This window comes from Microcebus murinus, chromosome 23 (genome assembly GCF_040939455.1).
Source record: "Microcebus murinus isolate Inina chromosome 23, M.murinus_Inina_mat1.0, whole genome shotgun sequence".
Taxonomy (NCBI): domain Eukaryota; kingdom Metazoa; phylum Chordata; class Mammalia; order Primates; family Cheirogaleidae; genus Microcebus; species Microcebus murinus.
In genome coordinates, this window is record NC_134126.1 from 9,566,342 (window position 1) to 9,638,430 (window position 72,089).

Genomic DNA, 72,089 nt, shown 5'->3' on the forward strand with positions numbered 1-72,089 from the left:
TTTATTTTCAAACACCATCCCATCATGTTTGCCTAGGTTTCACAGATTGTAACTTCTTAAAATTCATCAGTAATCATTTGATTAATTTTGATTTTTTTTCAATATATGTGTTGTCAATAGACAAAGCTTGAGTTTTGTCATGCTTAAATAAAATCTGTGTTTAGAATCTTTGTCTTTAAATACTAAGTATTGATGTTCTGCTCACTTTTCATGCCTGAAGCTAATTGACTTTGGCATTGGCCATTTGGGCCATTTCATTGAAAGAATGAGAGCAGCTTTTCTCCTCCCCTTTGCTGCATTCTAATAGCTTGCAATGGAGTTTTACATTGGGTGAGCAAACAGCTGAAATGGATCTCAGTCAGGTGGCCCATTGTTTCTCTAGCTTCCTTCCTTTTTTTATACCAACTTGAGTTTTAGGAACAGAATCTCACCTTTCAAACTCTGCATGATACATGATAATTTCAGCTTCAAACATCTTAGTTCACTAATTTCAGACACAATGTACTTTTTCTGAGGGTAGAATCCCTCTCTCATTTCAGATGTGCCAGGTGCAATTGTTTGTCTATTTTTCACAGGTTTTTATTAATCCCCCCGTATCTTATGTTTTCTCTGAAACTATCAAAAACTTTAGCATCAATAAATGGTATTCTAAGCAACAAGATACGTTTGCAGTAGCCACACATTTTCTTATTGCTTAGTTACAATTGCTGACTATCTAGTTATGAAAAAAGAAAAAAAAAAAATCCTCTGCCCTCCTAGCCCCAAACCAAGATATATTAGGACATTTTATTGATCACTACTATCAATCTATGCATCATTATCAATTTGCTTATTCTAAATATTATTTTTTTCTTTTTATGTGACAAAAAATATAACTAAAATTTTTCTTATACAGAGTAAAGTGAATTCATGGATTCACTTATGCAACTGGGAACTCAAGTGGTTCATAATTTTCAGGTGGATACAAGATCTCAAACAGAGTCACCAGAATGGTCCCTCTAGTTGTGTCTCTCAACTTCCTTCCCATCCGTTTTGCGTTTTTTCTCAGGTAGGTATTTCATGTGTGGTAGCAAACTAGATTTCATGCACTCTTTCTTTACAAATTATACTCTCGGAGGCAGGGAACAAAACCTCTACTTCTGATGATTTCATGAAAAGGTAGAAATAAGGCTGAATCTCCATAATTCCATTATGTGCATATCTCTGGAAAAATCTCCATGCCCATGAGGTAAGTGCCTCCTGACTGTGTATAGAAGAGTAGTGTTTCTCCATAGAAACCCTGTGCTTTCTCAGAAGAAAAAAATAACTCTCTTTAAAAATTTTATTACTGAAAGTATTATGTTAACTGTTAGACAAATACAGGATTCCATATACTGCAATAGTTTGAACTCCTCTGGAAAACAGTGATACATTCAGAATATCACATTTTAAGGGTGTTGGTAACTGCAACAATTGCATGCAGAGGAGGGTAACTGAGATGGAAAATCAGTAACTAAAGTACATGAGAAAAGGGAGGAATGTTTTGTCTTTCAAGTGTCTATGTAACTGCTATTAGCAATAGGTTAAAGACTTTATTTAATATTCCTCTAGTTTACATTGCCTTGCATATTATTTAAATTATCTATTCCTGTCTTTAGATTGGTAGAACTCTTAAAAATAACATGGACATATATGTGAAATTTAGTGTATTCTGATCAAATTCCAAAGATAAAAATGAATTCTGAATTTTGCCATATTCTGTTGATTTAGTGTACTGTAAAAGTCTCCACCATCCATTACACTTTATTCGCTAACTGCCTTAATGTAGCAATTAGAAGTCTATTAGAAATGTCCAGGAACAATAATACTTAAAGATCAATTAGGAACCCATGCTGCTAGAAAGATTAAATATTTACTAAAATAACAACAGCCTTGAAAGTAATGGTTCCAACTTCATTACATGAATACATTTTTTGAGCTGCTATTTTCTGCCTCACTTCACTGTAATTGCAAAATGTAATAGTAGCAGTAAATGTTTCAGACTAAAGTACATAAAAGGCACAGAGCTTTTAGGTCATAATGACATTTGTTTAGATATTGTACACAGATTCACAAGTAGTTTTGGGTACAAGTACATAACAGTCTAATTGAAAAGAAAACTTTGTAATTATATTATTTAAGACTAATTGTATTTAATGCAATTGATGGAAAATAAAACTACTAAGTTTAATTCTTATTGGGGAAAAACAAAATTAAAATGTTTTGAACTGTACATTATGCCTTGGCAATTAACATGGTAACAATAAAGTCAGTTATATGAAAATTCAGTCAAAAGTTTCTAAGAAAGTTCTTTCAAATTTTTCACCACTATAAATGTTGCTTCTATAAAAGTTCTATCTATGATGTTTGTACATATTTTGATTTATTGCAAAGGTTATGAGGAGGCATTGAGTAGTTTTTAACAGTGACTTCTAGGTATTTTATATTTATACTACTGAGAATGAGTTTTGTGTACATTCAGCTGAAATGTTCCGTCAGTATTCTCAGAATAAGGAAACAGAAATTACCATGTATGTAGTTAGATTGAAGAATTACTTAGGTGATATTCCTTCTTGTATACCAAGTTGAACTCCTTAATAAATAAATAAGTTGAAAAGAAAGGAAAGAAGGAGGAGAGAGCAAGAGCGAAGAAATAATTCAGAAAGAAAGAAAGAGAGAGAGACAGAGTAAAAAAGAAAAAGAAAGAAAAGAAAAGAAAAGAAAAAAGGGAGGAAGGACAGACTATATGTAGGAATATATGTAGAAATATATATGTAGAAATCTAATACTGAATAGATATTTGGGCAGAGACACATCCTGGAAGGAGAATGTAGGTCCATTTGCTACAGTGAAGCCTAGTAGGAAGACTCAAAAAGACTCCAAATAAAGTAGGAATTATGTTTATCTTTCAGGGATGAAAAAAGTACAAAAGTCATTTGAATAAAGACCCCTAAAGCAGAGTTGCCTCACAGAAACTCTACCTTTGAAAAGAGTAACTATATTATTATTTTTAACATTGAGATAATATATAGCAAGTATTTTACAAATTGTGGGATATGTTTTTTCAGCTAGAAAAGGATTTATTTAAAATGAAACAAACATGTTTAGTTGGAATGTTCTAGAATTTATACACATGCATATATCAGATTCTCCATTTTATAAATTTTATTTATAACTTTATATAGGAAAGTTGATTAAAAGTAATATTCATATAGAAAATAACATGGAATTATAAATTATTTGTGTAATTATGAAGAAGCAAATAATACTCTAGGTCACATTTTTCTATTAATCAAACAATAAAAATATGAGAAATAAGATATTTATCACTAATTCATCTGTGTACATTTTCAGTATATATTTATGCTACATATATTTCAATATATATTTAAACCCTACATTTCTTACAAAAATATTACCAATCTGTAATAACATGCTCACACATATATTAGAAAAGCCTGACTCTGAAGTTCATAATAAAGATCTCACTTAAGTGGAAACCAAATTTAGAAGACAAAAAATAATTAGTTCCTATGCCAGTCAAGGTTCTCCAGAGAAACATGTCCAATAGAGTAAGTATAGATGTATAAGGGGGATTTAATATGGGAATTGGCTTGTATAATTATGGAGGACAAGAACCCATACTCTCTGCCTTCTGCAAGCTGGAAAGCCAGGAAAGCTGGTGGTGCAATTCGGGTCAAGTCTGAAGGGCTGAGAACCAGAAACTGGATGCCCCGAGGGCAGGAGAAGATGAATATCCCAGCTCTATAAAAATACTAATTTACCCTTCCTCTAGTTTTTTGTTCTATTGAGGCACTCAATGGATTGGATGATGTCCACCCACATTGGTGGGCATGATCTTCCTTACTCAAACGCTGATCTCTTTGGGAACATCCTCACAGACACACCTGCTAATACTTTAGCACCTATGTGGGCATCTCTTAGTTCAATCAAGTTGTAATCATCACAATATACTTTCATATTCCATATACAAATTAATTTAATCTGAATTAAAAGTCAAAATTAGAAATAAAACTATTAAAATAGTAAGAGAATATATATAATATTTTAATAATCTCTCAATAGAGAAAATTGTCTTAAGAAAATAGACCCAGAAGTTATGAACAAGCAAATAATATAGATACCTATGAATATGTTCATTTCCGTTTATTAAAAATATTTATAGAAAAAAACAAAAATGTAACCCATGAAAAATATTTTAAGACCAATCAAAATTCAATATATTCCATTACTTTCTCAAATGACATTTCAATGTCTTCTCTGAAATGTGAAGTACCAGCAAAATGAGCAATATATTTCATTTAGTAGATTTTTTAAACTTTAATCTGTCATAGTTTCCCCAATCTATTCATTTTCTCAGAGTCAGAAATCGGAGAGTACTCCCATATTCCATCCCGTCTCCAATACCCATGTCTAAATAATCACCACTGTACTGAATCTCTTCACCTCTGCAGTGCCATCATTGAATTGAACCATCTTCTGATACCTACCACTAAACCATTCCAACAGCCTCGAATGTGAGTTCATGCATTCACTGCTGGCACTCCAAGCTATTCTTTGGTTGCAACTGCAAGAAAGATCTTGTTAAAATGCAAATCAGAAAGAGATAGAAAGGAATTTAATTTGGGCAGAAAATATATAACTATGTTAAGTCAAGTACAGGGAAAGTTTGAACTGAAGAGACATCTGTGTTTGAACAGTATGAATGAATGTGCCTTTGTAGAAGAAATAGTTTGAAATCTAAAGATAAAAATTTGTTGCTTCATCTTTAGATCTTGGATGCGCTTTAGATTTTTTTTTCTTTTTTTTCTTCTCAAGCATCTGGGTATTAAACCACTGTTGGCAAGGGATATGAATAAGTAGACAAGAAGACAGCTTCAAATTCTTTTATCCTTCTGTTCGTCCCAAACAGTGAAATAATTTACATTTCTGTAATAAAATTGTGTTCAACATGTGTTTTTCCAGTAATAGTAGTAGGCTATATTAGAAAAATGAGAAATAATGGTTGAATTAATGAGCAATTTTTGTGGCTTTTATGCTGAATTTTTAGTCCTTACAGAACTTTAACAGATTGTAAAATAATCTGGATTCAGCTTTTCCCCAACTTTTTTATTGAGTTCTTTCTAGCTCAGTAAATAGCAACACCATACAAACAGTTGCTCAGGACAAAAATCTGGGAGTAGTTCTTCTCATACCACACATCTAAGCCAATCTTTCAAATTGTGGACGTTACTTACTAAGGCTACAGTGAACGCCCTAGCTCACTCCACTTTCACAGTCCCACCCAGACCTCCCAGGCCAGGCGCTGGGCCCAGGATGGAGCCAACAGTTCTACTGAGTTATCTCCTGCAGCACAAAGAACAAAAGACTTTACCCTGCCCGTCCTCCCACCTGCCCTAGGCTTCCGTATCTAAGGGAGGAGTGGCTACTACTCTGTTACAATGTAGTTGTTCTTTAATTGTTCAAAGAGATTCATAAGATTCTATTTTATATATTAATATTTTTAAAACTTGTTCCTCTTGAATATTTTATAAATGGTGATTCAGAATTTATTATATACTATTTGATTTGGCATATAATGGTTTATGAAAGGTAGACTAAAGACTTTTTTTTCAATCCTATTATGTTTTGTTCAGAAAGGGTTTATATAGCATGGAAATAATATAATCCTTGAAAGTCATATTAGTTCTTGCTTATAAAACGATACTGGTTTATTTAGTTCCTTTTTGGGAAGGAATTATTGATATCTTTTCAAGTTCTTACATTGATTTTCCAACTATGTCTTTAAGCAATAGTAGTAATTAAATACTATTGAGAGAGGTGTATTTTAGGTTTATTAAATTAAATAAGCTGGAAGCCATTAGCCTGAGGCTGTCTCTATATTTTGAATTCCTATGTAACAAATGGCAACCTAACTTAGTTAACCTAAGTTAACTAAGTTAACCTTAGTTAACCTAACTTAGTTAACCTAACCCAAAACCTAATTTAGGATTATAACAAACAGCCAAGTTCCAGCCAATCGGAAGCAGCCAGGTTTAGCCAATAATAGGCTAAAATGAGGCAACTGCTTCATTACATCATGGTTGTATAAGGCGATGCCTACTTGTATCCAATCAGGTGATTCCTCCACTTTGCTTCTATTTCCAGCAGAAGAGCTCACTAATTACACTGTTGGGTGAGCTCTCTGAACCTTTCATTGTTCTCAGTGCTACCCTATTTATGAATTATTCTTTATTCAAATAAACTCTGCTAAATTTAACATTCCTATGGTTTCTTTTAATTTTACAGATTAAATGATTAATCTATGAAATCATAAGTTTAAAAAAAGCTGTAATAAATTATAAACAACTCTACAATGTATAAACCATGGGAATATAATTTGTCTAAATTGTCTTATAGGAAATAAAATTATATAATATCTATTATGATAGGCATAAATATATATAAGATGTATGATTTTATATCTTAGTGCATATATATGTGTAAATCATGTATAAAATGTACATAGATATGAAAATATATTATATTTTGATATATACATATGCTAGACATATATATGAGAAGCATGATTATATAATGTTTACAGAGTATAAATTTGGCTACATTATATTATATATATACAGATACATATGGACACAGAAAGACTCTGTAAATAACTAACTGAAATATGTTGATGCTATAGAAACACATAGTTGGATGATTTCCTTAAAGTGTATAATTGAATGAAACTATAATTGTATAATAAATTCAGTTCACATGTGTCAGATCTGAATTATTTGATCAGAATATATACTGAAGTTTGAATTTGAAACATTCTGAGAAACTGAATACTTGTATATTCCCAGATATAGGTTTAGAATTACTTAATTCAAAGCTGATTTATGTATGTATTGAGGATTGGTTAATTTATCATGTGCTTTTGCTTTATTTTGAATGATTTTTTTTTTTTGCATTCACATTGGAATGCAGTAGACTATCAAAATTCTCAGGAATAGACTAATGGATTATTTAGAACTCATATTTAAGAGAGAATATAATTTTGATATAGAGACACATATTTAAATTAAGACTTAAATTAAGTTGCCCACCTAAATAAAATAATTTTTTATTATGGTGAGCATATTTACAGTACTAATTTACATGTGTTTTGACTGTTTTATTCATTGATAGAGCTGGTAATGCAAGTTACTTTGGTTGTAAAATACATTGTTATGTTTTATGGAATTAATTAGCCATTCATGCTTGGTAAGTGTTTGAAAAGCTTATAAGTACGGAAGGCTACTCAATATTATTTCCATCCTAGTGGAAAATATTACATAGGAAATGAGGAAGAGTATTCACTTTTTGGTCACTGTAGGTCAATAAATATAGAGTGAGTGATGAGCCCAATGTTTTACTCCTGACAATTTCAATGGGGCATAAATTGTTAGAGGCACTTCATAGGGTCCCTTCCCCTTCTCTAATGGTTACATTACCATACTGACCTCAGGGTGCTCGGAAGGCTTCCATAAACTATTTCATAGGGGTTTAACTTAAGCCTGCTTCTAGGGGCTACCCTTGTTCAGAGGAGGGCAAGCAGCAACACCCTATCCCACTTTAGACTGGTTTCCTGCATCAATTTTGCTTACTTGCTGAGTTATCTCCGGTTTAAAGGAGGGTCCATTTTCACCCTGTATGTAGGAAGGGAGCCCATACCTCAGAATCGGTTCTTTCAGAAGGATTCTGGTAACTTCAGAAGCTTTCTCCATTCTAATACGATAAGTCTCTACCCAGGCTTAAAAGTCATCTACTAATTACAGTTTCCAGTCATTGAAAGTGTGCGTCCTCATATGATGGGTTCCTTGTGCAGCAGATTGCTTTTCTGTCTTTGGAGTATTTCTAGCACCTAAATAGTTTGTTGCAAATGGGGTGCTTTTAAATGAGGTCCCACCAAATTCATTATGGCATCATGCCCATAATGTGTGTATTCATGGAGGTGCCCCATAAGAGGCAAAACCCAGGCTTTGGGGAGGAGAATGAGTCCATGAGAACTCATTCTCCACTCAGTTGTGCCATCCCAAATGACAGATCTCCAGTCCTTAGTTTTAAAGGGCAGTTATTTTGATCTGAATCGAGCTGGAATATTAAGGCCCAAGGAATAGATAACATTTTGTGGCCTCAGTAGCTCTGCCAATGGCCTGATTTCTTTTTGCAATGTAAATGTTTTCCTTTTTGGTGACCAGGACAGTACATAACTGCCACCTGCTTGGGTTGAGCAATAGCCTGTAGCAGGGCCATTATTTCAGTGGCATACTTGATATCTTTATTTCCTGCCTCTTTTCCTTCCAAGTGGCACCATGAGCATGCACAATCCTAAAAACATATATACAGTCCACATAAATGTTTACCTTTTTTTTTTTCCTTTGGATAACTGAAGAGCTCTGGCTAACGCAATAAGCTCAGCTTTCTGGGGTGAAGTCCCAGGTGGCAGTGCCACTGTTTCTGCTATCCAGTGTTCTTTGACCATGGCATATCCAGCCCTTTCAGAGTTGGTCCAAACTGCCCTGTGCTTCCACCAAGGGTAGAGCCATGCCACTCTTTCCCCTGGTGGAGGTAGAGATGGTACCACCTCCCCCTTCGTAGGGTCCCATTCAGGCCTCCCTTGTATGAGGGCAGCTCGCAACAGGTGGGATCGTGGGAGGATCTTTTAACACCATAGTCTTACTTGGCTCCGAACATCCCTTGTACCACTGAGGATTTTCCCATAAATAAAAGAAAGCCTGTACATATGATATTTTGGCCCCTTTTCCATCTCTTTTGCAAACGATGTCCAACTGTTGTTGGGGTGATGTAGAGTCCCCTATGGCAGCCACTCTTCCCCACTGTCCAGTTTGTACTGTGGTCAGGTGGTTATACAGAAGAAGATTAAACATTTCCTCTTCAGAGTGTCTGGATCAAATTTGTCCCAGTTGGAGAGAATGCACCCCAAAGTGGGGTTAGGAGGAATTTTTGATCCCTGTGCACCCATCGAGAAAGTAAAGAAGGAAATTTTTTTAAAAGGGGGGAAGGGAGAAACTTTGCTAGCAGGGATCCATTAGAGCTGGGTGTCCCCAGGTAATGGCCCAGGCCATCAGGCTCAGGAACAAAGGAGGGAAGGGGAGAGGGTATACCCACTGGGTTCTGTTTGAGCTGGGAATCCCCAGGTAATGACCCAGGCCATTTGGTCAAAGATCCAGTCCAGATGTCTCCTTTCCGATTCATAGGAAGAGGGGCTGTTTACGACCCCTCAAACCTTAGAGCCTCTTATTTTTTTTAAGTGACAGGACAACAGTATCTATTGGTATAATGACCTGGTCATCTGTACATGTACCAGCACTAGCAATTGGGTGGCCAGCCACAATCAGGAAGGCACTTCCTGGGACAGAGTCAAAGAGGCAGCTTGTAGGTTAAAGAGAAAGGACTGAAAAAACCAAGGGTGCAAAACGGTGCCCTGCACAGGAGAAACACGGCAGGGACAGACACAGAAGAGATGCCTTAAGGCAGCCCAGATATGCTCACATGCAGGCATGTCTGCAGGCTGTATAAACCCTAGGGTCCTAAGAGGACCCTACAAAGTAGGCATTGACTGAGTCCTCCTGTTCTTATTGCCAGGCATCCAAGTTCACTCCAAGTGAGTGACCAGGCACCAGACGGCTTAGTGCCAAGGAAACCAGGGGGAGGAAACATTGTTTAGCCTTAACACTGGAAGGGGCCATAAGCACCTCATCAGATCAGATCACCTCATCAGAAAAGTACATTGTTAAAACCAACAGGTTTTAACAGAAGAACAACAGTTACAGGGCAGAGCCCTCTTCCCTCAAGTGAAACAAAATGAAAGTTCTCTCCCCTATACATCCCAGACTCCTCATCACACACCTGAGTGTAGCCGAGAACTCAACCAAGCAGTCTGAAAAATGGTGAGGGAGGACAGGTGAAAGCAAACACCAGCGCCACCTCAAGCGCCGGCCGCAAGGAGGGGAGATCTGAAGCAAGAGCATTTTCATGGAGAAAGGCCAGCTGGCTTAACTAGGCAGAGTGACCTGCATCTGCGGCACGGCACCAAGATGTCAAGTTGCCAGTCTGTTCTTGGTTCTTGGTGTGCTCTTGGCTGAAGAATGACCAGACAGAGGTAGCAGAGCCAGCAGGAAATGAGGTTTAATGAGGAAGGGCAAGATAGGTTTACAGAGGTAGAGCAAGATACATTCACCACAGATTATGAATGGGCCCCTGTAATAACAAGAGGCCCTGGTTATGTTCTGGGGTCCCATTTTATATTGTGTGAATTGGGCTTTCCTCGTGGTTCACATGTCGCCATTTAACCATTTTGATGGACACTCAGTGACATGATAATTAGCCTTAGGTTACTCTAGGTCATTTTCCAGGCTCTATCTGGCCTGGGATGGGGAACTCCCTGCATTCTTTTGCAGATTGGCAGGGCATTCCTCCTGCCCCCAGGAGTGGCAATTGCGTGTGGCAACACCAAGGTGGGGCACCTGCTTTTGTCCCTAGGAGAGCCAGAGGTCCCTCACTATCTGCCTAACACTTCACCAAACTGCAAGGAGCAAAGACCCTTGGCCCTATAAATGTTCACTGAAAAAAAATCACTGACGTGAGGCAGATTGAGTAATAGTAGGAAACGCATACACATTTATTTAATGTGTATACATGGGCCCCCTCGGGATGAAGATTTAACTTCCCAGTGCGGTTTAGAAGCTTATATGCCTTTCTGGTAAAATGAGTTATGGGCAGGGGGAAGGAATTCTATTGAGAGCAATAAAGAATTGCTAGGGCGGATGAATGGGTGGGGAGCAAAGATTAATTTATACATAGCTCTCTTTGGAATTTGAATAAGTCTGAGGGGACATTATCTTCTTAAAGAGTCTGTTCAGGTGTGGTCATATTCCAGGTCTTATAGAGGGCAGAAAAGAGCAATTGTTTTCCTAGGTGTATTTGGATCTTAGGAAGATAAAAAACTTTAACTTTTTTTGAGAGCTCATGGTGACGTGGAGTGGGGGTTGGGGGGGTTGGGGAGGGCCGCGGGGGCGGGAGTGGGCAGGGGGGGAGTGTCTGGGGGCAGGGGGGAAGGTCACAGAGACGTTGTGGCCTCTTTGGTCAATCTAGCGCGTGCCAAAATGCCATATTTTGAGGTAAAATATTTATTTCCTTCAGGTATAAAATACAGCCACCTAGAATTCTGTGACAAAGCAAGAATGCATATTGTAAAGCCTAAAAAATACTAAAATATGTTTTTGTCAAAATAAGCTATACTGAAAAGCAAATAAAGAGAAAATAAATTGCATACTAAAATATAAAAATTTAATTATACGAAATAAAGGCCAGAAAGATTAAACAAAGAAAAAAATGAGATAGGACAAATATAATAGAAAAACCACTACAGCAGAATTAAACCTAAGGAGACCTTAATTTTCAGCAAGTATTTTTATTCTGAGATTAGATGTGGCATTCTTTATATTTATTCTGCTTGATATATAACTTGATTTGGACATTCTGTTTTAGAAATTTCATCCTTATTATCTTTTCATTGATTGATTCTGTCCTATTCTAAATTATCTACTCTGCAAAAATAATTACATTTTTGGCAGTTCTTTCATTTTGTTCTCTATATCTCATGCTATTTCTTGTGTATTTTCCATAAAGTTGGCTCTCTATTCTTCAATCTGAATATTTTAAGTCTAATATTCAGTTCATTATTTTCATCTCATCTGCTATTAAATCTATTGCAGTCATAATTTTAGTTATTAGATTTTAATAATTTCTATTTGTTTTGACTTTATAATTCCTTCCATTATTTTCTTTTTTTGTTTCTTAATTCTTTGGATTTATTTATCATAGTTGTTTTAAAGTACATGTCTGAAAATTCCTTTTTAATATATGTCCTAGCACATTATACTTTGATTTTTAAAAGTTTTTTTTTATTCTTTCAAAACTGGTTGTTGCTTAACTAAATGATGAATCTTATAAAAAACAGAATCTGAGGCTCTAGTTGTCATTGGTCTTCAGAGAAAATTTATTGTTCTACGGGGCAGGCAGTTATTCTTTGAGTATTAGCAGTCTCATATCACTTTTCCCAGTTGGAGACTAAGATGATATGTAGTCTGTCTGCAGTCATTGAGAGTGTGTTGTATTTGTGCTTCATCCTTCATCCCAATGTGGGCCCCTCATGGTCCCAATCAATAGTTTGGAAAATACACAAGGACTTCATTCCAAGTGTCCCCTCAAAGTCTCAGATGGCAGAAAGCTTTGTTCAGCTTCTCAATTTATTGCTACTACTCTCACTTTTTGAATTGGAAACCACCTCAAAGGAAAAAGAGGTCCCAAACTCCCTTATAGTCATTCTGAATTTTCCTCCAATACATGTTTGCAGCCCCTAAACTTTCATTTTCTTTATAGTGTAGAGACCAAGGCCCTTGGCCCCATAAAGGTTCACTGAAAAATCACTGACATGAGGCAGATTGATTAACTGAAGAAAAACGCATACACATTTTTACTTTAACATGTATACATGGGAGCCTTCCTAATATAAACTCAGCTCCTGAAAGAGGAACAGAAGTTTTTAAAGACTGAGGTCTTGAATCATGGCCGAAGAGGTTTTTGGTGGCAAGATAGGGTATGGGAGGGAGAAAAGGAGCTTGGCTAGCCAAGATGGTTCTGCTATTCAGACAGAGCCCCTCAGAGAGAATAGGTGAATATTTCTAGTCAGATCTTTAAAGGTCTCAGATTCTCAGTTCAGTTTTCTAGGTTCCATAAGGAAAGCCATGGCTGCATTAATGGAGATTCTCTACAGATAGAAATTTCCCCCCACAAAAGAGAGCTTTACAGTGTTACTTCTATCTCTGAGAATTATAGCAGCCATCTTAAAATATGTCAAATAAATATATTTTGGGGTAAGATATTTCTAATTTTTTTTCAGTAGCTTTTCTTCATACATTAGATATTTGTATTTTGACAGGATTTTAAAATCATTCTCAGAGAGTTCTGAAACTAGTAAAAAATTGCCAGAAACAGAATATAACCAAGGGTCAATAGCAGAATAAGACTTTTAGAGATGCCTTCCTTTCTTCTTGCCTTCTCAGCTTGTTACTATAAAATATTAGTTTTTTTTGTATCCATATCTTTGATTTGAAAAATGATTAGCTATTAAAAAACAAGAAAATAAAGACCTTGAAAAGTTAGAATAGAAGTTTACAGTACACTTGCAGAGAGTCCAATAGACTAGACCACCAAAAAATACAAATGTATATTCATATAAAATGTGATAAAAAAGACTAAACATGAATTGAAGGATATTTTCTTTAGAATTTGAAGATAAAATCATACAAAAATCAATAATTATAACATTAGCATTCATTCATTCAATAGGCAGTGATTCATAACTAATTCATTTGTCCATCTCATCTATATTTCACTGATGTGAATAGAAATATAAGGTGTGTAATAAATAAGTTATGGATATACTTTATGTTTAATATATGTAACCTTGGGATTTAACATAATTTCTTGGAGATGCAATAATTCTGACTTTTATGATTTGTAACATTTTGTATGTACATATAGCATTCCATGATTTATAACTTTTTAAAAATTTTTTGTGGTCAAAATATAGCCGTTATTACTCTCAAATGAATTTTCCCCAATAGAACCTGGAAACTGTAAATCTATGAACAAGTTTTGTGAAATTTCCTAGTCAGGGTAGTTGATTTGGTTTAGTCTGAGCCAAATGTGTGTGACCAGCCTGGAGTACATGGCCTCAAGAGGTCCTTTGAAAATATACCAATGGTGAATTACAGGTTAGTTCTATACATTTGTGGAGACAGGAATTACACTTAAGACCCTAAATCAACAAATATAGGGTATATGTTTGTTTGCCCCAAAGAGGTGGGGCATCTCAAGGCAGGGCTTAAAGGATATAGGTGGGTTTAAAGATTCTTTGATTTGTAATTGGTTAAAGGAATGAAGCGTTGTCTCAAGGTTTGGAATGTCTTAACTTAAAATAAGGATTCCTGTTAACCAGACACAAGGCATCAGACATTTACTATAATTCAAGTGATCTGTTAAATAAATTGATAGTCTACAAGTGTGGTTTAAGCTTTGTCTTCTAGAGGCTTAAGCCTGTTAATGATTTAGTATCTTATTGTTATAAGGAATACCTCCAGGCATGATGAGGCATATTTAACCTCTCTTCTCATAGTAAGCAAATCAAATTTATTGTTTTTCTGGGGTCCCGTTGGCCAAGAAGGGGTCCATTAAGTCATCTGAGAGGCTTAAGATCTTATTTTAATGACACAGTTTTAATTTCTGCAGATTTATGATGTCTTTACAACTCAAGGGCAAATATCCTCATCATTCTAATCTTCAAAATAATCTTAGCATTTCTTTATCCTTTACTCTTTAATATTAATTTTATCAAATTCCATGAAAATCCCTACTTGTAATTTTATTTGAATTCTGTTAAATTTTTAACTCAGAAGAAAAAAAAGAGAACAATTGTTCTCCTAAGTGGGTCTGAATCTTAGGCAGATAAAGAAACTTTAACTCTTTTTAATCTTTTTTTACTGGAAGAAAGTATGGTGGGGGGATGAGAGAGACATTGAGGCTTCTTCAGTCAGTCTAGCATGTCCAAATGCCTCATTTTGGGGTGTTGGCATTTAAGCACGAGCAGCATCATATATATTAACTCAGTAATCTTAAACCTATTAGAAGTAAGAGATCTTGCATTGTTTGTCTTATATAAGTATGGTATAGGTGAATACTATGTTCATAAGTTTTAAACACATTTCCCTATAATTTTTTTTAACTGGAAATGACCTAGACATTTAATGAGTTTTTACTGTTTAGCAATACTTTAAGATTCCAAATTAAAGTTTTATTTAGAAGTATATATCTCATTTATATTTACCTAATGTATTTATCTTGGCAGCTTATAATTAATAATATATAATTATACATTATAATAATATATAATATATAATTAATATAATTTCAAGATATTTTTCGTTAACCACTTTTATAGCCTGTGAATATTGGATATATAGCAGAGGCCAAGAAACAATAAAAATATAGTTTCAATTATTACTTTTGAACTTTAAAAACCTACCAAGAAAATGAATGTAAGCATTTTAGTAAGACTTGCTATTCTGAACAATGTAGGATCTTTCTTTTAAGTTTTATAAATATAGTAGAAATTTTAGAACACATCCTGTTTAAAAATGTTAGCTAATTAGATATTTCTATAATAGCAGCATCCCAGAATAAAATTAATTGATATGATATTATCTGACTACAGACTTCATAAACCTTCAACACCAACCCTTGGTACCTCAAATAATGACACAAAGTTGTAACATTTACTTTTATCTTGAAGATTGAGATTATTTCTAAAAACAATCTAAATTGTCTCAAAACTTTTTTCCAACTTGATTATAAATTTGAGTACATGTAATACTTTCAGAGTAAGACTGCTTTGAGATTGCATTTGGATTCTAATAACCATTTGTTTATCTTAAATTACTGTGCAAAAATAAACAGATTAAGGATTTTTTTCCCAGGCGAAAACTTTGCCATGGCAATATAGTGTACACATAACTGACTACCTTGTAAAGAGTAGGACAAATAAAGAGTAAGCAAAACCCAAGGGAAAACTGAAGCCTCCAGTTTAAGCTCTTGTAAGTACAGCTCCTAGGGAAGCTTTAAATCCCTCGGTACTGTTGATATCAGATGATAGAAAGAGTGAGATAGAAACAGATCTTATGTAACCTGTCCACAGACATTGAAGTCATTAGAAGAACCTGCATCTACAACTAGGATTAAGAGACCACAACCAAAATATCTTCATAAACTTTGATCGTAAGTTTCTGTTTTTGTGCTCCTACATACTTGATGTTTTACTTATTCTAATTCATCGACATTTTTTGTTTAGGCATGTTTGCATTTTTACCTAAGTAAAAACCTTAAAGTTAAACACATGTATATTTTTGCTGATAACTCAGGAGACTTAGCTGTTATCATAAACCAACAATATTAGTCTTATTTATCACAAATTATACAAATGTAGATCATTTTTTTGCTGGGTTTATAAGTTTTATAATCTACATATCAAATCCTAACACCTTAAGAACATAAAAGTGATCAGTAAACCCAGGCAAAAATGTACGCTAACAATTTGAAGATACTTTTATTTTTACTTTACTAAAAACATTATTTTTCTCTCTTTAATAATCCAGCTTATTTACCAAATATTACTAAATTCACAGTAACAAGAAAAGCATTTGTGTTTAATTAATTTATGAATGCTCCCTTAATTATAAGCCAGTCTGGTTCCATGTAGATGCAGCATATAATACAGATACATACACAAAACACATCTAAACACATACATACATACATGCACACACGTACACAAAGTTCCAATAGCTTTTATCTCAGAACTCTAGCCATGAGTTAGTAACACAAACTCACCTGCTTACAATTGGATCCAAATATTTCTGACAAAATTGGAACTTGTTCATATGCTTAAACTTTAGTTGCCCCTGATAGGTTATGTAATAAAGCCTGTGTACCAAAGTTTTGGGTAATGATTTCGTGTCTTATTACAAGCTGTATCTCCAAAAAGGGAGGGGGCATGACAAGGTATGTCTGACCTTCCTTCTCATGGCTGGCAACTCAACTTTACAGTTTTTCTGGGGTCCCCTTGGTCAAGAGGAGGGCTGGCGGGCTTAATATTTGATTTTAGTTCATGTGAGGATAAATTTTCTTCCAGATGAAACATATTTCTCATACTTCCTAAAATTGTCTTTACATGTTAATAAAGGGGTGCAAGGTGAGAACTGTGGTAAGGACCGAGCTAAAATTAAGGCACAGGCCCAGCTAAAAATAATGATAATGACTAGCCACAGTCCCGCTGTTTGCTTCTCTGTAATTGTCTCTCTAGAGCCACATAGCCGGTGGTTGTAAAGATTCTTAGCTTTCTCCATAGATAACATCACCTTTTTGAAACTTCGAGTAGTTTCTGGGATATCTTCTAGGTCCTCCATTTCAGTGGAATGACTGACCCATGCAGAGCAGCGGCCCATACCGAGGAACTGACTCAACTAGTCTTGTGACCCCCACCCAAGAACATAGTCAGCAAAGAAGACAGTTTCTGCAACCCTATGCTTCCACCCTGAACCCAGCCAATTAGCAGACTCAATTGCCTATGCCAAACTGTCTTTAAAAAGCCTGTCTCCAAATTCTCAGGGAGGCAGATTTGAGAAATTTCTCTGATCTCCCCACTAAGCAGTATGCAGAATAAACTCTTTCTCTCCTGCAAATCCTGCTGTCTCAGAGTATTGGCTGCTGTTTGGGAAGCAGGCGAATGAACCTGGTTGGGTGGTAACACTCTTCACAGTACAATATCTATTTTTTAACTACGTCTCCCTTCAAACACCTAAATAAATAAATCTACCTACGTACAAAAAACTATAATAGCCTAGTGTAGACTTGTAGAGTAAAACCAAAGGAAAATATTTTGCAGGACATAGTTTCTTATTATTATTTTCAGGTAAATAAATGAAGAGGAGAGAAAAAGAGAGGGAAATATTAGAATGAGACAGAGTCAGAAACAGTGGCAAAGTGAGAGAAAACTGAGACAGAAACAGAGCAAGGATTCCAAAAGAGAAAATGGAGAAATATTTAAGTTTATTGAAAGTTAAACCTCATTTTGGTTATATTTGAAGTGTCATATTTTGCCTTTTTAATTTTTGTATGCAATTTATTTTTTTTCTTCCATATTCTTGATTTTTTTAATGATGTTTGGGCAAATGGAAACCTTCCCCTTCACCCTCAGAATGTTCACTGAAAAATCAACTCACAAGAAAGCAGATTAATAAGAGAAATGCTATACAAATTTATTTTAACATGTATACACAGGAACACTCAGAAAATAAAGATCTACTCTACAAATAAGGTACAGAGGTTTTTAAACAATAGGAGCTTGAGAGCAGAAGAATAGGCTTGAGAGAGAGGGAGGAAGGGGTGTGAGTAGCTGGCAAAGGTGGTCTTGTTATGTAAGTGAAAACTTAAGTGTTCCCTCAGAGAGAACAGATGGTAAATATTTCCTCTTAAACCTTAAAATATGTCAGACTCTCAGTTAATCTTTTCTAGATTGAGGGAAAATAGATGTGGCTGAATTCTCTACAGATGTAAATTTCCCCCCACAACACATAGCTTTTCAGTGTTACTTCTCTATGTGTGAGATTTATGGCAGCCACCCCAAAATATTCCAAAGAAATATATTTTAGGGCAAAATATTTCTCATTTTCTTCAGTAACCTGGATTTATGCTTTTGATTCTGGTGGGGAGTGAGGAAGAGCTGAGATTCTGTTTTGTTTTAAAATGAACTGATGGAAGGAATGAGTAATAGTATGCTAATATTCTCTCGCTAATAACTTGCTTGGATTAAGAAAAAAATTCCCTTAAGATTGACAAAGTAAGATCATAGATAATCCATGATTAACCAGGACATTTTCAGAAAAATGTTAATCATGTGAAAGTGTTATGAACTAGTCTTGCAAGCTACTGTCTCTGTATTTGAGGTTGTACATTTGTTAGCAGTAACAAAACAGAAAATAAAATTGTATAGTTTTTATAATAGCCTATTCACATGCACTGATTTATACATATATTAATTTGTGCAAATAATATACACATGCACCTACACATTTATACTAGGCACAGCTCCTAGTGATAGGAATTATTCTTATAATGAATTTTCAAAATCAGCAATGTTAACTTTAGGAACTGTGGAAGAAAAGGATTTTAGTATGAAGTGTTTGGCATATCTACCTAGGAGTTATGCTGCATTTACTGTTTGCTATTGCTGTAGGTGTCAGAGGCTGAAATTTCTGTAGTATTTCTGTTTTTGCTCCCCCCCCCATTGTCTTGAGTTTCCCTAGGATCCTTTATTTTAATTTCAGTATATTATGGGGGTACAAATGTTAAGGTTATGTATATTGCCCTTGCCCCGCCCTCCAGTCAGAGCTTCAAACATGACCATCCCCCAAACGTTGCACATCTCACTCATTATGTTTGTATATACCCATCCTCTCCTCCCCCCTCCCACCCGCCCGACACCCAATAAATGTTATTCCTATATGTCCACTTAGGTGTTGATCCATTAATACCAATTTGCTGGTGAGTACACATAGTGCTTGTTTTTCCATTTTTGCGATACCTCACTTAGTAGAATGGGTTCCAGCTGTATCCAGGAAAATAGAAGAGGTGTTATATCACGTTGTTTCTTAGAGCTGAATAGTATTCCATGGTATAGGTATACTACATTTTATTAATCCACTCATGTATTGATGGGCACCTGGGTTGTTTCCACACCTTTGCAATTGTGAACTCTCCTGCTATAAACATTCAAGTGCACGTGTCTTTCTTGTAGATAGTCATTTGATCTTTTGGGTAGATGCCCAGTAGTGGAATTGCTGGATCAAATGGTAGATCTACTTGTATCACTTTAAGATATTTACATATTGCTTTCCACAGAGGTTGCAGTAGTTTGCAGTCCCACCAGCAGTGTAGGAGTGTTCCTTTCTCTCCACATCCACACCAACATTTATTGTTTGCGGACTTTTTGAAAAAGGCCATTCTTACTGGAGATAAGTGATATCTCATTGCAGTTTTGATTTGCATTTCCCTGATGATTAGAGATGTTGAGCTTTTTTTCATATGTTTGTTGGCCATTCTTCTGTCTTCTTTTGAAAAATTTCTGCTCATGTCCTATGCCCACTTTTTGATAGGGTTGTTTGATTTTTTTCTTGCCAATTTTCGTGAGTTCTACATAGATTCTAGTTATCAGCCCTTTATCGGATGTGTAGCTTGCGAAAGCTTTCTCCATTCTGTGAGTTGTCTGTTTGAGACTCCTTTTCAAATAGGATCTGAGTCTTGCAGTTTTTTTCAGCTATAATCACAAGTTATTATACAGGAGCCTGATTGATGTTGTAATAAGAAGTGTGGGTTCTATGATTTGGTTAGGACTGAGGCTTTTACTAAACCCGTGTCCCTGGGCTGTGTCATTCACAAGTGATTCTAAGATTTTTTATTCTTCCCCTTAAGTGACTCAGGAAGGCTAGCGAGGGCTAGAGGTAGATGTTTTGCCTCTGTGCTGTTGGTTAGGCTCTGGGAAAACCCTCTATGGCTAGGCTGCCTTGGTGGCATACCTTTGCTAAGGAGAGAAAAATCCTCTGAGCATAACTTCAGAATGGTTACTTTTCTCCTTCCTGTATTGGAAGCAGGGGGAGGTTTCTCCCTTTTTGACAGTGAGAAACTGGTGGAGCTCACTGAGCAAAAACCATGAAGTGTGGCAATTCCCCTAACACTGGTCTTCCAGCAATTTTCAAATCTCAAGCTAGTCCATACTAGTCTTCAGCAATTAGTCAATTACCCTTTAATTATTAGTATTAATATCTGATTCTAGCTTTAGAGCATATTTCTGTTCCTCAAGATTAGCTGTGATTCTATGTATCTGCCTGTTGTTTCTGTTTTTGAGGTAGTGTTACCCTTTGATTTCAATTTTTTAATGGATTAGCAGAGTTGTTGACTTTTGTTTTTTCAGCCAGTTTCTTGTTATGAGGATGGAAGTAATGATTTCCAGACTTTATATTTGGACTGAAAACTAGAAGTATAAAATTAACTTCTCTGATCAAGGAAACGTTAGTGGAAGGGGTATGTGTCACTTTTGGCCTGCTGTTTTAAAAGCTTGTGAACAATTTAAAAGTTTTGAGAATGTTAATATCACTCACATTTTTATTAAGTTATTTTCAAAAAATTACATGAGAGTTTAAATTTAACATCAAGATAAATATTCAAAGATATGTTTATTAAATTTTTCTCTAATTTTATAAGTAGCAGATTTTATTTCCAAACAATCTTACATGATGCTATTTTATTTAAATTTTTTAAATAGTAGAAACATTTATAATTGCTTTTCTATTTTTAGTTACACTGGAAAAGAAATATAAAAATAATAAGATTATATTTTCATAATATTTGGAAAAAGCTAAAATATGTGTAAAACAGCTTTTATTTCAAATTTAACTTTTAAGACAAACTTTTTAAAGGCAGGAAAGTGATATTAAGGAGGAAGGTATTATAACTTTTTCTAAATACTGAAAACTTATGGCCTCTTTTATTTCATGAATGTTTATTCTATATACTTATTGCATGGCATTATATATTAAATATCATCTAAAGCTTTTCAATTTCCTTGTTATATTTTCCCCAATGTTTTCTTTTATGAAGCAATTCTGCTAACACTGTGGGAAATGTAGTCTTAATATAGTTAGTATTCTGTGAATATAATTTGAGATTCATAGATTCTAAGGCTTTTTTTTTTGCCTTTTACATTGAAAACAAAGTATTATTTTTATTATCTTAACAATCAAAAAATGTTCTAGGTTTTTTACAGGCAGAATGGTAGACTAGAAGCATCCTGCAACACCACTGTCACAGAGAATATTGAAGGTGGAAAGTGGATATTCCCCTTCAGATTCATCATGTAAGAGAGCATTATAAATTGAAAGAGAGGTGACAGGAGGCACCCAAAGTGCAGGAGATGGAGGAGAGGCGCCCTGCTCTGGGTCTGGAGGTACACAGGGAAGACAAGTGCGCACATGAGGGAGGCACAGAGGAATCCCCTGGCTCCACACTCCGGCATGATCATTTCTATCCGGGCTATGGAAGAGATGCTCCATGCGGGAAGCTTCAGGACTGACATGGGAGCTATCTGGAGACTGTGAAGTGGCACTGCCCTAGAGAGAGGGCATAGTGGTGGCCCACTGGCTTGTAACATCTGGGTGCTGTGACTGGTGCAGTTTTACACTCCTAGACCCAGAGCACTGCTTCTATCCAGGGGTCAGATCTGTTGCTGCTGCCTCCCCATTGCCTTGGCCAGTCCCGGACAGCGGGAAGGAGCAGGGAGTCCAGGCACTCTTGTGAGTCCCAGGGGCAGGAACTGCATACGCCCATTGCCACTAGGAACCTGGGCAGGCAACAGTTGCTGCCACTTCTTGATGTGGGTGGGGCTGTGATCAAGCTGCTGCCCAGCCACCAAACACTGCCACCTGAAGATCTGAATGAGTAGTTCTCAAGCCAGCACAGGATGACGATCACCACCACCTACGTGGTGTGGGCGTAGTTGCACTCAAGCCGATGCCCAGCTGACAAATGTTGCTGCCAATGGATCTGACTGGGCAACCCTCCAGCTGGCGTGAGTCATCAGTCACCATTGCTGGCCTGCATGGATGGGCCTGTGCTCAAGCTGCAAAGGCCAACAAACATCACAGCCTGCAAATCTAATTCTGGAAGCTCTCAAGCCAGTGCAAACTGATAATCACAGCCACCCACGGGTGTGGCAGGACCGCCACTCAAACCAATGCCCAGCCAACAAATACTGCCATCCGTGGTTCTGAGTGGCGTAGCCTTCAAGCTAGTGTGAGCCATCAATCACCACCACTGCAGGGAATGGGCAGGGCTACATTCAAACATAAGGACTAACAAACACCACTGCCTGTAGATCTCAGTGGAGCAGCCCTCAAGCCAGCATTGACCATCAGTGGTCACCACCCATGGGCATGGGCGGGCCTGTGTCAAGATGGCCCTGCTGCCTGCGGATCTGAATGGGGCAGTTCCCATGCCAGTGTGGGCAATCACCAGCACCTGCGAGCATGGGCGAAGCTACGCTCAAGCCCATACAGACTGGCAAATGCCACTCCCTTCAGCTCTCAAACTGGGTTAGGCTGATAACTGCTGCTGCTCACAGAACTAGGTGGGGCATCGCTCACTCTGAAACCTGGGAACCACCAGTGACAATCGCAGGGGAACAGAGAAGCAGAAGATGGAACAGAGCAGCAGTGATATATGCTAGCAGGGTTGACCTTCGTGCTGGCTCAGTCCTCCAAGAGAGGACGCAAGTGCACCATCCAGGCACCTCTCCTTCTTTGCACTGAGTAGAGAGTTCCCAGCAGGGGAGGCGTGCACTGCAAGTTTATATGTCTTGAGCTGAGAGAAGATATTTCAGATGAGAAGAAATCAAAATTAAAAACTCTGACATGAAAAAACAAGCTGTTTCAACACATACAAATAACGACTATAGATTTTTCAGCAGTGAACCTCAACCTGAAGGAAATTGTTGAAATGTCAGAGATGGAATAGAGAATATAGATGGAAAATAACATGAATGAGATTGAACAGAAAGTTGAAAACAAACACAAAGAAGCAAACAAACAAAAAAATGATCCAGGACATGAATGAAAAAAAAGAAAAAAATTGCTAAAGGGATAGACAACAGAAGACAAGACAGTAACAAACCTTAAAGAAATGAAAGGATAATTTGGGGAATTTAAAGATACATTAGAATGCTTCAACAATAGGTTAGACCAAACAGAATGAAAAAATCTCAGAGCCTGAAGACACGGTTCTTGAACTAACACAGTCAGCCAAAGAGGCAGAAAAAACAATCAACAATCATTCATAGAAATATAGAAATATGTGAAGTGAACCAATATACAAATTATAGGTATTCCTGAGGAAAAAGAAGGAAAAGCAAAAAGCACGCAAAACCTATTTGAAGGGATTATTGAGCAAAACTTCCCTGGTATCACCAGAGATTCAGATACCCAGATACAAGAAGGTGATCTTATACCAACAAGATTCATAGCAAATAGGACATCACCAAGACACAAGTTGTAAATTTGGCCAAAGTTAAAATGAAGGAAAGAATTCCACAAACAGCAAGGCCAAGGCCACGACTAAACTGCAAAGGAAAACATATCAGGCTAACAGTAGACTTCTTGGTGGAAACCTTACAAGTCAAAATGGAATAGAGACTCATGTTTAGCCTTCATAAACAAAACAATTGTCAGCCAACAATTTTGTATTCTGTAAAGTGAAGTTTCATAAATGGTGACAAAATAAAGACTTTTCCAGACAAGCAAACGCTGAGGGAATTTGTCCATTCTAGATGTGCCCTATAGAAAATGCCCAGAACTGCATTATACATGGGATAGTACAGCAGGTACCCACCAGTGTAAAAAAACACCTGAACGTTAAAGCTTACAACTCTTAAAAAACAGTAGTGCAAAATGGAAAACAAAAGAAAAAGATATCATCCAACATGATGAACAGAACATATCAATACTAACACTGAATGTAAATGGTCTTGATGCCCTGCTCAGAAGACATAAAGTGCCTGAATGAATGAAAAACATACCACAAGTATATTTTATCTCCAAGAAACCTGTTTTTCTTGCAAGAACTCACACAGAGTTGAGGTAAATGGATGGAAAAAATTATTCCATGCAAATAGAAAACAAAGTAAAGCAGGTGTAGCTATTCTCATATCAGATAAAATAGACTTTAAATCAAAATAGTAAAAAAAAAGACAAAGATGGTCATTAAGTAACAGTAAAGTGAGCAATTCAACAAGAAGATATAATAATCTTAAATACATAAGCACCTATCACAGGAGCTCTCAGATTCATAAAGCAAATTCTACTAGATGTAAACAAAGAAATACACAGTAGCTCATTAAGTGCCAGGGACTTCAACATCCCACTAACAGAGCTGGACAGATCATCAAAGCAGAATAAAAATAAATAAACACTGGAATTTAACATAACTCTAGAACAGATGGACCTAACAGACATTTATAGAACATTTTACCCCAAAACTACTGAACATATATTCTGATGAAAATAATCAGAGATGACATAAACAAATGGAAAAAAGATCTCATGCTCCTGGATTGGTAGAATTAACACTGTTAAAATGCCCGTACTGCCCGAAATGATTTATAGATTCAACACAATCACCATCAAAGTACCAACATCGTATTTCAGAAATTTAGAAAAATAATTCTATACTTCACTTGGAACCAAAAATGAACCTGAATAGCCAAAGCAATCTTAAACAAAAAGAGTAAATCTGGAGGCATCACAACACCTGACTTCAAATTATACTACAAATATAATAGTATAATCAAAATATCATGATTATACTATAATAATATAGTATATATTAGTAATATTTAGTAATCAAAATATCATGACACTGATATAAAAGTAGAAACATAGACCAGTGGAACATAATAGAGAACCCAGGGGACAAAATCCTAGCTGCCTATAATCAACTGATTTTTGACGAGGTAGACAAGAACATACACTAGGGAAAGGAAGCCCTATCCAATAAATTGTGCTGGGAAAACTGGATGGCTATTTGCAGAAAAATGAAACTGGATGTCTGTCTCTCACTACATATAAAAAATAATTCAAGATGAACACATGCTTTAAATGTAAGGCATGAAAGCATAAAAATGCTAAAAGAAAATGTGGGAAAGTCTTTTCTAGAAATTGGCCTAGGCAAAGAATTTACAACTAAGACCCCAAAAGCAAATATGACAGTAAGAAAAATAAATAAATGGACTTAATTAAATTAAAAGGCTGGCACAGCAAAGGAAATAATCAGTAGAATTAATAGCTAACATATAGAATAGGAGAAAATATTCACAAACTATATATCTGATACAGGACTAATATTCAGCATCTACAAAGTACTCAAACAAATCAGCAAGAAAAAGAAGTAAAAATCCCAGTAAAAAGTGGGCAAGAGCTATGAACAGAAGACTTTCAAAATAAGATCAACAAATGGTTACAAACATGAAAAAATACTTAACATCTCTAGTTTTCAGGGAAATGAAATTTAAAACCGCGATGAGATACTACCTTACCCCTGTCAGAATGGCCATTATTAAAAAGTCAAAAAACAATAGATGCTGTCATGGATGCAGAGATAAAGGAACACTTATACAAGGTATAAGGTATGTTATCAAACTAATCACCCATCAATTCTTGAGTGGATAAAGAAAATGTGTGTGTTTGTCTCTCCCCCCCCCCGTGTGTGTGTGTGTGTGTGTGTGTGTGTGTGTGTGTGTGTGTGTGTATGTGTAGAAAATAGAGTTCTACTTAGTTATACATAGAAATGCAAGAATGTCTTTTGGAGCAACTTGAATGGATTTGGAACCATTATCCTAAGCAAAGTATCTCAGTAATGGAAAAACAAACAGTACATGTACTCTCTAATAATTGGGAGCTAAATGATAAACACATTCTGGGAAAATGGAGATATAAAAGACATTAGAAACCAAGAAAGGGGGAGGGTGGGAGCTGATGAGCATTAAAATTTTACTATACTGGCAACTGCTCTTGTAGCAAAAAAAAAAAAAAAAAATTACCTGTCAAGTACAATGAACACTATTCTGGTGATGGGCATACTAAACGCCTGGACTTAAGCACTATATAAGGTAACAACGTAAGAATATAATTTGTACCCCGTTAATATTTTTTAAAGAGATTCGAAACATAATTCTTTGAATATACTTGCAAGACTAACACATATTACTAAATCATTTCATTTAAAAAAATCCTGACTCTTAATTTTGGTTACTTCTATAAATTTTAATATTCTAAAATACATCTTGACCAGTTATTAAACAAATTACATTATCTTACAATAACTTATAAATATTTAGGTAATGATATGCTTTACATGCAGATGTTTTGCCTGTATTGTGTGTTTATTAGACATACGGACCAAAAGAAATTTTCTTCTGGATTGGAATAGGTGAAAAATTTCTAGTTAGCCTTCTCTCTAGAGACAATAAAATGAGAACAGGACCAAAAATGAGAGACTCTTGGTATAATCCTTTTGCAAAACATTTAATTGTATTCATTTAATCAGATCAATGTTCTAGTTATACTACCTGGTTACCTAGTTTCCTAAACTATAAGGATTAAATAAAATGTATATATGAGATTAAATTGTCTAAATAAGAAAACTTATTTGATTTGTGATCTTCAGTCTTGTACTGCTGCAAACTTTACCAATAGTGTGTGTTAATATTGTTGGTATGATTAAGATACTAAGTGAAAGCACATAGAAAATTATAGTGTTATCAACAATTATAGACACATTATCTTAATCATCGATTGTGTTATTCTGGTTTATTCTGAGCATCTACATTCTTTTGAAATTGAATGAATTTTGAATTAACTATAAAATTCTGTAGTTCTAGTTATGAATCCTGATGAAATAATATCTAAACCTTAGGGGGCACTAAAATAAATCAATCTTTTTCCTATTTAATGTTTAGAAGACCAACAGTTTCTCCAAATAGGAGTTATATTTCCTATACTAGAAATCATGTGGGAGGTTTATACAACAATTCTTATTCCTAGCGCATTGAGCCAAAAAAAGATTATTTTTGAACAAAAATTTCTCCACACCATGTAAATCGGATTTCAATTTAAATTCATTCTAAGCCTATCTATAACTTTTAGATCACTGCTTTTTGGGAGTATTGATGCAGAAAATCACATAAAACACATTATTTAAAGGGGAAATGTCTTAAGATGTCTTTAATTTTTAAGATAAAAATCATACACCTTAACAATAGATACTTGGATAGGAGGCTTATCTGTTTACTCCAGAAGTTATACATTTTTCCATATGTTCTTTAAGTCAGGACATTAATTTTACTACCCAGTGTAACATATAGAGTATAAAATTTCTGCCTACAATTTATTCACCATCATTTGGTGAAGAAAGGTTAATGGATTGATATACCCCGAAACTGTGTATTAGAGCTGGAAGAAAACAAATCTGTAAGATACATAAATCTTTTCTCAGGCTTTACAAGTTCAAAACTACTTGAAGCTTTTCTACATCTTGCCTGATGTTTAAATACCTGCATGTTGACATATTGAGGTTAGAGTTCTCAATGAAGCAGTGCTGCGTATCTGAAAGTACTTGTATTGATTTTATCACTAGATAGAAGCTATGTGACAATTGATGAATTGTAGAGACCACAGTTCATTAACTCTTGCCTATCTCTCGTCAGTAGACTTTTAATTTTCCTATTTTTTCATCTGCACATTTGATATTTACTAAAAAAGTACATTTTCATTTAACCAGTATATTTTGTGTTCAACAAATCAATGATATTAATTACCCAGAGTAGACTTATATAATATGTATTCAAATTTACTGGTGTGTTTGGTACTTTATTTCAGCCAATAACGTAAAATATATGTTGATTCCAAACAAAAGACAGATGCATTAGTCTTATTCTCTTGAATTCTTAGAGCTTAATAAATCATTCTGTTTATTGATATTGCTAGACATGGGCGAATTGTTGGTTGTTATGCAATTAACAGGTCTCAGAAGGCTAAATCCACCTCGTCACCAATCCTCTTATTATATCAATTGAATATATAACACAAGGAAATCATTTTATAATAATATAATTTATAAAATCTTTATATCTGAGGAACTGAAGGAATATTTTAGACTTATATCATTGTTAGGAGATTTTGAAAATCTTAAGGGCTGGTAGGAGTGGACAGTGTTTGTTGCATATCTGATAGTCAACATTTGGTCAACCTGGCTCTTTTTATACTAAATAGACAAATGAAATTCATGGTTATCAGTGGGCTGGTAGTCAAAATATACATAGTATAAAGATCTGGACTAACATTCTATTTACTCTTATTTACTAGCTGAATTTTGTAAGTTTTCTAAGTCTCAGTTTTGTCATCTGTAAAACAAGAACATTAATAGCTACCCTGTTGTGACAATTAAATATAGTCTGATTGGACACAGTAAATTCTCAGAAAATGGAGTGTAACATTTTATAACATTTTTATATTCTAGTTTCAAATAAAAATAATTTGAGCAATTGGTATAAATAACAGATGTCAAAATGGGACCAGATAAAAAAATAAGTCTTGGCTATGGTCACAGTGGCACAGGTGAAGCGTTGTAAAGACCTATAGGAGCCTCTCCCTGGTGGTCTAAGTGGTTAGGGTTTGGCGCTGTCACCACCGCTGCTGGGGTTCAATTCCTGGTCAGGGAATCCTTTCTTCTGCATTCGAAATCCATCTAAAAAAAGAAAGAAAAAAGACCAACAGGAATGTGATGCCAGCACCCACCTTTCTCAGCTGAATAGTTATATGGATCCCAGAAAAACTCTGGGTGATATAACATTAAAACCATTTAAAAATTAAAGATACTATCATTATTTTATCATTCAGACTTTAGGATTTTAATAATCCTATTGATTGAGCAGGTTACGGGAGAATCTGATATACCCATATTCTACATTAAATAATTGTAATGACAACAATATTATTTTAAACATTAGCTTAAACATTTGAAATGTTTGGTAATGTATTATTTGAAGATAATATTATATAAGCATTCATCACAATTCTTCTGTAAAAAAGGAACATATAAAGTTCATAAATCATAATAGTGAGTTGATATTAAAAATCAAGTCATTGGGGGAAAACAAGAATAAAATAATTAACAATTACGTTTTAAATTGAGAAAAAATGTTTAAACCACACAAATTACAGATGTTTTTATAAGAAATATTGTTTAGTTTGAACTCAAACAGTAGAAATTTATAAACCAAGATAAACCAATCAAAATCATTTCTGTTTAAAACAAAATTGAAGGTCAAGTAAGAACCTTGGTAAAATATTCTCAACAAATACTGTATAATCATCAAAGGACACATATCATTTTTCAAGTTAAAGACTCAATTTAATAAGTGATAACAATAAGATCCTTATAATACTAAGGAACAACATAAATGGAAATGAAACTATCTTGGGTGCTAATTTTTTGTCCTACTAGTGATTTTTTTAAAAAAATATTCATCATAGTCAATGCTACTAAATCCTTGAAACACATTATTCCATTTATAAAACTCCACTGTTTACTGAACATTACTGTTTTCTGAAGCTCATACTAAAAACTTTATGTTCAAGCAATGTAGAGAAAAAAAATATAGAAGGAGATTATAAGAACAAAAAGGAAAATGAAAGAAATTGTTCTCAGTGATTAATGGTGCTTGATTTAACAAGAGTACAGAAATGCTTGTAACAATACAAGTGTTACAGGGCTGCCTTTGCTGGAGAAGAGATATTTCCTGCTGCAATTACTGAGAGCAGGCAAAATTGTAAGAATGTACATTCAGAGATGGGTGAAAAGTGAAAATCAAGGAAAATATATCAGATACTGTATTAGCCCTAGGATAGGCCAATGTACTGTTTCCTTTGCTTTAATCATACCATTCCTAGGTATCAATGTTTTTTTTAATTAAAATTCTGTCTACAAAATACATTGTTATAATTTCCAAAAAGGAAAAATTGATAGCCTGTCTATTTAAGGCAAGAAAAGACTAATAAAAATTAGACAAAAAGTTGAACTTCCAGTGTAATTCCATTTGGTGCTAGAATTTAAACAGCTGGTTTCTAGAGAGCTACTTGTAAGTTAGTAAATAAAATATATTTCCAGACATCTTCATGATGACCTAGAAATAGGATCTTCCTGAAGAAGTACACTAACATTCTGTAACTCCTTTGCATATTAATAAATGTTACAGATACTGAAACTTTCTTTCTTATTGTTAATTTCTTACTAGAGAGAAAAAACTGATCCCTTCTCTAGGGTTACTTTTTATAGAAAAAAAACAGATTTTCTGCTTATGGCTTAACATACTCAGGCTTGAGGTTTGGGAAGCTTTTTCCAATCTTCTATTTACTCCATTTGAACATATATTTTACACAGTTATCCTCTTATCCAGTACCACCTTGCTCCCAATTGTGTTGGAGTGCTTGTCTCCCAAGGGACACTTTGCTCTCCTTTCATCACTTCTCAAATTCAAGTCACCATTGTCCCTCATCAAGACAGTCAAGCAGCTACTCACATTGTCTTCTTGCTTTCCGCCCTGCCCTGTTATGAGCCATTCCCACCAACACACCAGTGTAATCCATCTTGGAACACAAATGCCTATCATTCAAATGCTTAAAATTTTCCAATAGTTTTGAATTTTATGCAGAAAATATGCAAACATTTTATGTTGACCTCTCGTCCCTGAACAGCATACCCCTGCTTCCTATCTAAAATCACCAACCACACACACGCCCTTATTTTACATGAGCTAGTAGTCTATGGTTGCCACATTTAGCAAAAAACCAAACAACAATGCAGTTAAATTTAAATTTCAGATTACAAAAACAAAACCAAACTGATTTTTAAAGTATAAGTATATCCTGTATAATAAATAGTTGGGGTATAATTAGACTAAACAAAAATATACTATTTTACCTGAAAATTCAAATTTAATTGAATGTCCTTTATTTTATCTGGCAAGCCTACTCCAGTCCCAACAAACTTCTTTATCTCCTTCGAGACTGTCAAGTTTATACATGTCACATAGTTTTTGAACATACTTTTCCCTATGCCTAAAGTGCTCTTTGTCTAGGTTTTCATATGAAATAAATGTTAAAATTTGTATGAAAATTAAGCATTAAAATAAAGCACATGTGAAAATTGAAAACACAGTGGCAAATGTCCATGTGCAGTTTTTTTCAAAGATTCTAAAAGCTAGTTTCACAGCTCTAGGACCCCTACATGGCATCAAACACACAAAACGGATAATACACAGAGAAAAAGGGAGATTTTGTGAGGAGAAGTTCCTTTGGGAGAAGAGGAATTCAAGGAAAAGGCAAATAGAGAAAAAATTGGCCAGGCACGGTGGCTCACGCCTGTAATCCTAGCACTCTGGGAGGCCGAGGCAGGCGGATTGCTTGAGGTCAGGAGTTCGAAACCAGCCTGAGCAAGAGCGAGACCCCATCTCTACTATAAATAGAAAGAAATTAATTGGCCAACTAACATATATAGAAAAAAAAAATAGCCGAGCATGGTGGCACATGCCTGTAGTCCCAGCTACTGAGGAGGCTGAGGCAGCAGGATTGCTTGAGCCCAGGAGTTTGGGTTTGCTGTGAACTAGGCTGACGCCACGGTATTCACTCTAGCCTGGGCAACAAAGCGAGACTCTGTCTCAAAAAAAAAAAAAAAAAAAAAACTAGAGAAAAAATTAACTATAGAAGGCAGGGTGATGGCCTCCCACATGTGTCCAGGTCCCAATTCCCCAACCCTGTAAATACTATGTTACATGGAAAAAGAAATTTGTGGAGGTAATTAAATAAATGATCTCGAGAAGGGAAGATTATCCCTGATTATCTGAGTAGGTCCTGTGTAGTCCCCGTGGCCCTTAGAAGAGGGACCCAGGAGGAGGCAGAATCAGAGAAGGAGGCAATGCAATGGCAGAGGCAGATGTGAGGAATGTGATTTAAAGAAGGAGACGGTCACAAGACAAGGAGTTCAGCAGCCAGTAAAAGCAGAAAGATGAAAGGAAACACATTCTCCCCTCAGAGCTTCCAGAGGGAACCAGCCCTGCTGACACTGATTTTAGCCCCACAGGACTCAGGGCTCGAGAACTGTAGCACAGGAAGTTTCTGCTGTTTGAAGCTACTGAATTTGTGGCCATTTGTCACGGTGACCACAGGACACTAATGCACCCACCAACTCACAGCCCTAAACCATTGCAGGCTTCCAAACTAAAGCAATCCCCATCTTGGGGAAAAAAAAGTTATTTTCAGTTTCAGAGTTTAGAAGTATATCTTTGGATAGATATCCTAATTAATGAATCTCTGCTTAAAGTAAGTCAAAGTGTATTTTTTTACCTAAAATAAATCAGGAAAGTTATTGGACCCACAAGTATTTTCATAAATTTCTAGAAATGAACTTAATGATCAGAGACTATTCCTTTTTTTAAAAAATTATCCACCTTTGTCTTAAATTTGACATTTATCCAGCACTTCTGTAAATTTAAGTCTTAATCATTCTTCTGTATTATTCAAGTTTATTTTTTGAATTTTGGTAAGAAGAGTGGTTTCAACTTTTAACCTAGTTTTTTATAATAAGTACAGTGAAATATTTTGAAAATCTCCTAAAAATGAGCTAAATAAAATGTATTAAACATTTTTATTTAGCCATTTTTAAATAGTTTTTTGACTACAGAAAATACTTCTAAGCATTTCTTGAATGATGTGCAGTCTGTCTAATGTTCAGAAATTGAGCACATAAATAAAGCATCTGGTATACTCTCCAGTCTGTTGCTAAGAGACCACAAATTATGTAGCTTTAGAATTGGAGAACAAAGACACTTATTATGTATAATGTATGTTCTAAAAGGAAGAGAAAAATTAAATGCAACTGGATTTTCATCGCATACAAGGATTTCAAACCTAATAGTATTCATGAATATGAGACATTTCAATGTGAACACACTTATGAGGAGCAACAGGGGAGGTGAAGTAATAATAAAAAGGATGAGAATCAAAACTGAGTACATTAAGAAACTCTTACCTCTTTTTCAAAATCCAGAGGCCTAGCATAGGCTTTGCTTTAATGTTCAAAAGACTACTTGATTAATTTTAAGCACAATAAAACAACCTCTTAAAGTATGATAAAACATCTTCTATTATATCAATCTCATAGAAGTACACAAATAATTTGGCAACTTGAAAAAAGATTCATATTTTGGCTACAAATATTTATCTAAAATAAATCTAGTCATTTTGAGAGTATAAATATACGAAATATAACAATGATCACACTAAGGCTAGGAGGGTGGGACCATGATCTTATTGTTGTACTTTTCCTCTGTATATCTCATAAGTACTGGTCCAAGACTCTGGTCTATTCTTACTTTGTAGTTTGCATATTCTCCAAAGAAAGTCTATGCAAAAATTTTAAAAAGATCAGTTAGCTCCCATCTTGTTTTATCTCACTTAATGTTAAATTGCATTTTTATATATTCAACTAAATAGTAAATATCAACTCCTGAATGTTCATGATCGCCTTTAATTCAATCCAAAAGTGAAAACTTTCCAAAATCTACTTATCTTTCTCCTGTATTCTCATCTTGATGACACCTCCTTTGTTTACTTGCCCAGATTTTGAAGAGGAAACCATACTACATGCCTTCTCTGTTGAACATTTAATCAATTATCAAAATCTGTTTCACTGTATTCACCCTGATCCTACCATTAATACTTCTAAGCTGGTCATACTCTTTCAGGGTTATTTCAAACCATTCTTTACTGGCTTTACTAACTCTCTTTTAGTTTTCCATTATTCATGGCACTGCTCTCATTTACTGGCAATCCAAATTCTTTACTAATTCCCCAGTGATGAGATCATAAAATGGAAATATTTCAGTGCATGACTTCTCTCCCCTGTGAAACTTTATATGTTCACTTATTCCTAAATGACTTTTTATTTTATTTTTATTTTTTTACCCTTCTTATGTGAGTTATGGGAGGACTTTCAAATTATGTTTGTTTTCGTATTTGTTCTTACTCTGTATTACTCCTGTGAAGACCTCGGCTCATATGGGCAGATATGAGTCCTCTTTTCCTTGTGCTTTCTTTAAACTCCACATATCAAACTTTTGGGTTGCAAGCAAGAGAAAATACTGGAGTCACAATAGCCATTTTAACATCTGATTTTATTTTATCTTATTTTGTGTTGGATTTTGCTAGTTGATTGATTTTATATTGGTTACTTCAGGTGAACTTTAAATGTTGAAAGTAGTGAGATAGCTTTTATTTCATTTTTTTAAATTTTATTGAGGTATATTATACAATTAAAAATTTTATATATTTCAGATGTACAATCTGATTATTTGATATACATTGTATAATAATCACAACATTCAAACTAATTAATATATCCATTGTTTCAGATAGTTACCATTTTATTTTCCTTTCTTCTTTTTTTTTTTTTATGAGAACCCTTAAGGTTTACCTTCTTAGCAGATTTTAAGTGTACAATAAAGAATTGATAACTGTAGTCACATTATTGTATATGAGATCTCCAGAACTTATTCATCTTGCATAATTTAATAGATACCATGTCTGAATAAGGATAGAAAAATTCTGGGACGCCTTTTTAAATCAACTTTGTATAATTGGCATTGAGGAGAGCTTATGGCACATAATAGGTGTTCCATGTATTTATGCTAACCAAATTTCAAGGTTATTTATATGAAATAATCAGATGAATCCATTTAGATAGCTTATAATATGATCAGGCAGAAAACAATTCCCTCTTGATAGTAGTAGGGTGAACCAGATACTCTGAAGAGTTATTCCAGTAAAATGCAAGTATATACTACATAAATTCCCACAGGCAGTTTAGCATATTATAAGCTTCTCTAGCTTACCTCTAAAATAAAACTAAAAATAAATTTACAAAAATAAAATGGCATGCAGAGTACCAAAATAAGAATAAAAACACTACGACAGTAAGCAAAAATAAAAGATAAGAGAGCCCTGAGAGCAAATATTCATCTCATTGCTGTGTTTTAGAGACTAAAGTTAAAAAAAAAAATCCTCAGCCAGTTTTAGTCCCTCAGATATTTAAAATATTTCAATTGTAAGATATGGAATATAAAATTATTATGTAGGAAATGCATATGAAATAAAAGAAGATATCACAAAAGTGAAAAAGAAACAAAAAATTGTAGAATGGCCTATGTTATATGGAAGATATATAAATAGTATATCACATACACACACACACAGAGTAACAAAAATAATTTTTAAAAGTCCTGAAACAAAATATTTAGAGCCTATTAGATACACTAAAAAACTAAAAGTGACTAGAAGTTAGGTTTGAGTGACTAATTAAAATGAAGCACAGAGAGATTTAAATATAAAAAGATCCAATAGATATTATAGGGCAAGGGGGATGGAGTGAGACGATGCAAAATTGGCTAATCATATCCCATGAAAGAGAAAATAAAGACTATAGAAGAGAAGCAATGTTTGAAAGGATAATACCTACAATATTTTCAGAATTACTTAGAGCTGTGAATCCATAGATAAGTTGACAGTGGGTGATATACAGCTTTTTAGGCTAATTTCTGTCTGTACTTTAAGAGTTGAACAACTTTAAGTTGTGCATGTCAGTTTTTCTTGTCTTGACAACACAATTTTTGCTAATATAACTCCTAATTCATATAAAAATGTCTATTTGCTTCTGTTCACATCTATGTACAAGTAACTACAGATCTTTTCTACATGTAATTTTTAACCATGAAGGCGTTGTCTTGTATTTCGCTGTCTGTTCTGTGTTCCTCCCTCTCTGCCTCTCCACTTCACTGTGTCTATATGAAACACGCAGTGAGGTGGGACTTTAAGCCCCTTTCTGGGCTGACTCATTCTGCATTTACTTCCATCACAGGGCAGAAAAAAATAATATCAGGAGATGTATTTAGAAGAAGTTTGGGCCAAATATTTATCTTTTCATAAGACTCATACTTTAGGGTCACAACTTATAACTGCTGTATCTTGTAATATGAACCCCAAAGCCTTTAAATTTCCAAATTCTCTATCAAAGTAGATTGTAGGCCATAAGCAGCTTTAGCAGAATTGTCTACATCTAGTGTGGTAGCTGTGTATTCTGTCTTTTGTTATGCAATCAACAAGAGTTAGCCAGATGTTTTCCCTGGGATAACTCAATATTGTAAATATATTAATGCCCCCAAAGTCATTTGGTAGATACAGTGCAAATCCACATTGTAACTTTATGGGATTATTCCAGAAAGTAATTTTAAAATTTACATGAAAAAGTCAATACTGCAAAATAGTTTGAAAAAGAAGATGTTGAAATGACTAACATTTCCAGAGATTAATATGTATTACAAAATTATTGTACTTAACGTTATGGTGTTGCCTCATGGATTTATCAAGTAAAATATGGTTCATTATAGAAACTACAAAAAAAGAGCAAAAGATATAATGGATACTGCTTTTAGCAGTTATAATACTATAAATCTTTGAAATAATTATTCTAGAACAATTGCTTAGATATCCATTAGGAGATGAAAATGAAATTGGATCCTTACTTTACACTACACAAAAAAGTCAATTCCAAATAAACTAAAAGCTTAAAACTAAGATCAAGTGAAGAAATTATAGTAGAACATATTTATGATCTCAATTTCATAAACAAAAGGATTCTGCAAAAACACATAAAATGAATAAATTAAGAACATTAACAATTTTTATTGTTTTGATGGTATAAAGATATAGTAGTATTTAAGAGAAGATAATTGGAAAATATAGCATTGAAAGCATTATATCCAACATATACCAAAACTACATGTCAATAAGTAATACCTAAACAATTCAGGAAAATGTGGTCTCAAGATAGAGACTGCCATTGCACATAGAAGGAAATAAGAATTGCAATATGTTAAATCTTATTAGTATTGGAAGAAATGTAAAGTTTGAAAACATTAGGATAGAATTTTATCATATCTAGATTTGTTAATTTGATCAAATCTTATTACCAAATGTTAACATAAATAAGAAATAATACAAACGTATGCATGGCTGTTGGAAGTTTATAATTGATGAAAACAATTTGAAAACTATTTTTGTGTTATCTCATAAAGTTAGAAAAATACAAAATATTTCATACTGATAAATAAATTTTAAAGATATTTCTGTACAAGTACAGAACAAATACAAGAGTATATATAGCAGCATTACCTACAATGGGGAATAAATTTATGAACAAATATTTATTAGTCAGGTAATAGATAATTGTATTAATAGAATAATATTCATACCGTGGATTATTATACATCAGGAAATATGAATACACAACAGTTATCTGAAACATCTTGAATCTAAAACTGCAGTACTATGTGGGAAAGACCAGTTGTGGATGGCTATGTAAAGTAAGATAACACTTGTAAAAGTTTGAAAAATGAGCACAATAAAAAATACATTTTAACTTAATTCCCCTGTATTGTCAATTTTAAAAGATTAAATGGTAAATTAAAATAATACATTGATTGGGAATATATATAATTTATGATTAAACTATAATAGGGAGGTAATTTCTGATGAACAACCACATTTGACAAAAGGCAGGAAAATGGGAAATGGAGGAACACACAGGTGCATGCAAACTCATCCTCATCACTAATATTTCAAGTCTGAAATTGAGTGATACAGTAATGGCTAAAATTTTCTTATTATGTTTTAGAACTTGTATACTATGCATACTATTTCATATGCATAAAATATTGCACAATAGAATATATTTAAATCTCAATACCATTTTTTATCCTATGATTAATCCTTGACCTAGGTACATACACTGATGAAAGTCAGTGAAAATCCCATGAACTCTCTTTTTTTTAGTCCTTTACTAGAGCATTGTAGTGTTTCATCTTTGCCTCTTCTGTACGTCTTTGTTTTGGGAAGAGAAGAAGCAATAAACCATGGTTTTCTTAGAAATATCACTCAAAACATGTTGGGTTTGTAGAAGGGTCAATGCATTAAGAGAGAAGATAGGAAAGAGTTCATGTGTAAAAGATAGATAGATTAAAGTATCAAAATAATGGGGAAAATATAAAGTTTATCTGAGAAATCTTTTGAGAAAAGAGTATAAGAAGGCTTCCTAGAATTTCAAAGTGCTATGGATTAGGAGGATGAAGGACATTTTTAGCAGAGCTACCTCAGACTGTTTAGTCTGTACTCACTAAATGCTGAAGAAAAGCATATCTTAGAAGGAGCTTTTTATACATCTACTGCTCTGAGATCGAGCAGTAAATTCTGGATTTTTATGATTGACAACAACGACAATTGTGAATGAGAAGTTGTGCATGTTTTCTAGCAAGGGTGCATGACTTTCTTGAGAGTCCCAAAGGGGTTGGTAGCTATGGCATTTGCCAAGTTTTTCTGGCTCCCCAACATTTTTTCCACATACCAATTATTTCACCACAGATTTCTTGTCTTGCGTGGGCACAGTGACAGCACAGATTGCCATCATTCAAGCTAACCTTCCAAGTGTAAGCAGAGCAATCTGTAGCATTTACTTCTCAGTGGTGATGACAACAATGTCTTCACTAGATCAGTTTGCATCTCTAGTATTTTTTGCTTTCTTTTATTTGTTTTTGTACACTCAACATAGAAGTTTTGTACTTAGGCAAACAACTATGACTGCTAAAATTTACATGATAGATATTGCAAATCAACTTCCTCAATAGCATCTCCCTTGCTTTGTTCTACCATAGAGTCTGGGAAGCAAACATCCAGCATCTAGTTCCCTTTGACCCAGGAGTGTTTTTTGTTCACGGTTTTGGTCAGTGAGATGGCAGATTACTGGGGATGATTTTCCCTTCTCAGATAAAAAGAGAAAGAAAGGAAAGAAGAAAGGAAGGAAGTATAAAAGGAAGGTACTAAGGGAGGAAGAAGGAAAAAATGAAGGGAGGAAGGAAGAGCACTGCTTCAGGACCTAGGAGCTCTACCCCTAAGGCTCCCCCATTGCCATGGGTTTCCATGCCCCACCTGTAAGTCTCCAGTGCTGCTTCAGGATCCTGGGTCTCTGCACCTGAGGCTTCAAAGTGGATGCAGGTCCCCAGGGCTCTGCCTCCAGGCTCCAGCTCTGCTGCAGAGTGCTGCGGATCTGCCCCTGAGGCTCTAGTGCTCCCAGCACACACTCACCTCAGCTGCAAGCATCTTTGCTGCTGTCAGGCCCTGGGGCCACACCTTCAAGGCTTCATCACTGCTACCAGGCCCACAGCCCTGGCCATAAGGCTACACAGCTGCTGCGGGGCCCCATGGCTCTATCCACGAGGTTCCAGTGATGCCACCAGGCCCCCAGCCCCATGTTCACAGCTATGCACAGCAGTAAGTCCCCTTGGTCCCACCCCCAAGGTGTGGCTCCCATCAGCCACCTGGCGGAAACTGCCCCTGCATCTAAGGCTGCACCAGGGACCTGAAAGCCTCAAGTCACCATCGTACCTGTACCTGGTTGGAACAAACGTTCACAGCCTGAACATCCACACCCACTGTCTAGATAGCCTCACCCACTGTCACCTCCATGGGGAGAACTGGGCAGAGCAATTCCCTGTAATACCAGCCTCTATGGAGAAGGTCTCGCCCAGCCCCTACAGTGGCCTGTGGAACGAAACACAACTTTGCATGAAGATCATCCAGCACCAGCTTGAACTGTGACAATTACAGGGGAAAGGGACAAAACAGAGCAACTGTATTATGGACTCTCATTGTGCCTGCCTTTCCCCAGCCAAATCAGTCTTTCACAGTAGGACACAAAAGTGCCATCTAGAAACCTTTCCTTCTTCTAAATAGAGGAGTCCCAGCAAAAGAGAATAAGTACTTTGCGTAATGTATCAGCCCTAAGTTGGGATAAGAGGTTTCAAATAAGAAGAAATCAGCAAAACAAATCTGGCAACATGAAAAAAAAAACAAGCCAGTTCCATACTGCCAAGTTATCATAATGGATCTACAGTAATGGAACCCACACAAGAGGAAATTGTCAAAGTGTTGAAATAGATTTTATAATATGGATGGCAAATAAGATGAATGGAATTGAACAGAAACTTGAAAATCAACAAAAAGAAGCCAGGACAAAAATATTTCAGGACATCAATGAAAAAAAAAAAAAAAGAAAAAGTCACTGAAGAGTTAGACAACATAAGAAAGGGTATAATAAAACTAAAATAAACAAAAGAATCTTTTAGAGAATTTCAGAATATAGCAGTAAGCTTCAACAACAGGCTAAACCAAGCAGAAGAAAAAAATCTCAGAGCTTGAAGACATGACTCTCGAACCAACACAGTCAAAAATGTAGAAAAAAGAATAAAGAAGAATGAACAGTCACTGTAGAAATATAGGACTATGTGAAACAAACCAATATACAAATGTAGGTATCCATGAGGAAAAAGAAGAAAAAGCAAAAAGCATGCAAAACCTATTTGAGGGAATTATTGAGCAAATAAGTATTGAATTAATTATTGAATAATTATTGAATTAAATAATTGAATTAAATTATTGAATCTTGGTATCGCCAGAGATTCAGATACCCAGATACAAGAAGGTAATCTTACACCAGCGAGATTCATAGCAAATAGAACATCACCAAGACACATAGTCATAAATTTGGCAAAAGTTAAAATGAAAGACAGAATTCTACAAACAGCAAGACCAAAGACGCAAGTGAACTACAAAGGAAAACCCATCAACTTAATAGCAGACTTCTCAGTGGAGACTTTACAAAGCCAGAGGGAATAAGGACCCATTGTTAGTCTTCTTAAACAGAACAACTGTCAGCCAACAATGTGTATTCTGTAAAACTAAGTTTCATAAGTGATGGCAAAATAAAGACTTTTCCAGACAAGCAAACACTGAGGGAATTTGTCAATACTAGACTTGCCCTATAGAAAATACCTCAACTGCATTATACATGAAACATTACAATATATACCCACCATTGTAAAAAAAAAAAAAAAATCTGAAAATTAAGCTCACAGCTCTTGTAATACAATAGCACAAGATGGAAAACAAAAGAAAAATGCTATCATCCAATGTGTTGTATCCCACACATCGATACTCACAGTGACCATGAATAGTCTTAATGTCTCACTTAAAAGACATAAACTAACTGAATGTATGAAAAACACACCTCAAGTATATGTTGTCCACAACAAATATACCTACCTCACAAAGACACATAGAATCATGGGTAAAAAGATGGAAAAAATATTTCATGCAAATGGAAACCAAAAGTGAGATGGTGTAGTCATTCTTATATCATATAAAATAGATTTTAAATCTACAATGGTAAAAAAAAAGACAAAGATGGTCATTAATGGTAAAGGGAGCAATTCAACAAGAAGACATAATAATCCTAAATATGTAAGCACCTAACACAGAAGCTCTCAGATTCATAAAACAAATTCTACTAGATGTAAGCAAAGAAATACACAGTAGCATAACAAGTACCAGGGACTTCACCACCCCACTGACAGAGCTGGACAGATCATCAATGCAAGAAAATAAATAAACACTAGAATTAAACATGACTCTAGAACAAATGGACCTAACAGACATTTATAGAACATTCTACCCCAAAACTACTAAACATATATTCTTCTCAGCTGCACATGGGACATTCTCCAAGATTGATCATATGTTAGGCCACAAAATATGTCTCAATAAATTTAAAAAAATCAAAATCATACAAGCAGACAAAAATATACACTGGGGAAAGGAAGCCCTATTCAGTAATGGTGCTGAGAAAACTGGATACCTACATGCAGAAGAGTGAAACAGGACTCCTGTGTCTCACCATATGCAAACAGTAATTCAAGATGGATAAAAATCCTTAAATGTAAGACATGAAACCATAAAAATTCTACAAGAAAATGCAGGAAAAACCCTTCTAGACATCAGCCTAGGCAAAGAATTTATGATCCCAAAGGGAAATACGGAAAAAAATAAAAATAAATAAATGGTACTTAAATAAATCAAAAAGCTTCTGCACAATAAAGGTAATACTCAACCAAGTAAATAGACAACCAACCCACAGAATGGAAGAAAATATTTGCAAACTATACATCTGATAATAGGCTAATATCCAGAATCTACAAAGAACTCAAACAAATCAGCAAAAAACAAAACAAAACAATGAACAACTCCATTAAAAATGGGTAAAAGATATGAACAGAAATTTTTCAAAAGAAGATAGACTAATGGGCAACAAACATATGAATAAATGCTCAATATCACTAGTCTTCAGGGAAATGCAAATTGAAAGCACAATGAGATGCTACTTTAACTCTGTCCATAAATAGTCATTATTAAAAAATAAAAGAACAATAGATGCTGATATGAATATAGAGACAAAGGAATGCTTATACACTGTTGGTGAGACTGGGAATTAGTACAACCTCTATGGAAACAATATGGAGATTCCTCAAAGAAATAAATGCAGATGTAGCATTCAAGCCAGCAACCCTGCTACTGGGTATTTACCCAAAGGAAGAGAAGTAATTTTATCAAAAGACACCTGCACTTGAATGTTTATGGCAGCACAGTTCACAATTCCAAACAGGTGAGGTGAAATCAAACTAAGTGCCCATCAATTCATAAGTAGATTAAGATAATATGGCTTGTATACATATACATATATATATATATGTGTGTGTGTGTATGTGTGTGTGTATATATATATATATATATATATATATATATATATATTTATCATGGAGTACTAGTCAGCCATTAAAAGGAATGAAATGTCTTTGCAGCAACTTGGATGGAACTAGAGATCATTACCCTAAGTGAAGTATCTCAGGAATGGAAAAACAAACCCACATATACTCTCTGATAATTGGGAGCTAACTGATGGGCACACATGGGTACAAAGAGATGTAAAGGTCATTGGAAATCCAGAAGAGAAGAGTGTGAGAAGGGGAGGAGTAAAAAACTTACCTATTGGGTACAATGAACACTATTTCGGTGATGGACACATATAAAGGCCCCTGCTTAAGTATTATAAAACATATCCTTGTAACAGAAACATTCGTCCCCCCCTTAATATTTTGAATTTTTTTTAAGTGTAATAGCCATTTTGCTATTTGAATGTTTGGGGTTTTTTGTTGTTTTTGACACAGAGTCTTACTCTGCTGCCGGGGCTAGAGTGCATGGAATCAGTCTAGCTCACAGCAACCTCCAACTCCTGGGCTTAAGCTATCCTCCTGCCTCAGCCCCCTAGTAGCTGGGACTACAGGCATGCACCACCATACCCGGCTAATTTTTTCTATATATTTTTAGTTGTCCAGCTAATTGCTTTGTATTTTTAGTAGAGGTAGAGTCTCGCTTTTGCTCAGGCTGGTCTCAAACTCCTGAGCTCAAACCATCCATCTGCCTCGGCCTCCCAGAGTGCTAGGATCACAGGCATGAGCCACCGCACCCGACCATGTTATCTGAAATTTTAAAGTCTTGCCCAAAGAATGATGGTAGAAGATGAAAGGAATTAATATACTGAATATGGAAGGCTTCTCAAGAGGTATCTTTTCTTGTAAAATGAAATATACACATTAATTATTTCACCCACTGCTTGTTAATTTTTCCGTCACTCAGAGCCAAACTGTCTCCCTCATTGACATAGTTCAAGGCACAGAAAAGATGAACATCACTGTACTGAATTATGTTTGCTTGTTTTTATTTAAATGTTCAGTGATCACATTATTACATGAGAAAATGAACACACTATAAACATAGAATGAATTATAAAAATTAAACATATATCACCATGTTTAAATCAAATATCAGACTTAGCCATCACATTTAAAGAATTGATAATCTTTATTGTGTATTATTAATGTTATACATGATAGAATAACATGTATTATTAGTTATAATCGGGATTATACTCATTGTCAATCTAAAGTTTAATTTGTATCTACATTTTTGTAACTGTACATTTTTTATATCCATAGTAACGTTAATAGTTTTTCTTATTAAAACATCCCCTCACCAGCCTGTGAATTCAAAATTGATATTATAATTATATTTTCTTAGCCTCAATTTGATTTCCCAAGAGCTCAAAATGCTTGCCTGTACATCTTTAAGTATTTCTGGGAATCAGCAGGGTTGTGTCTCAGTGTACTCAGGAGGAGCCCAGATCATGTTTTTCTGCCTCACTATCCTCATGATGAGTTTCCATGTTGCTTCTGTCCAAGTACAGCACAGTTGTTGCCTACTGGTAGCTTTCCTAAGGCCTCAGAAGACAGGGATAGCTGTCTCCACTCTGAGTTAGCCTTTGGTATGTAGGCCCTGAAGAAATACCGCTTAAAAACAGAATCTCAGAAATATTCGTCAGCTTCTTTGTCTCAAGGTATTAATCCTTAATGATTTAAAAGATATTGTTTCTTGCTTAAATCAAACTATCATGGAAGTATTTACACCATGAAATAAACAAGCACATACTACATATCAGGATCCTTTATATATATTTTTTTAGAGGAGTGTGGTTGTCAAACATTTACCGGGCACACCACAGATTCAAAACTTTCACCAAGGCCAGAAATGTGAGAAGATGGTATAGGAATTTTGCTGTCATTTATTTCTCCATCTTTTCTCACTAGAGTCTGATGCACACAGGGAAAAAATATCACCACCAAAAACCTTTGTTCCTCCACTCTCAGCTAAAAATCAAAAGACTAATTTGTATTAAGTCACGAAAATAAAAACCAGAGTGCATTAGCTGCCCATTTTTTTTGCAAACAACTGTATTCTGAATTGATATTTGGATTCTCCAATAACACTTCATTACAAAAGTCAAGGTAATTTTATCATTTTCTGTTCCCCTCTCTCACACACACACATACCTCATATTATCTTAGTTACAGTTGCTAAAAGTCAAATGAACTGATAGCACAATAGATTTCTCTAACTCTCCTACCTCATTTCTCTGGATTAATAATGTCTATTTGCTATGATAAGTTTCCTGACATTCTTGACAATGCCAGAGGATTAATCCATCAGAAATATAGACCCAAATGCTCTTTTTATCCTTTCAATAAACAATATGACCACTATTCTGTTATGGATATGGAAAAGAAAGAGCGGTAGCATAAAAAGTTAATGAATTCTTGAAATCTTATGACAAAACCATCAAGTTCACTGAAATAGAGCCTGACCATTTTATGTTTGACTGCTTACAGATTTCAACCACCAGCACTTCCATTCCCCTTCTGCCCACATCAGAGCAAGCTGATAAGAAAATCTAGGTGTCCCCCACTTTGATCCTGCAGGAAATTCAAACCAGGCAGGCCCCAGCATGTGTGCAGGGATAGTCTCTCCAGCTCAGCCCCAACCACCACAGACCACCAATCTGGGCTCCTTTCCCTTCTCTCTCATGTTGTTTTCTGACCTTTTTGGGACCTTTTCTGGCACCCTCCAGAAAGTCTCCTTACGTGAATAATCAACACCTTCACATTCTTTGATGTGTGTCACACCATGAATCATGATATCTAAACTGAATTTTAAGTGGTTGTAGGGGAGTCATCTTGTCTTGGTGAATTGATAAAAATATTTACAAAGGCTCTTTGGGCTGGGTTTTGTTTAATAGGGAAAAAGTAGCTCGAAGCATGTTCATAAGGCAATGTGGATTAGATAGAGATTCATTGATAAAGAATTTCACAATTTCAGTGTCCTTGGTAATATTATATTTTTTGTTCATATTCCCTTGTTGTAGTGTAAGATATGTCTTGCCTTTAGTGATCATATTATTATTTTTATCCTCTACATGGAGTCCTATAAGTGAGAAAAGATAGAATACAAATAGCTGTACAATCATTCACTGCAATGTAAACAAGTGGCCTTTGACTATCTTGTTTCACCACTCTATTTCCTAGTATCTAGTATCTTATTTATTTATTGAGAAAGCATCTCGTTCTGTTGCCCAGGCTGAAGTGCAGTGGCATCATCATAGCTCACTTCAACCTCCAACTCCTGGGTTCAAGGGATCCTCCTGCCTCAGCCTCCCAAATAGCTGGGACTACAGGTGCAGCCACCCTGCTAATTTTTCTATTTTTTAGCAGAGACAGGATCTCACGCTTGCTCAGGCTGGTCTGGAACTCCTGAGTTCAAGCAATCCTCCTGCCTTGGCCTCCTAGAATGCTAGGATTACAGGTGGGAGCCACCACACCGGGCACTCTGGTGTCTTATTTATAATGCATAGTACAGAAGGAGGAGGAGCAGGTAAAAGAGGAGGAGGGAGGAAAAAAAAAACTGAGCAGTTTATAGAGTGCAATATTAGAAGTACTATAAATATTCCATGCTTATTTAGCATATCAAAGACTATCCTATGGGTCCCAACAGAAGTGAAGGAAGAAGAGTGACAAGGACTTTATCATGGAAGAAGAAGCCTTTGAACTAGGACTTCAGAAATATTCAGCAACTCCAACAGTGATGTTGGCAGTAAATAGAACTAGAACCAGGAAATAGCATTTTAAACATTGTGTATTTTAAGCGATAATAAAGAACTGAGAATTCAAGCCTAATAGAATAAAAAAAAAAGTGCAAGTAGAAGCAACAACATGCATGAATCTCACGAGCATAATTTTGATGGAAAGTAGACAAAAAAAAGTATATACAATATGATTCTAGTGTTAAGTAGAGACAGACTTTTAGTAGCCTGGATTCTGGTACCCTGGGGGCCAAGCGTCTGCTAAGTAATTGGCAGGAGTCACTAGGGGGGCTTCTGGACTGCTCCTAGGGTTCTGTTTTTTTGATCTTGCTTCTGATTAAACAAATATATTCAGATTATGAAAATTCATTGAGGTATACACAGTGATTTTTATAGTTTTCTAAATAGATATTCTACTGCAATAAAGTTTACTTTCCTATAATAATAATGACTATGTATCAACAGTTCTATTTTGAGTAAAAATTTATCAGTGGCTCAGTTTAGCTAATGATTAAATTAATATTGAATAATAGGCATATATACATTTGGGAACTGGAGTGAGACTGTGATAAGCTATAACAACAGTCCTAGGAAAAATTGTATGCTAAGATAACACATAAAAGCATAAGAGTATGCTTTTTAAAAATCATAAATATAATTTAGTTTTACCAAAACTAATCTGAAATTAATGTAGATAATGAGGAGTAGGGCGTGTTGAGTAGGCGATGACATGGTTAGGCATTGGAACAGCTGGTCATCCAGGCCACACAGTAGGTTACGCAGCAATGCGTTAGCTTGGAAACTGTGGGGCGTCCTTATAAGCCAGGGGCTGGCGGTACTGGACTAGCTCACAGCTCCCAGTACTAAGGGAAAAGAAAGTGTGATGTGAAGTCACTTAACCTTCCAGCTAATGATGCCACAGATGCTAAAATAAGAAATTTGAGGTTTTAAGGAATGAAATGAAGAACTATCAGGACGTGTTTAAATTCTGCTTTTCTCTATATTTTAAGAGACTGAGAAACATTGAAACTGCCCTTTGTTCAGAAAAAGTTCAATTAAATCAATGTCCCAGTGCCTTTGGGGAAAGTCAGCCATTCACTATGTGGTGTTTGGACTCTATTCCAAAGTGGCCCAAAGGTGTTATAAAAAGTGGTAATTAGGTTTATCAAACTGATTTGTATAGACTTTTGCCTGAAGCTAAGGCTATATTTGTTTCAGTAAACTCAGTGATAACAGGCTTAAACCTTACTTATTTTTCTAAGGAAAAGTCTCTTGACTGTAATACAGTCTTGTCATGAAAGGAGGTAAATTCTTCAGCTCTTATTCAATTCAAAGTAAAGAAATGTGCAATTTGAGCCAGCAATATATTGTAAGAGGACATCAATTATACTTTAATGTGGCATATTTCCTGGACATAAGTATCTAACATAAGAATGTCTTCTCTTTGGTATTAGCAGGGGAGTGTGTATTCAAACTCGTATGATTGCAAAAGCCTGAATGCCTGTTCATGGCTCCTATAACACACTAAATATTAGTATCACTGCTTAAGTATGTATCTTCAGCTGTCTAAAGTATTTCAGTACTGTTTCAGGGTCAATATTGTCTATTGTTTTGTCCCGAATGCTTTGTCTTCTTTAGCAGAGCACCTTGCACATGACAGTCATATTATGGGGTTTGCTCAACAAACCCTACCAACCCTACCCAGCTGTCCCACAAAGCTATCTGCTTTGACATTCGCCTCCCTGTTCCCTCCTGCTAAAGTGGAATGTGCCCCTTTTCCCATCAGTTATTAATTTGCTTGTTATCTAATCCCCGTACACACCTATCTTTAATGGGTACCACTTCTGGTTATGCCCCTTATTGTGCTTCTCCAGCCTATGGATAAAAGCTTGTATACCCAAGTAAACTAATTTATAAATGAGAGGAGATAAAAGCATAGAAGTAGAAATCCATGTCTTCAAAGTCAAAAGCAAGTTGGTACAAAAATAAAAATAAAATAAGAATAATGAAAGGCACTTGATTCAAAAATAAAAATGATAGATAAAAATCTTCAAGTGTATTTTAAAATAGAGCCTTATTATTAATTTTCTTATGGGACTGTATTCATGAGTTACAAAGAAAGAAAATTCCACAGCATCGCTCTATTTACTATAGGACAAATTATTCTAACAATTAATTAGGCAGCTTTTATGAGCTACATTTTTGCTTCATAAGTTTTGTATCAGGCTATGTCTTGAGAAAGGCTTCCAGAATAGGGCCAGAATTTATCTGAAAAAATCACAGCAAGCAATTATCAGTGGAAGGCCTTCTCCATATTTCTGTATCATTTTCTGTGTATGTGCTGCAGATCTGTTGCTAGAATAACTCCCAGATTTCTAGATTATTGACCAAACAAAAGTAATCATCAGATGAAAGGAACAAACTGCTTCCAAGAAGTACTGTCAGAGGGAAAGTACTACAGGAATGTTAATGTGAAAATATTCCTGGAGAATACTTATCACCTGTCCACATGCCCACCACATGGATGGAATATCTAATATCAAGACAAAACGATTCACTTAGTTGTGGTTACTTGTGTCATTAAATTCATTATTAATAGGAAAAGGCCAGTGCTATTGGAAAGCACTCATTCAACTGACAGACCTCATCTTTATGGCTTCTAATTATCCAGAAAATTTTTACATGCCTTAATTCTTCACTCCTTGCGTTTTACTAACAAAAACATCTAACCTTTCTAAAATAACAAACAATATATATGTCATTAACAGACATTGTGGAAGGAACGTTCGAAATGACAAGGGAAAGCTCACCAAATGGTTATTTTAGTTTGGTTATGTGACATTGAATGGCCTTGCTGAAGGATCATAAAAATCTCTTACCAGTTCAGTGTAATCACTAAACTTCTACATTCAAAATAAAAAGAAAATTAAGCTATGCTATTTTTTAGATGAATATTTTTAAAATACAAATAATCATTCTCAATGTCCTGAGACATTAAGAAAATATACATACATATAATACATACACAAATAGGAATTAAAATGGCTTTATAGGTCATATATTATTTTTGAACAAATGCTATTTTAATATCTATGGAGTATATTGAATACAAAAAACTAATTCATTTAGTTAACAAAATTTGTGCAGGAAACTATACCAAATTCTAAGATTAGTAATATAAACACGATATTTCTCTTATAGTAGTCATGCTGATTAACTCTGGTTACTCTGGTAAGAATTAATCAAAACATTTCATTGTGTTAACAAATTGTAGATTTGTTTCAAGACAGTCTGATTATAGTGTTCAGTATGTAACATTCTTAACGTGAAACATGTTAAACGTGATGTTTTTAGATCCTGGCTTCTTCCAAACTTCAACACCACCAACTTCTAGAGCTGTGTTATCTGATATAGTAGATTAGCCACATGTGGCTTTTTAAGTTTAAATTAACAAAACTTAAACATTAAGTTCATATGATGAACTAGGCACACTTAACTTCTCAAGAGGTACACGTTGAATGTGGTTACTGCATTGGAAAATGCAGTATGAGTTTTTCGTGAGCCTTTCATTCATATATATGGGATTCATATATATGGCAAGTTTATGTATAACTGGTAAGTAAAGCATGCACATGAACACACACGTGCACACACACACACATACACACACACACACACACACACACAGCAAAAATGGCAGACAATGCAGGAGATTTTAGGGTTTAGGCCTGAAATAAACTATTATTATATCACTTTCTTCCACTTTTGGTTGGTTAGACATATGTTCTTGTCCCCACATAAATGCAAGAAAAAAATAGATAGATACTTTTTATTCCAAAAAGAAAAATTAAAATAATCCATTGAATAAAGAGTGTCACTTCTGCTCCAGTCTATGCTTGCAGTCTCCAAGAATTCCACTTTCCTCTCAATGGATAAAATTTGCTGCATGCTGGCTCCCCAAAAGATATTCCAAAGACCTGTACAATCTCTGTATACAGCTTTAAGCTAATGCCTGTTACAGAACAAGTCTCATTAGAGAGATGGACCATTACTACATGGGCCATATTAGCTGAGATTTTTGAGGATGTATTTAAGCCCTGTAAACTGTGATGTAGTAGTGCCCATAAAGGAAATTATACAACACATTGAAAATGAAATCAACACTCTTCTTGATTAAAAATATGAATAAATATTCCCACATAAGTGTTTATTTTAAAAAGTTAACTTTATTTAAGGGGACATGGGTATTTCACATTTCTTACCTGTATACCTGTATGTTATGCTTACAAAAATGTTGTTCAGAGCTAATACATAAAATAAAGAGAACTTGAGGTACCTTTTAGCTTGATAAAATGAATTATATACGGTGATAAATTACATCAATCATCTGTCCATAATGAAGTTTATGTCTGTTTCTGTTTCTAAAGCTAGAGAAGTCAGACTGCATGTTTATTAGGAGGTTATGTCTTTGCCTTCGCACAGTAAATGCATTCTATTACTATGAATTAAATGGAAGAAAACATGCCCACAGGTTAAACAATTTAAAACAGTGAATTTAGGATTAATACAGAGGGTGGAATGAAAACATCATATTTGTAATTGGAATTCTTGTATGAGGGAATATCAAAGAAAAAATTAGGCAATTACCAAGCAACAATGAAAAATGCAAAGATGACTCCTCTTGGTTATAGCTCACAGCTGCGCTTGCAATTCCTGAAAAATAAACGGTCTCAATTACAAACTTGGCACAAAGAATAATGTTTGTGAGTTATAATTAATGTAACGTACACAAGTTGATTTTCTCGGTTTTATGACCAGTAACCTACAGGTGAACAGACTATTCCACATTTAAGATGTAGTTCATAATTTGCAACTGATTAACATTTAATACACAGAAAATTGTTACTTCATGTGTTTACTTGAAATCTAGAAATACTCTTTAAAAACTAGAAGAATAAATGAAGATAAAGTCTGTCTTTTAAGGGTATTCTTTAAGTAATTACTACTTTGGTTTTATTTATTCTTGCTACTCTCACAAATTATTTGCATATTGCCAATGTAAAATGATTGTTTGAAAAAAAATAATTACTTTTATACAAATGTAGTGCCTTATTGTCTGGAGTTGGTTATTTTCTAAAAAAATTATACCAAATCTTAATGAAGAAATAAACAATTCTTTGTTTAATATATCTTTCTATCTGAGACAAATTGAAACATAAAATATATTTATAAGTGGAATTGCTATTTAAGAAATATACTTGTGAACTATCGACTCAAACTTAAATTTGGAAAGTAGGTTAAATGCTATGCATTCATTTCCCTGCAGTAAGTATTTCAGGATTAGAATATCTGAACACATTCCTGTTGGTAAAAATCAATAACAACACTATAAAGATATGGGCTCTCATTTGAATAACTACATTAAGCTATAAAATATAAGGAACATATTTTATAGTTTTGCCATAATCGAATGCTTCATAAAGTTTTGTATCTCTTAAGAATAACTTGGCCCCTATACAATATGCATTTTAAAACACTTAATCATTTGGATAGAAAAGGAAAAATAATCAGCATCAATATTCATACATCTCTCACACTATAAGCAATATTGTTTTCTCGTTCTCTGCTAAATAGATTCTTTATTTAAAAATGTTACATATTTCGCTATAATGCTGAATGCTAGAAACACATTGCAATGTAATGTTCTTTATTTATTTATTTATCCTTTGTTTGAAGAAAGATTATATGGCAATTTGGGATATGAGGTATGGGTGCTAGGTGGTATGATTTTCTAATTACTCTTCTGTGGGTTTTTGTGGATAATATTCTAATGCAATAATTGACCCCTCTAGCATAAATTTCAGCCAGTGTACATTCTTTACTTGGTAGCTACCACCCTTTCATTTTCCTGGGATATCATAAATAAAAGAAAGCAAAATTATAAGCATTTATTTGGAAAAAATTGTAGAATATCTTAACACAAAAGTATTTGTGTTGAAATATAAACTATTACATGAAGATTGTGATGATTACTTCCAATGAGAGTAATAAGATTGGGATGGGAATAAAGACAGGCTTTCCCACTATTCTCTGAGTAATTTTAGTGGGCATTTGCTGTTTTGAGTTGGATGCCATTTAAGCACTCATAAGTTATTGTTAAACACCAAGTAAAAGTGAGAAGCAGGGTTTCACCCTAACTACATAAATTTAATGGGGTAGTGTTACTTATTTTATTGTTAGCCAAGGTCAATGAGATGCTACTAATCAAGATATTGTGTCTTGATGGGTGACAGAAAAACACAGAATCCATAGATTTTTCCACAGTTAATGTTAATTTTCTTCCAAAATCAATTCTCTTCATTTTTATTTTAGCAATGGAAATGACCATCTCAAGTTCAAGTGGCACATACGGCCAAATAGCAAACCTTGAAGCTCTATATGACCATGTGACTAAATTTTGGCAAATAAAATGCAAGCAGAGGTGATATGCGCAACTTCTGTGTGATATTTTCAAAGTGAGGTTATTTTCCTTCCACTGCCCTTTGTTGGCAGCCCTACATCTGTAACTAGATGTGATGGTGAAAGCCCATTTTGACAAGATGAACAAAATCCATGCTTGCAAGATATATGACAAAGACATAGCAATACCTGATCCAGTCACTGAATAAACTCTTGAGGCACACCTGCTTGGTCTTCACAACAGGTACTACTTCAAACTTCCTATTAATTTATTCCTTCCCGTCCTAGATTTACACCTCTATGTCCCTTATCTCTTCCTTTTCTCCCGATAGTGTAGCACCAGTACCTAAGAAAACTGTTCAGTAAATCATAAACATTAGAGAGGGTTATACGTGGGAAAAACTGGGAGGACAAAATCAGAATTCTCTCAAGTGAGCATGAGAGAGAAAAATCCATCATTCACAGGAAAATAAACACTTCTGTAATGATTAGTAGTGGCAAAATGATTGTAAAGTCCAAAAGACAATTGAAAATTTAAAAAGAAATGCAGTAGGCTTGAGTTTTTTGTTTACTTATGTGAGGCATTGGAATTAGTAAAACAATTATTAGCAATTATTAAAAAAGAAATAAATTCTTAAATGTATATTTTATTTATCATCATATATTTGAAATCAAAATATAAATATAATTTATGGATGAAAATCCAACTTCTGCTCCTTCCCTAGTCTTAATAAATTCATATTCATGGTTACATGAAAATCCTAAAATGGTACAGTTCTCTACTCATCATACTTATATAGTAATGAGTAATTTTCAAGAGTTGAAATATGTTTTAAAGTACTATAGGATAAATTACCTTATACCTTGCCTTCAGCTATACTTTAGTTACTAAATTCAATCTCTGTTATCCCAGAAGGTAAATTTAACTCTCAATTCATAATTGAAGCATGTACTTGAAGTGTTGAGCCTTTTTCTTTAAAGCTTATTCATGCCGTATTTTAGAAGTAATTGTGATTGACTCAAGTCTCCTCTGGCTTCTCTGAAATACTGCTTCCGTGTTATAGTAACAGAAGTGTGACTTCAATTTTCTCTTTTGAATTGAGAAATAATTGGGAACAGTTTTAAAAAAGAAGCCAAGTGTTTGTTTTCTCTGAATAATCCTGCAATTTTGTTTTTTGAGTTTAACATCATGGGTGATGTGTTTAATGCTGATGAGCAAATTGTATTTAAGCCAGAAATGTAAGAAGCATTTGGAGATAAAGAAATACAGTGGGTGGAAGCAGATAGAGCTAATTAATGTGGATTCATTCCAATGGAAAATTGTGGTTTTGACAGTTATGAAGGGAAATATATGGTTTGGAACTCAAAAATTCAAATGATAGAGATGAATCAAGATATTAAAATAAACAGCAACCATGAAGATAGGGATATGTGGAGGTATATAACCAGTTGAAATTATTATGTACATTTTACTAAAATTGATATTAAGCTCCATTTCATAAGCAGGATAATAGGTTTAGGCTATTTTTTATTATTACTTAAATGGAAAGGCTTATACACTTAAAACATTATAATGAAATAAATTCCAAGTGTAATATCCTCATTGTTAGCTTAGAATTCATATAGCAGATTATTATTTCTAAAACTACCCTAAACAATTAGTAGATATGATCTTTTAAAAGATATTATTCCACATTCTTGTGCTAGAAATAAAACTGTTCAAATTTTAAAAGTAAAGAACACAAATAGATAAGAAAGAGAGTGATAACATCTGGTATTGTATTCATGCATGTTTCTTTTGTTTTCTATTGTGAGGGTGAGTATGATACTTTATTACTGAGCTTGAAGTAGAAATACTCTTTTGAGGTACAAAACATTAATTGAAAAATGGATTGGTTAAAATTCTTTGTATTCCTTAGTATTCAGTTGATTTGCAATCTGTCAGACATTAAAATGAAATGGTAGTAATATACAAATGTCTATAAAAGCTGATTGAGTATGGGTCTTTGTCATTATTAGATTATTAATATTTGTCAGATTGTATAATATGTTTTAGTTTAATGTGCACATTTCTTATAACTAGGTGCAAACAGCATAATCAAATTCTTGTGTTTCCTCTCTCTAATCTTATGTGTTACCTCATTTATCAAACTTCAGTGGGGAAAAAAATTTTAGGGTAAACAAGCAAAAAGGACAAAAATGGTTGAACTTTATAGTCAACTGGTTGAGCATTTATTTGAATTAAACATTTAAATGTGGTTAATTAAGTCATTAACCTTTACATTAAAAATTCTACTCCACACTGTGTACTACACTAGAGTTCAGCTGTAGTTCAGGTTTTGCCTAATTAAATCTAAGGCCAAGATATTTGTTCTAAGATTCTCTATTAATTCATTTATTAGAAGACCATAAATATTCAGAATAATTTCCAAGATATTTTACTAGTATTTTATTATTAAATAAGTTTCACTCTCAATAAAATACTTGTTTAATAATTTGAACAAGAACATAAAACATTGTCTATTAATTAAAAATAATTATGAGGTATTCAAATGCAAGCATGATTGGTATTATAGTTTCTTTATATGAGTTACATATTTTATTCAACTTTATACTCTGATTTTATGATATGATGTTCATTTTTAAATTAAATTCAAGAAAATTTAACTATAGTTTATTATATACAAAGACTTATATTTATAAATAAGAATTTTTCTAGTTATATACTAAAAACTCTATACTACTGTGCTATGTCATTATGTGGAAAGTAAAAACTAATCTTGGTTTCAGAAGCTAAAAAACATAAATATTGGAATCAGCTTCACTTAATAGACAACTAAACATAAAGGTAAACATCTATAATCTCTATCCTTCTCTTTCTTAAGTTCCAAAGATCTACTTGCTTCTTAGAATAACTTTTGTCAAGATTCCTATTATATTGGTGGTTTTGTTACTTTTTCACTCCCATGAATTATAAAAACATTTAGAATAGTTTATTTTGTTATATAATTTATAATTTCCCAATTTTCATTAAAAATAGAAAAAAAATAATTTATTTTAAAGTAGAGATTTAGGAAACAATTTTTAAGTTTACCAGATGAAGAACCTAGTTCCTAGGTTAAATAAACTGACAAAATAATCTAGAACAACAGTATTTACTAGTATAAATCTATACAGAAGTCTCTCCTCACAGAATATTTCAATAAGATCTACACCATCTGCCTAAATTGCTTATTTTTAATGAACATAGAATATGTGAGGCCCGGTTGTACAAAGGATAAATGTAGTCACAACTATGCATTTTTTTCTGCCTTACTTTTTAGAAGTGTAAACACTGGAGGATTCCCAAATCTGAAAGCAGCTACACTTTAAATAGTATTTCTGAATAGTGTTCAAATCTCACAACTTGATGTAGGAAAAAGAAATGCTTGAGCATTTCTCATTCTATTTCTCATGGATTTGTGTTCCAAAGGTTTTGAGTTCTGGGAAAATTCAATCTATGCCAGGTTCTTACCTTTATCCTTTGAATCATTAGTAAAATTTAGTGTCAGGTAAGATCTAGTTTGACAAACCAACCCCTTATGTTAGCACAGCTTGGTAACAGCAGTAAGATTGTCAGATCCTGGAGCACTTGTTAGCCAGAAAAGAGACTGAGTAGAAAAACTTGATGAGAATTGGATTTCAAGATTGCTTCCTAGGCATTCTTGGGGTTTAGTAGCAAAATTCTTAAAAAAAACTTTGTGGAGCAATTTTCAAGATTAAACTTAGACCCCCAAAGAGTTGGCCATGGAAAGAGACAGAGAATGAAAAACATTAAAAAATAAATAAATAAAAATAAGCACAATTGCTATTTCTTCACTGTTATTACCATCCTTATTGAAAAACTTCACTTATCAAGAGAAAAAAAAATACAACAATCTAAGATAAAATAAAATACTTTTTTTTATTTCTGTTAACAAGAAACTGTTTATATTCTTCTGGAAACCTAAGTAGCTATTATAAGTGCAGATGATACATGTGGCAATGGCTTATAGCAAGTAACCACGGAATGCAGAAGGCATTTTATTAAGACATAGTCCTCATGGTTTTCATGGAGAATACAGAGGCCCAAAGCCATAACTTGGAAGCAATGGAGATTCTTGCAGGCTATGATAATGGTTATGCCATGAAATAGAAAATGGGGATGATATTCTATTGTTTCATCCCCATTACATGAAGACATGACAGCTATGTATGTTAAGTATGAATGAAAGACTCTGATATACCATTATTACATGACATGTCCAATCTTTCCTTCACTCAGTTTTAATTATGATGTTATTATAAATGAGACCTTTTGCAAGCCCTTCTTATAGTCAAATTATGCAATACAGTCAGTCATATATCACTTAACAATGGGGATACACTCTGAGAAATGCATCTTTAGGCAATTTTGCTATTGTATGACCGTCATAGATTGTACTTAAACCTAGACGGTACACCCTACTACACACCTAGGCTATATGGTCTAGCCTATTGCTAGACCATACAGACCTGTACGGCATGATACTGTACTGAATACTGTGACACGATGATAAGTATTTGTGTATCTAAACATATCTAAACATAGAAAAGGTGCAGTTAAAATACTGTGTCATAACCTTATGGGACCACCATTATATATGCAGTCTGTTATTGGCCAAACTGTTATGCAGCACATGACTGTATATTATTCCAGGAGGGAAAAAATTGATCTTTGGAAGAAGCAGAGTTATGACTTCCACTAACTCCATTTTCAGAGTCTCATTTGCCTAGTTAGGAGGGAGATGGCTCATGGAGACTAACAGAGACTAAATGGAATAAATAGGGTGCTTCCTCAAGCACTTCAAGACTTCCGTATGATAATGTCTATACAAGAAGTACAAGAGACAAAGGATGATTGATGTGACATAATATACTTCAAAAGTATCATCTTTTCCATTTCAGTATCAAAGTATATAATCATCCATAAATGGCATTTTCATGAAAACTAAAATATTATTTTTTTACTTTAGTTAGCCAAAATTCTAAACTGAATATGATAAAAGGCAAAAAAAAAAAAAACCCTCTAGTTACTAGAGTATCAAGTTGTGCTTTAAGTGAAATATAGTATTGTCAGTAATACTATAATTTCTAATTTTGATAAATTCTTGATAGAAATATTATGTGTTTGAGATAATTTAGAACACATTTCCCACATTTTGTCTATGAGTTGAAAATTCACTGAAAATTAGCTGCAGTCAATATGGAGAGCATGGGGTTTCATGTCTGGCATTTTCTCTAGACTGTCACACACGCGGTCCATGTCCGACCTCTGCGTGTCTTTTATGATCCGCCTTCTCTCAGTGTGATCTCACTTTTATGTTCTGAGCTCCAGTGAACATGTCTTACTTTTTGTTTATCAAAAACTTCTATTTTTTTTTTCTTCCCATTCTACAGAGAAACTCTCTGGCCCTTGGTGATTTAAGAGCCATAAAATGGAAGGAGCCCACATCTGTGAATCTGCACAGAAGAGAAACATCCACTTCCCAGGAACAGTTGAACTAACATGTCTTAGAAACATTGTATTTTGTTATGTAAATGAAAACAAATTTTGATACAGCAGCTGGTATAAATCACACTGACATATTTTTCTTCTACTGGGCATTTGGAAATGGGATTCCTGGACTATGAACTACTTGAGATTTGGACCTGGATCTGTATCTGATTCTCCTTTTATGTTGAATGTCTGGCAAGGCCACATTCTACACTGTGGCAAATATAAATTCATCATACATAAACAAAAGTGTATCTGATTCCTGTTCAAATATTTATCTCTCTTTTTTTTTCAAAATGTATATCAAACATCTTTTCAAATATATATTATAAATATTTTACATTTTCATTGCAAATAATCTTTTCAAGTTTGTTTTCATGTGAATTAAAGATCCTGACTCTCCTATTTATTAAGAACCAGTATCTAGAGTGAATAGGAATGAGGTAAACTTGGGATGCTGTAATATAAAAGGAAATTTGTAAAAATTGATGCACTGCGAACTGTGGTGTCATTATCACCTAGTTGCTGGCTGGTGGTACTCCAGTTATTCCTTCCTGAAGTCAAATTTTAGTAAACGATACAAGTCATATGTGAAAAGTCTGTGTGTGTGCTCTTTTTCAATTCACAATAACCTGTAGTGGCCTTGGCAGAATTTAGTATTTTTGTCCAGGTACAGCAAGGGTGTCTGCAGATGTTGATTTCCAAGACATAAAATAAGGTGTCTTGATACCTTGATTTCACATTCTACTCTTGTCTTTCCCTCTACTGCTTGAAGATGCTGTCCTTGACCTTCGTATTTTTAGTTTCATAAAAATTTTGCTATTATTATTTCAGGCATAATTATTAACTGAGACTTTCTGTTTCCTTGTCCATCAGTCTGAGCTCACCTGGACCATGGGGGAAAAAATGGATTGTCTGTTACCCTCTTTGAGTTAAATTAACTGATTTATGCATGCTCCTAAGTCTGAGCAAAAGTGTTAGAGAACCTCACCATTTTTCAGACCATCATTTTTACAAATTTTTATTGAGTGGCATACACATACACAGCAAAGTGTCCATACCACAAGCTCACTGATTTTTAAGCATCTGAACCTGTGTAATCAATAAGGTCCAGAAACGTCATTGTCATCACCAGTGTGCTTTTCAAGTCATTATCAGACCTGAAGTTTTTGCTAGATTCCAAAGAATTAGGAAATGTTTCCTCATTTTCTATTCTCTGCGAGAGATATTGACAGACTTGTAATAAATTCTCACTTAAATATTTGGAAGAATTCACCAGTGAAGCTATCTAGGCCTCAAATAAAGGATTATATTTCTTTAACAGATATCAGAATGGCCAAATTTTCTCTTTATTCTATTACCTTTGATAAGTTGTATTTTTAAAAAATTGGCTATTATCTAAAATAAAAAATGTAAAGTTATAAAAATAACTTTCCTTTATATCATTAGTATCTAAAATATATAGTGGAGCTTTATTTTTTTCTTTCTGAAATTGGCAATTTGTGATATATCTTTATGTTCTTGGTCATTTGTGCTAGGGATTTTGTTCTTTGTTCAGATTTTCTCTATATTCTTCTGCATATCAGTTGTAGTTATTTTGAAGTCTTTGACTTCTAACTCTAATATACATACAATCATGGGATTCAATTCTATTTTATGGTATAATTTTTCCTAGTTATCAGTAAAATTATTCTGCTTGTTTGCATGCTCCCTAGTTATCGCTTGGATAGCTCTGCTTGATTGCTTGATTTTATGCCAGAATTGTTATAAAGAACTATAGCGGTTCTAGATGCTATTATCATCCACTGTAAGGGGACACAATTTGCTCTGTTAGCAGATAGGGTTGGGTGACAGGTCCATTCCCTGGAAAACAATTATGAAAGAGTCAGATCATTTCTGAGTTGCAGTTTTGATAGGGTTCATATATAATTTCTTTCACTCTGTTCTAGAGCTTTTAATTGTGGAATGGATGGTCTTTGGATCCTTCACTCTAAAATATGAAAAAAAAAAAGGATCCAAGCAATTTAGAGGTTAGTTTGTGTGGTTGTGCATGTGAGTGTATGTGGGTGAGTACACATGTGTGGTATTTTGACTGACTGGGTTTCATTGTATTAAGCTGAATGATCTTTAATACATGTGTAGATACATGTACCCATGATTATATTTATGAAAACTTTATTACTCTAAAGAACTCTTTTCTTGCCACTTTATAGCCATACACTCTTTCCACCCCCTGTGATCAATAATCTGTTCTCAATCACTACAGCAGTGTCTTTTTCAGAACCTGATATATCTGGGTTCATACAACATTTATCCACTTGAGACTGGCTTCTTTCATTCAGTTCAATGCCTTTGAAATTTACCCAAGTTGTGTGTATATCAACAGTTTGTTACTTTTTATTACTTAGCAGCATTCTAGTATATGAATATACTGCATTGTGTTTTTACATTCACTTGTGGAAAAGTATTCAATTTCTTCTCAGTTTTGGTGATTATGGATACAACTGCTATGAACAATCATATGAAGGTGTTTGTGTAAATTTATGTTTTCATTTTTTTTTTTTTTTTTTTTTTTTGAGACAGAGTCTCACTTTGTTGCCCAGGCTAGAGTGAGTGCCGTGGCGGTCAGCCTGGCTCACAGCAACCTCAATCTCCGGGGCTCAGCGATCCTCCTGCCTCAGCCTCCCGAGTAGCTGGGACTACAGGCATGCGCCACCATGCCCGGCTAATTTTTTGTATATATATTTTTAGTTGGTCAATTAATTTATTTCTATTTTTGGTAGAGACGGGGTCTCGCTCAGGCTGGTTTCGAACTCCTGACCTTGAGCAATCCGCCCGCCTCGGCCTCCCAAAGTGCTAGGATTACAGGCGTGAGCCACCACGCCCGGCTATGTTTTCATTTTTTAATATAAATATGTAAAAGTGGAACTTTCAATGCATGCTTAACTTTATACAAAACTGCCTACTTTCCAGAGTGACTGTAATATTTTGCATCATTCCCAGTAATGTGTGAGTCCCAGAGCTCCATATTCCTATCAGTATTTAACATTGTCAATGTTTTCTATGTTTTCTATGTTTTCAATGTTTCTATGTCAATGTTTCAATGTTTTCACTCCTATAAGTGTATATAGCACTATTTAGTTATAGTTTTAATTTACATTTATATAATGGGTAATGATGTTAAATATCATTTCACATGCTTTTTAAGAGTTATTTATATATCTCTTTTGATTTGGTTTATGTTCAAGTACTTTTCCCACTTTTTAATTGGATTGTTTTCTCAATATTGTGGGTTTTGTTTTTGCTTATACTATAATTTTAATTGACATATGGCAATTGTATATATTTATATGGTACATATTTTCTTTAGAGAAATCTGCTGGTAGGCTATTAGCCTTGTTCGTGACTTATCACTTTTGCTGCTTTTAGACTTCTCTCTTTGTCTTTGATTTTCGATCATTTGATTGTAATGAGATTTTGCAAAGATATCTTTTGTTTGAATCTATTTGTAAATTTTGACATTCCTGGATCTTGATGTCCATATATCAAGTCTTGGAAAGTTTTTTGCTATTTTTTCATTTAATAGGTTTTCTATGCCTTTTTCCTTCTCTTCTTCTTGAACTCCTACAATAGAAATATTTGTTTGCTTAATCAAGTCCTATAAGTTTTGTAGGGTTCCTTTACTCTTTTTTTAATTTTTATTTCTTTCATTTTTCCTGATTGTGTAATTTCAAATGACCTATCTTCAAGTTCAGAGATTCTTTCTTCTACTTTAACAAGTATGCTGTTGAAGTTCTCTATTATCTTTTACTTCATTTACTGAAATCTTCGACTTCAAGATTTCTGGTTGTCTTTTTTTAAGAATTTCTCTCTCTGTTGAATTTCTCATTCATATTATAAATTCTTATCCTGATTTCATTGAATTCTCTATCTATATTCCTTTGTATCTCATTGAGTTTCCTTAGGATCACCATTTTGAATACCTCTTCTGAAAATTTGTTCATTTCATTTTCATTGAGGACTGTTACTAAAGAGTTATTATTAAGTTCTTTTGATAGCATTATATTTTCTTGCTTTTTTCTTGTTTCTTGTGTCCCTGTGCTTATATATGATATTTGAAAGAAGTTGCTTCTTCCAAATTTTCTAGAGTGGCTTTTGTAGAGAAAGATTTTCCCCTGTATTTGGGTTTTAGTGTGACAGTTGGGGAGGGTGTGGTGACTGCTACAGACAGCTGCAGTGGTACAGTCTCCACGTAGCTTCTTCAGCTGCACTAAACATCAGCAAAAAATTGTGGTTTCCTCAGTGGCCTAGGCTACAGAATTTTGTGGCAGTGGTGGCAACAGAATAGGTTGTTAAATTCCTCAGTGTCAAGGACTTTCGTAGACTTCCTACTTATGTTTTCCCCCCAGTGGAGAAATTTAGTTGAGGAGATAGTTCTAGGTTCCAGGTACAGGTACTTGGAGCAGCTATGGGGCTGGGAACCTAGGCTCTGTATCTCATGATGGACTGTGGCACCTGGGTCTTCAGATTCTCTCTCTGTGGCACAGTTGGAAGAAGGTTGCCCACAGAGCCAGGATCTGTGACTCTGAGGTATCCATTAGAAGCTAATAGGCCAGATTATGGCTGTGATTCTACTCTGGGCAGGCCACAGCACTGGCCCAACTCCAGGAAAGAAGTACTCTAGGGTTTTGCACCCAGGAAGCAGAGTACAACTGCAATTCAGGGACATGAACCAATAAGGCTTAGTGGCTACTTGGGTCCTGGGGCATGAGGCACTGTGAAATAGTGACTCTAGACCCTGGGATGGTGGAGCTTGGCAGTACCCCAGACGCTGTGAGGCCAGGTGCAGCAGCAGCCAGTAGCCCAGAATGGTAGAGCACAGCTGTCATTTGTGTCTGGGGAATGGGGGCCAGAAATAGCACGTGAATATCTTCATTCCCCAGTGTAAGGGTTTCTTAGCAGCTCAGACTCTAAGGGCCTAGTCCAGCTCTGCGGGATCAGGGTGCTAGAGTTGTTTTGCCTGTAGGTTAGGGTATCTCTGCTTACCCACTTCCCTGTTTCCCTGGAACTTAGGGTACTACATCAACTCAGTTATGGAATATGGAGCTGCTCAGCTGTGAGTATGGAACTTCTCAGCTTGACCAGGAGAGTAATGTGCCACTGTAGCTCAGGTCTGGGTGTGTGACTGTTCTGGTCTGTCCAGACATCATTTCCTCTTCAGCTGTGGCCCTGACATGCATAACCTCTCTGGGCAGCCCAAGGCAGACTTTCCTACTTTGCAGGCAACTAGGTGCTAGGGATGTGTGACAATTTTGAGTCACATAGGTACTGTCTTCTCAGGAAGCAGGGTATCATTTCTGCTTTAGCTCAAGAAGTAGGGGAAAGGATAGGTGGAGTGGCTTCACCTCCTTCTAGCACTAAAGGGAGCTGCTAACAGCTTGGTTTGGGGATGTCGGGCCACCAGGCTGGTGTGGTTCAGTGGTGACTCAGCCTGAGGATGAAGAAGAGCCATGGATACTTCCCCCCAGAGCAAGACACACTCCAGCCATAGTTCCAGTTCCAAGATGGCGTTTTACATAGCTGTGTTGGCCACTGGGTTGGGCAACACAGTGTTGGCTGCTTCTCTCAGAGGAGCACAGCTTTGTGGACTCCAGGCAGCTCCCGCAGCTGGGCTTCATGCCTGTGAGGACTGCAAAGGATCCCACTGCTGAGGTCTGTAGGTGTCCAAGGTGTTGATGAGAGTTTCTGGGGATCCTCTTGCTGAGTTTCTTGCCATAGGGAGAAGTTCTTCTTGGGTCTGTCAGAGGCCTGGAACTGCCTTCCATTCTCCATGTGGCCATCCTGAGTTTCTGTGCTCACTGGGGTTTCCGTTATTCCTCTGGTGCACTCCAGTACCCTCCCTCAGTTACTTTGATTAAATGTAGTTTGTTCATTGTTCTGGCTGTCTTTGTGAGGGTGATAAGCCCTAGGGGCTTCTAGTTGGCCATCTTGCTGATGTTACTCTGGTTTGTAATGTTGAGTTCCAAGATTTCATTACGTATACCAGATATATGCCCTTTTTCAGATAGGAGGCTTCCAAATATACTCTTAATCATTGGTAGCTTGTTTTTCATTCTCTAAAGAGTCTTTTGAATGTCAAATGTATAATTTTGAGGAAATTCATTGTGTTATTATTTTTATTAATCATAGATCTAGTCTCATTTCTAGAAATCCTTTATGACTCAAAGTTACAACAATTTTTCCTATATTTTGTTCTAAAAATTTTAGTTTTATCCTTTACATTTTTATCTGAAATTAATTTTGTGTTAATTTTAGATATAGTATGATCATATATTGATATATATTTTCTAAACATGAAACTTTGTTCCAAAACCATTTATTGAAATAGTCATCTTGCCCAGTTGAATTGTGTTAGCTCCTTTATCAAAAAATGAATGATCATATTTGTATCAGTATGGATTTTTTATTTTTTTCTGGATTTTTAATAAATTCCATTGCTTAATGAGTCCTTTCTTTCACAATACCACACTACCTTTATTACTGTAGCTGTATAGTAAACATTAAAATTGGTCAGTATAATTTCTCCAAATAGATTTTTCTTTTTCAAAATTGTTTTAGCTATCCTAGTTACTTTCCCCTTCCACATAAATTTTAAGATTGGGCTTGCTATTTATTAAAATAAAAAATCAGGTGGTATTTCAATTAGAATTGTATTAAAGCTTAGATCAATTGGAGAAGAAATGATTATATCTTTTCTGTGTTATGTTCAATAATCTATGAAAACATTATTTCTCCCACTCAATAATTATTTTAAGGAAAGTTTTGGTAGTTTCATTGGAGTTTTCTATAAACATTTATTCTGTGAATAGATGATGTTTTCTTTCTTTATTTTTTAAAATATCTTTTTGTAACTCATTTTACTAGTTTGAACTTAGAATACAATGTTCAATAAGAGTTATGAAAGAAATATCCTTCTTTGTTTCCAATTTGGGAGGAAAAACATCCTGTCATTTATCATTAAATTTCAGTTTTCAGTTAGCTTTCAGTTTTCTGTAAACATCTTTTATCAGTAGTTGATACTGATAAACAGTTTATCAGTTGGCTTTTTAAAATAATAAAATGGATTACTTCATTTAGTCAACTTACATTTCTTAACCTATTGAATGATCATTTGTTTCTACTTTAAATGGTTAATATGGTGGATTACATTGTTTGCTTTCCAAATATTGAGCCAGTCTTGCATTCATATTATAAAGAACATGTATTTGTGGTCTATTATACTTTTTTAGTGTATTACTGAATTCAAATTCTAATGTTTTGTTGAAAATTTTGTATTTAAGTTCACAATTCTTTTGTAGTTTCCTTTAAAAAATGAGGATGATTCTTACTTAGTAAAATTAATTGCAAAGAATTCACTCATCATTGTTAAAGGATAAATCATTATTGGTCTAATTAAAATACAGCATTTCTGCTTCCCTTTATCACCTACTTATTTTTCTAATTTTCCTTCTAACTAAGGTTGATTTAATAGTGGTTTATGATGCATGTTGGAAAACCCACTAAGAGTATTTTTGGGAAAAAGTGTGCTTACTATATAAGAAGACAATTTCAAAAGAAAAATAAGAATTATTTTTTCAATTCTTTCTTTTTGCTTGGCATATTGGAATGAAAAAATGATGTATGAAACAAAATCAGTATATGACATTAAAAAATAAGCAAGAATGAAAAGCCAGTAGCCTGGAGATTAAAAAGTATTATAAAATGAGATATGATATTTTGTTAAAGCCCAGTATCTAAGGTCCAGTAATAATATAAAATATCTGTGGGGAAAAAAAAAAAGTAAAGTTTATTATCTTGCTATTATAACAGTAAATTGTATCATGAAAAGCCATGTGTTAGTATGTGTGTGAGGGTGTGCATCTGAGGTTTTTGTGTAATTTGGGCTGTTCCAAGTAATTTTGAGGTGGTATACTATAAATGACGACTTGTTCTTGATTGGATGTTTCAGGAAAAAGAAGCAATTTGAACTTTGTATAATTTTGTTTTTTAATTAAAAAGTAGAATAATGAAGGGCCAGAATGAAAAAGTAATAGTCTCCCATGTTGTTCAGAATAGGGAGATGTTTAGCTACTTTTTGATTGCAGAATGTTGATTACCTCTTTATGCTAATATTCCCTAAAGATTATTTGTATTTATTTGTGTTTACTAGATGTTCAAAGCCACTTACAACCATCCACCAGTTATTAATCGTCAACTGCCAGGGTCCAATTTGTTTGGTTAGTTTTTATATTCTCACTTTGTTGATATCATACAGCTGTTGATCTAGCCAAGGACCACCTGTTTTACATTATTTTGTTATTATTGTTTGTTAATAAATGCATCTAGTTTTCAAGCCATTGCTTAAGTATTTCATAATTTGGAGCCCAGGGCATTTCTAACTCATACACATGGAGATGTTTTAAAACTGGGAAGAAAATCTGAGTCATGAAAGCCATGAAAATTAATGATCCAGTGGACAATGATCATAGAAATTAAAGGAATCTACTATAGAATGATATTTTAGCTGTTATATTGATATAGTATCCCTTTAAAAATAGGCTCTTATAATTCTCCATTTCTTAAATGTTGACTATATGTAATAACTTCCTTCCAAAGGGTACAATAAGGAAAGTGGGAGGAAAAGAACATATTTAAAGTGGAGAAACCTAAAACCAATGCTTTGTCAAAATGATCAAGGTCAACATCAACAATCATAAATCACATCAATAGTATACACCCTTGTATGGATGTGATAAAAATGGCACTTGATCTCTGTGATCTGCTTTTTACAAGAATCAGGACACTCAACTATGTATTTTAGAGAATTTTAACTATTATCATTATTTAATAAAATTTGGTAATTATCTCTCATGTCCTTTTATATACAAGATTAATAACTTTAACAAAGTCAATGTATTCTTACATTCTCATCTAACTTATTGTCATACTTGTATTTGGCACTTTCAACAATGTCTTTATTTCCAGTAAATAGAATGTTGTTGTCTTAGTCTCTTTGGGCTGCTATGATAAAATTCCTTATGCTAGGGAATTTATAAACAACAGAAATTTATTGCTCACAGTTCTGGGGGCTGGGAAGTCCCAGATCAAGGTGCCAGCAGACTTGGTGTCTAGTGTGGATGGCTCTCTGCCTTCTTAGATGGCACCTCTTTCTGCATGGTGAAAGGGGCAAGGGAGTTCATCAAGTGTCCTTTATAAAGGCACTAATATATTCATGTAGGTGGATCCTTCATGACTTAATCCCTCCCCAAAGGCTCCTCTTCTTAATTTTATTATATCAGTTATTAGGTTCCAACATATGAATTTGGGGGTGACACCAACATCAAGTCCGTAGCATTTGTATAATATATTACAGAGTCACACCTCGAGTGATTCAAAAGAAATTATTAGGACAAGCACTGGACTCAATAAAGAAAGTATTGTGGATAAACACATTACAATTATAATTTATGTGAACTATGTAATATGCCTCCCTAAATTTAGAATATTTTTATATTGGTACATGCTATAATATTGACTTAATTTTTGGTTTATTGGGCAAAATATTTCTGCAATGACTTTGCAATTGGCATTGGGCAAAGTAACAGGGATTCAAATATGAATAGGAAATGTTCACTACACTTGAAGTTTACAAAGCATGTAAGGAGAAAATATATAATAATACTTAAAATATAATGATGCTTATAAGAATCTGTATATAAATTCTCTGGTGTCAGGGAGAAGGAAAAATGACATTTTTGGAGTTGCTTATGGAAGTTGCTATTACAGTTAATCCTTGAAAAATGAACTTAGTTTCATTACTTAGGCAAGAGCAAGGAGGATTAGAGACAAAAAATGTCAAAAATGAAAGAGCAATGAAACTGAATCTTTTGTGGTGTGGTGTTTTAAGAATAGCGAGTATACTACAAGGCTATAATAACCAAAACAGTGTGGCATTGGTACAAAAATAGAGACATTAAACCAATTATTTAAAATAAAATAAATTTAAAATAAAAAACAAGAGAAAATAGTTCCATGAGATTGTGGTAGGGAATAGACAATGGATGTTTGATGTTTTTTGTTGTTTGTTTTGTTTTGTTTTGACTCAGAGTCTTGCTCTGTTGCCCAGGTTTGAGTTTCCTGGCATGATCTTAGCTCACTTCAGCCTTGAACTCCTGGGCTCAAGTGATCTTTCCACCTCAACCTACTGGACATGTACTACCAAACCCAGCTAATTAATTACTTTATTTTATTTTATTGTAGAAACAAGGTCTCACTATATTGCCCAGGCTGGGCTCCACTGCTGGCCTCAAGTGATCCTCCTGCCTTGGCCTCCCACAGTGCTGGGATGACGGGCGTGAGCCACTATTCCAGGACTTTTAAATAAAGGAAGTAGAAGAAGAAAGTGAGGCTGGGCTGTAATACAGGAGCTTAAAGCATACATCAGGCATCTGTTAAACAGGAATGCTGGATATTTTGGATATGTTTATTTGTATTTATAATGTTTAAGTTGCTTAAAAGATTTCATAATTTCAATGAAATAAGTTATCCTTGAACATATATTGTAAGTTCAAACTAATTGTCATATGGGAATGAAGACAAGTCAAACAAGTTATCTTTAACTATCATGCAAGTGAGCTTAGAGAGTTAGGGTGACATCCAGTTACCAATATGCCAATCAGTAGTGGAATAATGGTGAAATAGCTTATTTACACTAACACACACACACACACACACATATAATCATGGAGGATTTATTTCAAAGGTGTATGTATGCAAACCAAAGACTAGAAAAGTTAGCGTATCAGAAGCATTAATGCTCTATGTGGAATACATTGAATATATATCAAAGAAAAAGTTAACAAGATAGTAAAAATTACTACTAGGCCCCAACTAAAGGGAAAATAGGAACCAATATAAGGCCCCTCAATGATAAATTGTATGTTTATAAAGGGATTTGCATTTTGAAATATACAAATGAACAATTTGCCTCACCCAAAATTACACTGTCCATGCAGCTTGAATATGATTTATATTAAATTCTAAAATCTTGTATAATAGTCAGAATCATTACATTGATTACTTAAGGGATTTTATATTTTAACTGTAAGAAAATGCTTAGCTAAAATAAAAATTAGTTATGCATAAGCAATATATATTATGATATTTAAACATGCTTAAGGTGTTTTGAGGGATTGAGAATGACAATTAGGAAAAGTAAGCAGAAAGAAAGATGATTCATTTATGTCTTTCATGATATGCCACTTTTCCAACATTAATCAGCACTTAAAATACAAAGCATACATTTAATTTAAAAATAAAATGAAGGGAATTGTGTGCACTGGGTTCACTTTTCTTGGTGTTTGAAATAGCTGAAGGTATGGAAACCTGTGAGTGTGTGTGTGTATGGGTTTAAGAAATAAAGAACAAAGGAAGAAAGATTGAATTACTTGAAACAGAATTAGAGTAGAAAAACAAAACTTGAAATAAACATTTGCCAATATTTATTATACAGATATATATTGAGCACCTTGTTTAGAAATCTGTATTTGATTTTTTTTTTCTCTAGTTACTGGAACAGGTGTTCTCAAATTAAATTTTCTGGATATTATCCTTACATTTGTTCCTAATATGATTTTAGAATATGTGAATGCATTATTTTCTGCCTCTACTTTTGTATTCATCCATTCAATATATATTGAACTTCTGCTCATATGCCAGGCACTATTTTAGGCAATAGGAATAACAGCAAGGAACAAAACTGGCAAAAATCCTTTGCTCAATAGGAGCTTACATTCTGGTGTAAGGGTCTGATTAACAGTTTTGAAAATGGTATTACTCCAAATTATGCATTAATATTGGAAGAAAATTGTCATTGTGCATACCACATGTATAATGATAAAAACAATGGGGGAAGAAAAATAAGCTATTATTCTAATATAATAATCAGGCCACAAAAAGACTATTTTGAGATTATGTTTACAGATTTATTTTGTTGAAAATTAGTTAAAATACAAATGACTTATCTGCCTCTATACATGATTTATAATGCTGAGGTGATATGAATATAATAGACAAATATGTAGGATAATTGAAATAAATTTAAGTGTTTAAATACCAATTATATTAAAACAGCCTCTTTATAGAATGGGACTTAGGAATTGAACCATATCTACTTAAACAGAAGAAAATAAGGAAAACAGTAAAACCTTAAAAATATTTTAGATACCCTGTGAGTATGGGAATAAAATTCCATTGTGGGCTTGTTTGCTGAAAAAATCTGTATTAATTCTTTGACGTTTCAATAAGACACCTGAAAGACCTGTATGTGTACTATGAAGCAATAAGCTTTTAAAAATTGAATGAATATGCAAACCAAAACCCCAAAAAGTCAGTGCTTTATAAGCATTAGTAGTTTATGTAAGACGTTGGTGGAACACGTGGTTCAAAAGTGCAATTTGAGAACTGATTGATTGTCAGTTTTTAACGATTTCAAAGAAATGGTTGAAAGAACAAGCAACCAATGAGAGGCAAATTTGAGTATTTCTATAATCAACAGGAAGGAAAAAAGAACAAGTGAAAGACTTAGAGAAAGACTATTTGAATAGTGGCAGCCAATAAAATCTCAGTTCCTAATATTCCTGCCCACATACAGCCTCTTCTCATTGAGTCCAGGAGTTTTCATGTGGATGGTTTTGGCCAGTGGGAGATTAGAAAGCATAATGTATGCAAAGACATAAAAAGTTCTTACATATTGGGGTATATCCTCTTGGAATGTTCCCCCTAGAAGTCCAGCAACAATTCTTTAAGGAATTCCAAGCTATATTGTTGGCAAGAAAGGCAGAGAGGTCATCAAAAGAAAGAGACCGTGTGAAGGCAAACCATGGTAAACTTGTCATGCTCCCAGATGCATGCAGCTTCCTGAGAAACTCCAGGAAATTGGAGAAGAAACTCCAAAGAAATGTACAGAATTGTGAAAAAATACATAAAATTCACATATATTTTAAGCCACTAAGTTTTTAGTGAGTATGTTAAGCAGAAACAGACAGCTGAAAACAGAAATGGTACTGGAAGGTAGTATTGGCGTAAAGAAACCTAAGCATGTGGTGCTCACTGCGGACTGGATGGTAGATAGAAATGGGAAGGGCTTTGGTGAAATTGTTAACGGAGTCTTGAAAAAATTAAACATTAGCTTCTGGAACCTCAAAAGTCT